The sequence below is a fragment of the Paramormyrops kingsleyae genome, chromosome 12, assembly GCF_048594095.1.
Source record: "Paramormyrops kingsleyae isolate MSU_618 chromosome 12, PKINGS_0.4, whole genome shotgun sequence".
Lineage (NCBI taxonomy): Eukaryota > Metazoa > Chordata > Actinopteri > Osteoglossiformes > Mormyridae > Paramormyrops > Paramormyrops kingsleyae.
This window is the reverse complement of record NC_132808.1, coordinates 31671505-31736994: the sequence shown is the minus strand read 5'-3', so window position 1 is coordinate 31736994 and position 65490 is coordinate 31671505. Positions and strand designations below refer to the sequence as shown.

Below are 65490 nucleotides of genomic sequence, written 5' to 3'. Positions count from 1 at the left end.
GAAGGAACAAACTGCGGCTGACAGAGTCACACAAATAAACGCTTTTTCAGTTAGAGGTAAAAGCTCCCCGCCGTGATTCAGTTAGAGGTAAAAGCTCCCCGTCGTGTTTCAGTTACAGGTAAAAGCTCCCCGCCGTGTTTCAGTTAGAGGTAAAAGCTCCCCGCCGTGTTTCAGTTACAGGTAAAAGCTCCCCGCCGTGTTTCAGTTAGAGGTAAAAGCTCCCCGCCATGTTTCAGTTACAGGTAAAAGCTCCCCGCCGTGTTTCAGTTACAGGTAAAAGCTCCCCGCCGTGTTTCAGTTAGAGGTAAAAGCTCCCCGCCGTGTTTCAGTTAGAGGTAAAAGCTCCCCGCCGTGTTTCAGTTAGAGGTAAAAGCTCCCCGCCGTGTTTCAGTTAGAGGTAAAAGCTCCCCGCCGTGATTCAGTTAGAGGTAAAAGCTCCCCGCCCTGTTTCAGTTACAGGTAAAAGCTCCCCGCCGTGTTTCAGTTACAGGTAAAAGCTCCCCGCCGTGTTTCAGTTACAGGTAAAAGCTCCCCGCCGTGTTTCAGTTAGAGGTAAAAGCTCCCCGCCGTGTTTCAGTTAGAGGTAAAAGCTCCCCGCCGTGATTCAGTTAGAGGTAAAAGCTCCCCGCCCTGTTTCAGTTAGAGGTAAAAGCTCCCCGCCCTGTTTCAGTTAGAGGTAAAAGCTCCCCGCCGTGTTTCAGTTAGAGGTAAAAGCTCCCCGCCCTGTTTCAGTTAGAGGTAAAAGCTCCCCGCCCTGTTTCAGTTAGAGGTAAAAGCTCCCCGCCGTGTTTCAGTTAGAGGTAAAAGCTCCCCGCCCTGTTTCAGTTAGAGGTAAAAGCTCCCCGCCCTGTTTCAGTTAGAGGTAAAAGCTCCCCGCCCTGTTTCAGTTAGAGGTAAAAGCTCCCCGCCCTGTTTCAGTTAGAGGTAAAAGCTCCCCGCCCTGTTTCAGTTAGAGGTAAAAGCTCCCCGCCGTGTTTCAGTTAGAGGTAAAAGCTCCCCGCCGTGTTTCAGTTAGAGGTAAAAGCTCCCCGCCGTGATTCAGTTAGAGGTAAAAGCTCCCCGCCGTGTTTCAGTTAGAGGTAAAAGCTCCCCGCCGTGATTCAGTTAGAGGTAAAAGCTCCCCGCCGTGTTTCAGTTAGAGGTAAAAGCTCCCCGCCCTGTTTCAGTTAGAGGTAAAAGCTCCCCGCCCTGTTTCAGTTAGAGGTAAAAGCTCCCCGCCGTGTTTCAGTTAGAGGTAAAAGCTCCCCGCCGTGATTCAGTTAGAGGTAAAAGCTCCCCGCCGTGTTTCAGTTAGAGGTAAAAGCTCCCGGCCGTGTTTCAGTGAAGGCCACATCACGGCTGGCTGAGGACAGGCCAGTTTGACTGAGAATGAAAAGTGAAAGTGAGGTTTCCGCAGGCGGACTAAAGATAGTAAAATTCCTGGGCAGGATACACACTGCCCCCCCCCCCGCCCCTCAGTGTCCTTTAACTGGCCGTCTCAGGGCCACCGGAGATGAAAAAGCACTATCAGTTAATAATAAAGATCATGTTCCTCCTAATGCTCTCCTGCCCCCCCCCCCCCGCCTGCTTCTCTTTGTGTGCCCATTGCAGCAATGAGAGGATTAATTAGGGAAGAGATCGACGGTATGCAGTAACCAAACTCCTTGGGTATATATTATCCCTTATCCTGTCTCTTGCTGACCCCTGCCCCCCCCCCCCACGGCATGGTGTGTGGGGGGGGGGGGCGGGTATCACGGGCCCAAGCTCATCTCCCATCAGGCCACAGATACAGCACAGCAGTTACAGGACCAGACCTGTAACCCAGACGCAATTTTTAATTAATTTAAAAACCAAAAGTCATCAGTTTATTCAGAAAATCACACACCTTGCATTTACCCCATATTTCTCTGTTGTGTGACTTTTGACCTGGGCCAAGGTGTAGCTCAGCAGGCTAAGCGTTTGTAGCCGGAAGGTCGCCAGTTCAAGCCCAGCCTCGCCAGAACAGCATGTGGGCACTACAGTGAGGCCCCAAACCCCCAGCTCCATGGCCGCGGCTGCAGTCGGCTGCCCTTCACTGTCCAGCTTCCTCTCACCTACAGGTGTGTCTGTGTGTCATGGAGAACGAGGGGGGGGGTCGGCGAAAAGAGAATTTCCCCACAGGGGTAAATTAATGAGTCATTGCTATATACAGTATTAACCATCTGTCTGTATTATACCCTAATTGTTAGTTGTAAGAAAAATGTCCACAAAGCAAAAATGATACAGAGGGTGTTCCGAGTTACAGCTTTCACAGTCACTTTGCGGAGGATGAACTTTTATATCCGCTGAGTTGATGCAGCACTTGATGACATTTTACTCTTTTTTTGGGAATCCATGGCTGCTTGACTTCCTGTGACCGATAGCCTGGACGAGAGGCAGATTGCGTTTGCGTTTATTCAGCAAATGAGTTCATAAAAATAGCAGCACCAAGAATGGAACAACCAGTAAACATACTCAAAGCACCGGCACTGCAGCCTGAAGCACTCACCCATGGCGTAAATTATGTGGGGGTTGTACCCCCCCAATAAAGAAAAACCAGCTAATACAACCCCCCCAATAATCATGTTTCCCCCGTAATGGGTGGAGACCTCAACCCCCCCGATGTTCCAGCCAAAGTTACGCCCTTGCACTCACCCCTCCAAAGACTTTGCTCAAGGCCACCCAGTCGCACATATTTATCACAACAGGCGCTATTAGTCACGTTTCAGATAGCTGTGGTTTTGCACAGATTTCCATGAGATCAGCACTAGCAATTAATTGTCATGGTACCACAAAATAATGGAGAAACTTTTTGCAACAATACTGAATCCAGCAGTATAAAGAAAGTCAAGGTATTAAAAAAAAGTCCTTGAGAGAAACTTCTGTTGAAAAAACAAAGCAATTTAACGGATTCTTGTTTATACACTCAGTTTAAGTGTTGTGTGTGTTTTTCTTTTCGTTTTACATAGAAACATATTTTTAAAATAAGGAAAGGCCAAGGACTTTCTCGTTAACTGTCAGCATATATGTATATTATTGAAAAAAGACTATATTTAAAATGTGAAATTCTGCAGTCAATTAACTGGAAAACACAGGAAAAACAGTTAAATGATTACTGTCATGATCAAAATATAGTTGGAAAACATTTTTCCTTAAGCATTGTTGCAACTGCTACAGAAACTGAAGTTGTAGTATACTTCGGTTAAGGTTACAGACATAAAAGTTAAACATCTGGAAGTCAAAAACCAACAAACATGTGGACTTTCATGGTGCGCCAGCAACTGGGATAAAAGTCAAGGACTCTCAAATGAAAAATGTGTTTCGCATTTGCAGAATTAATAATAGTATACTAAGGTGGAACTAAAATATGTTGAAATTTAAACAGATGTTTTACATTCAGATTCCAAGGAACACCTATTTTTAATATAGAAGATCTGTACAAGTGAAGTCTATCAATATCAAGCAACACGAGGAGGATTACCTGAATTGCCTTTTCTCACTGTTGCAATATCATATAATCTTATCAAATAATCATGTAATGATTACAGTGTCATTAGTGGGGGGGGGGTCGTCTATATGATGGTGTGACCTCTTGTTTCAGAGTTTAAATTTTGGTGTCAGGGAAAAGACGCTTCATCTGGTGTCCGTACAGCCAGTAGGGTGTGATTCCCTGCTGTTACTCCTTCTATCAGGGAAAAGACGCTTCATCTGGTGTCCGTGCAGCCAGTAGGGTGTGGTTCCCTGCTGTTACTCCTTCTATCAGGGAAAAGACGCTTCATCTGGTGTCCGTACAGCCAGTAGGGTGTGATTCCCTGCTGTTACTCCTTCTATCAGGGAAAAGACGCTTCATCTGGTGTCCGTGCAGCCAGTAGGGTGTGATTCCCCGCTGTTACTCCTTCTATCAGGGAAAAGACGCTTCATCTGGTGTCCGTACAGCCAGTAGGGTGTGGTTCCCTGCTGTTACTCCTTCTATCAGGGAAAAGACGCTTCATCTGGTGTCCGTACAGCCAGTAGGGTGTGATTCCCTGCTGTTACTCCTTCTATCAGGGAAAAGACGCTTCATCTGGTGTCCGTACAGCCAGTAGGGTGTGATTCCCTGCTGTTACTCCTTCTATGACTCCCGGTGGAGGTTTTGCGTACGATCACTGCAGGAGCACATGGTAGGCCAATGCACCAAACCCCAGTGACCTCCCTAAGGGGGCAGCGTTGTAGCTAATCTGTCCTACAGTCAACACAGACGCCCTGGGTCTGGAGGACCAATATTTGGCTGCTTGTAGTACAAGCACTATTTTAATATGCATTACATGTGCAAAACATATGCTTTCAATCAGAATGGGCGCAGTGCTGACCCATGGTTTGGATTCAAAGGCTCAAAGCATCTCCTTTACTCTTAGAAATCTCATTTCTACTCGCCCTTTTCCTGTTACAGTTCGTTAAATCAATTATAGAAGAAAAGGCTAATCAGTCGAATCTCAGACTGCTAGGCTCTGATCTTGTATTACAGCTTGATCGCCCAATACCCTGTTTCCTGTGATACTGCTTTAAATGATGTAACACTGCATTTTTTCCACTGGTGGCCTTACATGCTCAGATTAACTTATCCCACCCTTCATCTTTAAATTGCCATTACATTTGTGCCTTTATTTACCTGCATGCCTGCCAGCTGTGGAAGGACAGAAATGTGCAGAAATGTGACAAAAAAGTCAGGAACCATCTTTTTATCCAATGCGAGTACAATCCTAGAAATCTGTATAATCTACAATAGCTGTAAGTTGCATTTATTTACATGTAAGAACAAAACCTAACTGTGTTTAATAGATGTTAATTGCGGTTGAGTGATATTTATACAGATAGATAGATAGATAGATAGATAGATAGATAGATAGATAGATACTGTAGATAGATAGATAGATGTGTGTGTGTGTGTGTGTTGGGTAAATGTTCACGCTTTCCATTAATATAACAATCCCAGAAGCCAAAGTAATACGTATTTATACTTTGTTGTCCTGCTCTTGCTTGGATTATGTTACATCTAGTAAGTTAACTGTCTTTTCTTAATATAGTGTTTAACAGTTATTTTTAATTTTGCTCAGATTTGTTAAGGTAGTGATTTTTATATTGATTTTATATTGAAACCTAAAACTACTTTTTTGATTTATAGATTTGTGACCTTGACTAACATTGAGATCCCTTTTTGAGAACCACGCCTTTCTCTTAGCTAAGCTCCAGTGAGAGGCATTTATGTCGTATCCTAGTACTCGGTATGACCGTCTACAACAGTTGAGAAAGGGGAGGTCTGCAGATCCATGCAGGTGGTCCTGAGATCTGTTTGGGATCCTCATCCTTTTACTGTTACTCTGTGAGATCACTTTGAGGGATCTTTGCCTTTAAATTGATTTACTGCGGTCTTAAATTTTCTCCATTGGACTTGACTGATAGATGCGTAAATGTTTCATGATCGTCATGGAAGTTTAAAGTTTGGTCAGGCAGAAAAGCGAGACTAATATCAGCCTGGAAATAGGCAGCCGCATTTAAGTGGAGACGACGGGCAGCCAGCCATCTGTAAGGAGCGGGGATTGATTGTCGACTGCAGAGCCAGCATTGTGGAACGGGAACTGACGCAGCAACGATGGTGACCTCATTCATTCGAAACGGAGACGCTTACCTTCAATACTGATGTGTGCGGTGTCCATGTAAGAATAATTGATACTTTATTGATCCCTGTGGGGAAATTGTTTTTATGCCTCCCTCAACTTGGTCTTTGTAGAACAAGCTGTCTGCAAAGGGCAGCCACCTGTAGCGCCACCCAGGGAGCTGGGGGTTAAGGGTCTTGCTCAAGGAGCTGCAGGCATGCTGAGGCTGGGTTTGAACATTCGGGGGCTTGTGATTACAAGCACACAGGCTTAGCCCACTGAGCCACACGCCAGATTACCACTGGCAACAAAAAACCTTTAATTTCCTGATTAATGACATGTATAAGTGAATTTTTAAAAATGTATGTACCTGTATTGACTGTTATGTATGTTTAATAATGTTCATGTGACAATTATTCATACTGCTATGCACAACCACTGTACAGCTGCGGAAAAAATGAAGAGACCACTGTGTGTTTTTAAACAAATCTGCATTACTAAATCCTGGTTTAATCCTGGTTCTGCCGGCAGAAGGCTATGCTGAGGCAGACTGCTTCCAGGCTCAAAGACAGCAGGACACAAGGATAAGGTGAAACAGGAGATACTGGGAACAACCAGAAACCAGCCAAGCGACTTACTAATGCCGGAGATGACTGTTAACTTATCCGACAGTTTCTCATGAATCGTAGGATGACATCAAGAAACCTTCAAAAGGAACAGGAAACATTAAGTGCAGGTGTGAAGTGCACTGCTAGGACAGTTCATATCAGGCTCCTAGAAGCAGGACTGAAATCAAATAAAGCAAGAAGAAGGAAGAAGCCCTTCATTAATGAGTTACGGAGAAGAACCAGGCTGCAGATTGCATATATATATATATATATATATATATATATAGTTCATAGAAACACATGCATAAATTAAAGAGTGAAACAATAATTGTGCTGCGGTCTCTTAATTTTTCCCACGGCTGTATAAATGGTTGAGTGTTGAATTCATGTATTTATTAACTTTTCTGCTATTTGGGGTCCAATTGAAAGGGGAATGATCACCAGAAAAACCACAGATGCTTTTCAGATTAAATGTGGAGAAACTAAAGGTTGATGAGGCCAGATCTTTGCTACTGAACACAATGCGGTGGGGGGGGGGGGGGGGATGTGGGGTGTCACCTGAAGGAGGGCAGTAAATGGCAAGAAATACGACCCCCGACCCCCCCCCCCCCCCCCCCCACATACACACACACACACACACACCAACTCACTCATTTAATCATGCAATAAAATAAATGCACTGCGAGAGAGAGTAAGAGAGGAAGACAGAGTCGTGGAGAAGAGAGGAAGGAGAGAACAGAGATGGATACGATCAGGGTCGGACTTTCAGAGTTTAATGTTGGGGGCAACCAGGCACCATAGCTGCTGAAGCCCATCAGCTAGAGACAAACGGGCCAACAATTTAACAAAGAATAATACAACTTACACAAAAAGAAAACAACTGGGCAGAATGACTGGGAACATTGGGTTTTATATCCAGCTAATAGCCAGAGTGTAGAAGCTCCAGAGAAGGTGGTGGAGAGAGGTACCCAAAAAAGTACAAAACAGGAGAAAGGAAGGCAAACTGAGAAAAACAAAAATCGAAAGTTGAAGGATAAGACAGAGAAATTTGCCCAAAGTTTGCTTCCTCAGGTGAAGTCAGGCCTTGGCCTGGACGGGCGCAGGGAGAGAGAGCGAGCGAGCGGGAGAGAGAGAGCGGTGGCGTAAGAGAGACGTGGCCATGTTCATGTTCATCCGAGAAGGTTCTGCCGGTGTATCAGGAGGCGGCTTAGGAGGGAGTGTGATACAAGAGAAGACCGCCAAACAGGTAAGAGGCAGCCGCCGGTGAGCTGCTCTGCGTCCGCGGGACTGCATGCCTCTGTTTCTCTGTCTGTTTTCTACACAGTTCCAGTACATAAAGTAATACCTCAAAGTTTAAATACACCTGGCAGTGCAATTTACCAGTTTGTCTCTCATTTACTTTAAGCTGGTTGTCTCAGAAGTCTCCAGTATATTGGGTTTTTTCCAAGATAGCTTGGGGAATAATGGTTTCGTTGGCTTCCTGCAGTCATTTGTTAGGAACAGAACTAGGGCTTTAAACATAGTTTCGGTGATTATAACGGATTAGTTGTCTCTTGTTTGGTGACTTCATTTGTTTTGTTCAGTTATTTGCAAAACTTGTTTGCAATGTTTCTGTGAAGTAGATGGATGCCTTGTTGTGTTTCAGCTTGTTCGTTTCGTGGTTTGTATGGTTAGTTTAATCTGTTGTGGCAATAAGCCATAACTGCCAGAGGAAACTAAATAGCTAGTTAGCGGTGTTACTCATAATGTAATTCCAGAGTGATAGATTTATGCTCCTAAGCTATTTGCAAACATACAGGTTTTCGAATGATGCAGGTTTGTTAACTGATGTCTTAATTATGGCAATTAAGTGTTATGGTTATATTTACAAAATCCTGCATGCATACTTTTGCTTTATGAGCTAAATGTCATCTGAGATCTCAGCTTCCCCACTTTGGCAGTCTGTGTGTTATGATGACGCGCCAACTCTCTGACAGCCAAGGTAAATTTGGTTCTAAAAATTTACCAAAGAGAAGCCAAAATGTAAAATGTATGAGCTGTGATTTGTATGTAAAGTATGCACGAGCATTTAATGTGTGCTTCTGTTTTATGATTCTACTATATTTTGATCCATATGAACAATTAAATGTAAAGTAAGTGCGCATCTGCAATGTAAACATGTTATTTCTTCTCTCCTCTGTAGGAAGGTTTCCACCAGATTGCTTCTGGGTATTGCAGCTCATTTTTACTGCGGTACGCTTGTAGTTTGTCATAGCGTGTTTCCTAGATCAGTGTTTCCCAACCCGGTCCTTGGGGACCCCCCCAGAGAGTCCACGTTTTTGCTCCCTTGTAGGAGGGAGCGAAAACGGGTACCTACTGGGGATCACTGGAGAAACGCTGTTCCAGATGCCTGTCTGTGTTTCATAGCAGTAGTACGATCGTGAACGTTGTCTTCCATGGGTTTCTGCGTGGCTGTAGGGCACTGTTTCTCCAGCTTGCCTGAAAATGAAGCGCTGGGTCGTTTTACAAGCTTCTTATCTTGCAATCTGTGGTTCTCACAGTAGATGGCGTTTCCTTAGCTATGTACTGTATAGGGCAGTGGTTTTCAACCTGTGGGCCGCGGCCCCCTAGTGGGCCGCGACGGTATTGCAGGGGGGCCGCCAATTATTATTAATAGAAATTGTAATATTGTTAATATAATAAAAAATGTCTAGTCAAAATCAAATAAATCAAAATTTGATATATAATTAAATAAATTACCAGTTTATTCAATAAAGACAATTAACAGCCTTGCTTCCGAGTACTTAGTTAACCCGACACAAAAAGCGGGATCGTTTAAATTCTTTTGCAGTGGGCCGCGGAAACATATGTGTTTGGCTGTGTGGGCCGTGAGTTAAAAAAGGTTGGGAACCACTGGTATAGGGGAATGAAAGTAAACGTCAGCATAAGGAATGAGTTAAAAGCCACAGGGTGAGAAAGATGCCGCTGATTGGTGCGGGTTTAACCAGGTGCATAGGTATAGTTAAACAACATATTTGCGTGTAAACATTGAAAAGTAGGGTCATTAGTAAATTCAACATAATATCATCAGATTAAAAAAACATACAGGTCTCACTGGCATCATACTAAACTTCTCAGTTCTCTGTTTTATTTACAATGTCTCATTTTCGGCCCATCATTCTCTGCATTTTGCTTTTCGTGCCAATGTACCATTCAAACGGACGTCTCGTGAAGTTGTTTCGGTCCGTCATCCCTTTGCTGCGCCATCCCTCACCGCACAGGTGCAGGCCTCCGTCCGCAAGCAGGTGGAGAGGCAGAGGAGGCAGAACAGCGAGCTGAACGTGCCGGAGGAGATGGACAACGCCTCGGTGCACTCCAGGAACCCCAGCACCTCTACTGCCCCAAAGCAGGAGAAGGAGCCAGAACAGGAGAACCCAGACCTGCTGGCTGCTCTGGATGGAGTCTATGGCCCGGTAAGGAACCCAAATGGCACCGGAGAACTTAGCTTTCCCAGCATGGCTGCCTGTGTGTCGTGATAACACTACAGCTCTCTGACAGCCAGTGGCTGGTACAACAGGAGTGTGAAGGTTAGCTGGAGGCTAACGCTAAACACACTGCTTCACATCTCCGTCTCATTTTTTCTGTCTTCATGGCTATCGGCTCTGCGCTCCTGCAGACGGCCAATACAAACAGGAAAGTGTGGCTGAAACACTCCACAGTTACTCTGTGGCTTAAGCACCACGATCCAGATAATGGTTAATGGAGGGCACTTGCACCTGAAAGATTGCTGGTTCGAATCTCTGACAGTGAGCAAAGTAGCGCCCCCAAGCTCTGCTCCCCGGGTGCTGAATTAGCTGCCCTCTGCTACGTCACAATATCACAGATGGGTTAAATGCAGAAGACACATTGCGTTGTTGTGCACTGTGTGCCGTGGTACGTCAACAATGACAACTAAGCACTCCGCTTAAAAAGTGATATTTGCAAAGGTGACTCAGAGGAAACGATTGTTTTTTCCACTGAACCAGTCGATGAAAACTGGTCATAGCGTAAATTTTTTATTCCGTCAACACGTCGGAAGCGTCATCGGGCAAGGAGTCAACGATGTAAGTTGGGGGGGCGGCCCTGCTTGTTTCAACAGCGCAAGCAGTTTTTAGAAGGCGAGCTGGGTTTCCTGTTAAGGGGAAGCCGACACCGGTGAAGACGTATCATTTAGGCACTTGAGGCCAGAGCTCTCCCGCCTGACTGCGATATCACATCAGGTCTTTGTTTTCAGCAGGTAGGGTTTCAGCTGGAGGCTGACATGTCACCTTGCTCTTCATTGTTACGCCGCGCTGTCACCCTAAAGAAACGTGAGCCGGCAGGGGTGGGGCATTCTCTGCTCACGGCCCCGTCACCTTCCAGAGGTCTTTAGGTCTCCCTCGATCACTCACTCAAATCGGGGTCGAGGTCTCGGTTTCAGTCGTTTCAGTATCAGATTTGATATCTGACTTTGAACATTAACGAAAAGTATACATAAGAGCAGCGTTACGTTTGAGACCAAAAAGAAAACAAATACAGAAATAATGGTAGTACTGGCAATTAATATACATGATTTGAATACTCGATACTCCGTAATTATTATAAGAAACAAATTAAGGTAACCTGTGACCAAATGAAGACTCATGTGTCAGTCAGCATTGCGGACAGGGTTTACGTAAGCTCACGGCGCTGCGTTACCAGCCACTTTTGCGGCTCATTTCCTGTAATCTCTTTGCTAAATGATTAACGCTTCTTTGGTAATGGATCCAATCCCCTGCCTTGTGAAATCCCAGCAGGCCATGGGGTGTAACAACTGGAGAATACCGACTCCAGGAATTGTATCGGCCTCCACCTAATATTTCATGAGGTGCCACTGGACTCCTTGGTCATATCTAATCCTCAAGCTGGTAACTGAAGACCTCTCAAGGTCGTGGCCTCAATGTGCCACTCAAAGACACGTGCCAGCTCCAGAATCCTGACAGTATTTTATCTTGTTTGAAGTGTATGAATTAGTGTCACAAAAGATGATGGACTGCACAATGGTAAATGCATTGAAGAATCCTGGGAGAGTGAGTTTCAAAGGGTAAAACATGCAAACAGAACGGAGGTCCAACTGGCTTTTCCGTTTTTGAGCCAGCTCCATTAAGCAGACCACAGCACTAGTAACGAAACAGAGATCTGTGGACCTGATATGTGGACGTATTTGAGTTTGCATTGCGCTAGTGGCCAAAATTGTGGAAACGCCTAGCATTTTTGGCATTATGTTTTAAAAATTACTACATGAATATTGCCGGATGTTTATAAATAATCAAAGAATGTTACAAATATCATACACTGGATGATTAAAGGAGTAACTGGAATGAAGTTCTGCAATCTCTAAAGATTAAAAGTCTTTCCATAATTTTGAGCACTAGTGTACGATTAAGGTCTATGAGATGGGATATTTTTGAGGAAGCAGGTGATATTTTAACAGCAAAGACTGTACGACCATTTGGGTCACTGGTTCAGTACCACCAAGACCAGCTGTCCCATTGGTTTGGATGTTCTCGCTGACTGGAAGCTGATGTATCCCTCAAAAAAATGACAAAAGAATTAATTAACATTGCCTACTCCCTAAGTAATTAACCGGAAATTATTCCCTTTATGCTGTCAAAAGATGTTGCGAGAAATGCCTTTCGAAGGAATAAATTCCAAGAATTCCGTTTTGCGAAGTGGGCCTTGGGCCACAGAACGGACTGCAGGTCTCGCCCCCATGTGGGCTGCCCCGAGGGACCTGGAGGGGACACACGTCATGGTTCCATGTCAATGCCTTGTCAGAGCACGCCGTGAGATTTTCAACCCTGTCAATAATGCAGGCCTGGCTTAAAAAATGCAGTAGGACAAGAGCACTTTAAGCACTAACCTGTCCCCACCAGGGCACCGCAGATTGTGTCATTGTGACATCGTGGCTGACCCAAGCCGCAGTATGACGATGTCAATGTCCGGTGACCTGGTTGCCAATCGGGGCGTAAAAGTTGTCCGTCATTTGTCATCTTGTGTAACAACAAGGCCACTTTTTCGGTGACCATCAGGGGGCAGTGGCGGTCCACCACTGCTGCTGCTTTCCAGACTGGGGTTTAGTGTCCCGCCGTTGTTTAGTTTTTCTGAGTTGGCGTGAGTCGCGACACTGGAGGATGTGACAGCAGCCACCACCTCAATAAGTCGACCACTGTTCAGCAGGGAGCCTCAAGAAAGGGGGAATCTGCCCCATTACATAAGAAGAACATAAGAACATAAGAAATTTACAAACGAGAGGAGGCCATTCGGCCCATCAAGCTCGTTTGGGGAGAACTTAACTAATAGCTCAGAGTTGTTAAAATCTTATCTAGCTCTGATTTAAAGGAACCCAGGGTTTTAGCTTCCGCTACACTAGCAGGAAGACTATTCCATACTCTAACTACATGCTGTGAGGGAAAGGAGAGGAGAGGAGAGGAGAGGAGAGGAGAGCGCTTTCCTTCCGATAAAAGCCCATAGAGTCTCTCCAATATTAAATATTATCAACCAATTTGGTCGTAAAAACCTGTAGAGTCTCTCCATTATTAAATATTATCAACCTATTTGGTCGTAAAAGCCCGTAGAGTCTCTCCATTATTAAATATTATCAACCAATTTGGTCGTAAAAGCCCATAGAGTCTCTCCATTATTAAATATTATCAACCTATTTGGTCGTAAAAGCCCGTAGAGTCTCTCCATTATTAAATATTATCAACCAATTTGGTCGCAAAAGCCCATAGAGTCTCTCCATTATTAAATATTATCAACCTATTTGGTCTTCTGTGTTCCTTCTTCATAGTCAGGTACAGTTTCCAGAACTTAAAAACATGGGAATTAAACACAAGCTATGAACAGGAAGCAAGACATGAAACTAAATGCCCCCCTCCTGAATACCTTAATTAATTAATTATTATTATTATTAATAATAATAATAGATTTAGTTATAAATAAATATGACATTTCAGTTTAATTAACTAAAGGTCAGCATGGCCAACAGATCAGCTTGACAGATAAAGAAGGCAAAAGAAATGGCTGGAGGCTGAAAATGAGGAGAAACTCTAAGGCACTACATTTCCGGAACCATTTACCGTGTTTCCTGCTCTCTTATTGGATTGTAGTTAGACAGAGACACCGGCGCCTTTAAGTGACTTTCGTCTGTCTTGCTTTTGATTAGTCGATGACAAACTCCGTGCTTGTTACTGTTTTCTCTTATTCATCATTTGTTTCCATAACGTTTGCCGCTATGAGTGTCCGATGGGTCAGTACGTGCAGTAAATCTCACGTAGCGTTGCCGCCTGTGTGTCACGCAATTGTGTTTACGGGTATGGATGTTGGGCGTGTATGAATTATGGATTAATTCCTTTAGGAATCACGCGAGTAAGGACAATGCAATGGAATAATGAGCAAAAGAATAACGTTCTGAAACGTATTTATTCACCTGACATGCTGCGTCTAGAAGGATGCGGGTTAATTTGAATTAGAGATGCGTCAATACCGCATTCTTTCAGACTGAGTATGAGTACCAACACTGGATTTTTGGTACTCACCAATACCGATACCACTGCTTTATTTGTACTGTTTTGTAAGTTATAAAACATAGCGAAAAAGTATTTATGACTTATAATCAGGGATTGAACTGGTATGAAAGTGTGCACATTTGACGTATAAAAGCAATATGGGATTATTGTGGTAACAGCGAAACGCTTGCTTATTTTATGTGCATTTGTTCCGTACTGACACGAAATTACCCTGCGTTTTAACCTTTATCCCACTAATAAATGACACATTCGCTGTGTAAAGGTTAAGGTGCACGGTAATTTCTTGCCATAACATTGTCATACATTCTTCATTACTATCAACATTTCGCTCAAGAATACATAATAACTGGACAAGCTAGATTTCATGTCTACACAAAAGAACGGATACTCTCAGAAGGTTATAGAGTGAGCTCAACTACCGGGGAAAACGAAAGATCTTCTGGGAAATATTGTGTCTAGGAAACAGACGCAACTGTAAATTATAAGACATAAGGACAAGAATGAGATTCATAAAAGGAAAACGCCAGTGTTAACCACTAAGTCTGAGCTCTTATGGCATTTAATGATGTTTAAGTGACCCATTTGGAAAGATCAGACAGAAAGAAAAACCCAATAGGGCTGTATATTGCAGGACCATTAAGAGGTGAAGTATCATTCACTGGGTAGCCCCCACAAATGCACAGTAAATGCAAAAATGAGATCCAGTTATTGACTATTACAAAGTCTATTATTGTCATCATATACCACAAACGTTCTGTTCAACCCTTGTACTGCGTGTATAATAAACCACTATAAACAAGTACACAGAACACATTGTATCACATCAGCATCATTATGCTTACTTAAGGGAATACATTACTCTACATCAGCACATAACAGCACTTAAGGACCATCGCGCAGTCCTTAATCATATCCAAACTCAGTAGAAAACTCAACTGCGCAGTTTTTGCGTTTATACCGCCACCTAGTGGAGAAGTAGGGTAACATCAATTCAGCTGCTTGGATATAGAGCTATTCCGAAATTGAGAAGTAGCCTAGATACTATAAAACAATAGCACATAAAGAGAATTTAAACCCCCTCTGATTATAAGGTGGCTGGTTCAATACTAATGGTTGTTGTACTCTAGAGCTAGGGACATACAGTATGTGAGGGTTACTGTTTGACAAGCTATAACTATGTTATAGAAATGTAATGAGGACCCCATGCAACCAATCAGATTCAAGAATTCACTAGCACTGTGATATAAAAGGCTATATGGCCCTAAAATGTGTATCATACCCAGCCTGAGTAATAACCAGTTTCGGTGCGTGTGACCATCTTCTGTGCCCCAGTTTAGTGGAGAATTATTGGGATACGTGCAGCATTTTGCACATTGTGTTTCAGTGTCTCTGTAGGAAAACTGTGCATGTGCAGTATATTTCAAAATAAATTCTGAGCTTATGTTTGCTCCCTCTTGCACATAAAACCCTAAATGACTCTGATTCCCATCAGACAGCCCCGCTCAGTAACTGGGTCTTGGGGTTACACTGGTGATTGCTGTCATTGCACATGTCTAGCCCATAATAATTAGGATGTTAAACTTTGTTTAGGAAAGATGATTGTATGAGTAACACTTTCCAAGAAATTGTTTATGCTGCACAGGACACAAGTGAATGGCTGAAACACTTTCTGTGTCTCCTCCTGTATTTCCGGAGTGTGTTACTTGCTATAATAAGTGTAATTTGTCATCGTTACAAACCTGGGGTTCCTTTGCATGCACATGCAGTGTGTTTGTCTCTCCATTACCTGTGTTATACTCTGCCTGTATGCGTCTGTAGTGCTCTGCTTGTGCGCACCGAGCCGCCAGCCGGTCTCACCGCCGGTCTCTCCATGTGTCTCTCCATTACCTGTGTTATACTCAGCCTGCATGTGTCTGTAGTGCTCTGCTTGTGCGCACCGAGCTGCCTGCCCGTCTCACCGCCGGTCTCTCCATGTGTCTCTCCACAATCACTGAAGGACAGGGAACTCCAAGAGGACGAGATGGAAGGTACTTTAAGAATCTTTACAGTGCAAGTTGTGACCTGTTTCCTCTGAGGCTCGTCTCGTCTCTGGACCACTCGTCTGAATTTCATCTGGACAGTCAGGTTTCCCAGCCCTCTCCCAGTCCAGACAGCTGTTGGGTCTCCTCCTTTTGGTCCCTCTGCCCTCCTGTTTCACTCCCCTGTACCAGCCCCCCCCCCCCCCCATCAAGAACTAGCGCCACTCTCCCTCCATACACAAAAAATTTACAATAATTTTTTTAAGCTGTTATCTGAGATATCAAATAACTGCATAAAAAAATAATTGTAACCACGGTCATTTATGTCTTCCCTAATATTTGTGTGACATAGCGCCCGACCCCTCAGCCCCCGACCCGTCAGCCCCCGACCCGTCAGCCCCCGACCCGTCAGCCCCCGACCCGTCAGCCCCCGAACCCTCAGCCCCCGGCCCCTCAGCCCCCGACCCCTAAGCCCCCGACATTCAACAACTTTTTCATGGGTTTCCTTCTGTTTGACCCTTTGTCATCTTTTAATCTTTTATCATATTGGGCCCCCAACCTAGACCAATCCAATTATGCTCCAAATCTTTTAGGGTCCCTGTCACTCAGAGGCCCTTGGAATTGTCCTGACTCCCCCACCCCCCCCCCCTTTACAGTGCCCCCGCCCGTTTACTTGGTGCTCACTCCCTTTCCGTGCCTCAGCAGACCACACAGCGCATATTCACACATTGTGCACAGTTTGGTTTCCGAATGTTTACCTCTTGCTCTCTCTGCGCTTCCCTTTGCACAGAGCTGAGGGAAGGCTTTAAAGAGTTTGAGTATAAGAACAAAGGCATAGTGAAATGTGAGAGCCTGGGAGAATGCATGAGGACCATGGGCTACATGCCGACAGAGATGAGGCTGATCGAGCTGAGCGAGACCCTCCGTAAGTGTGGCAGCCAGAGAGTGGACTGAGTGCCTCTTTGCATGTCATGATTTCATCACTGGTTGGTTCCTCTGCAGACTCTATGTCACTGTTGGCTGCCCCTGTTCTGTAGGCAGCGGCAAAGTCGACTTTGAGGACTTTTCGGATCTCATGGGCCCTAAGGTGGTGGAGGATACTACCCACATGATCGGGATAAGAGAGATGAAAGAGGCTTTTCAAGAGGTTGGTCCTTAACATCCACTATGAGTCGCTGATCCATGGCTTTCGATGTTCCTGTGATCCTGTACTGGATAAACGGTTATGGAAGAGGGATGGATGGTTTGATGGTTTCTATTTGTAATTCACAGCATATAATGCTACCTTTAATTTGACAGATATATTATGTGTGTGTGTATGTGTGTATATATATATATATATATATACACATTCAAAAGTTTGGGGTCAAATACTTAAAAAGCAAATACTTAGAAGTACTGTGTAGACGTTGTTAATGCTGTGGATGACTATCTTAGCTGGAAATGGCTGTTTTTTAAGTAATATCTACAGAGGCCCATTATCAGCAACAATTAATCCTGTGTTCCAGTGGAATGGTGTGTTTCATAATGCAAGTTTATCATTTTAAAAGGTTAATTGATAATTAGAAAACCCTTTTGCAATTATCTTACTGCAGATGAAATTTCATCAGATTACCTCAGCAAACTAACATCTAGAATGCTGTAATTGCTGCAAATGGAGGATTCTTTCACAAAAGCAAAGCTTGAAGAACACAATTATTATTTTAATTTCGAAAACAATTATTTCTAACTGTATCAATGACTATTTCCTATTTATTTAGCTATATTTCCTATTCAGACTCATTTCATGTTTGTTTTCACGGAAAACAAGGAAATTCCTAAGTGTCCCAAGCTTTTGAAAGGTAGTGTGTGTGTGTGTGTGTGTGTGTGTGCAATTTACATACAAGATTATCTACATCACATGCAAGATCTTTTTTTGGTAGAAATTGTATTTGTGGGACACTAGGCAGCAAATAGACATAGATTAGAGAGCTTTGGCATTTTGAGTTCTGTTAAACCTCAGTACACGTCCCCTTGATTCCCTTTAACTCAGATCGACGCAGATGGAGATGGGCAGATCAGCGCTGCGGAGCTCAAAGAGGCCATGAAGTCGCTGTTAGGGGAGCAACTCAGTCCTGCAGAGCTGGAGGAGATCCTGCAGGACGCCGACCTCAACGGTGACGGACAGATAGACTTTCAGGGTGAGGCGTTCGCCGGGACTCTTATGATGTCATCGTTATTAGCCTTGTTCATCTCATCTGTACCTGCTTGCAAACCAATCGCTATAATTTCTCCATGTCAGGTGAAGTATGTATATGTTAATGAGGAAACGTAAAAGTTTCATCTTAAAATTACCAGGAAAAATAACGAAAATGTAAGCTGTATTTCTATGTATAAGAGAAAAAGCACTGATCTCTTTCTCTCTCTCTCTCTCTCTCTCACACACACACACACACACACACATCTGTTGAATTACACTGAAATAATCCACCTGTCATTTATCTTTCAGAGTTTGTTCGAATGATGTCTCACTGATCCTTATTGAAAAATTATCAACTGAAGAAGGAAAAAATCAAGGAAGGAAGTTAAAGAAACCCAGACAGGAAACAGCAAGCGGAAAATGAATGGACAAGTCATCCTATGGATTAGCTATATATTTTGCTTAACAAAATTTTTAAAAGAAATTTCGGAAATATGTCATTCAGCCCAATATTATAAATCCCACATTGTCACTTAATAAATGATAAGATAAACAATAAAAAAGATACAAGAAATGCAGATAAAATATGGACAGCCAGTTAAAAATGCACAGAAATACACAAATGCATGCCGGTCTATGCTAGCCTCAATGCTCATTCTAGCTAGGGGCAGTTGATTGCAGTAAAACAACTTAATAATTGCTTTATTGTCAAGGAAAGAATTATATCATGAATGGAGAAGCTCATTTTGAACAAATCCCAGCTGAAGAGCTTTATGTGGGTTGTGCGTACTGTACCTTATGTATTGTGCAGTGAATTACTTTGTCAATAAGATTGTTAAAAAACATTTCTGTTTTCAGTATTATTAATTGTATTATTTTCAGTTAACTATTTTTTGCTAGCCAGTGATTAGTAACTTTACCTTTGTTGATCTTGTGGGGTTTATGTGCATTAGTTAAATAAATCACTTTTAGCAGTGAGCATTATCTTAATGAGTGCAGTGTTTCCTTACACAATGGTTAATGTAGCTTGCAAATTAATGACAGAATTGCGTATATGGTCAGTCTGGTCTAATAATACCCAGCTTCGAAATGACCACACCTCATAGGCTATGTGTAACTGTCAATGTCTGTAACACATTTCATATTGTGGACTGTCTTATAATCCTATTTCAGAAAACGCAATCGCACAAAAATTTTCCAATTTCAGTCGTATGCACACATTCAGCAACACAGGCAGACCATAGTACTGTGAATATTATCCATATGAATTAACTTCTGTATCACATACATATCAGAACCAAGTATTTATTTAAAGCGTTAAGTCATACATGGATATTTAGTAATTATATACAATGAGGGTAGGTGTCAGAGTGCATATGACACACATGCATATTTAGTAATTATATACAATGAGGGTAGGTGTCAGAGTGCACATGACATACATGCATATTTAGTAATTATATACAATGAGGGTAGGTGTCAGAGTGCATATGACACAGACATATATCATTTTTACACTCCGGCATTATTATACTGCAGATTCAGGGTGTGGTGCTGTTGTCGCGTCCCCATCACTGGGGGTTTGGATCCAACCCCCACCCCTATGTGTGTGGGGTCTGCATGGCCTCCCTGTGCTGCACAGCTTTGTTTAGGTGAACTGCTGCCTCTGAATTAGCTCTAGTGCGTATGTGTGTGTCCCCAGCCCCGTGTCCTGCGATGGGCCGGCGTCCCGTTCAGCGTGTCCCCAGCCCTGGGCTACCTGGGAGAGGCTCCAGGCCCCCGCGACCCTCTGCTGGATTAGTACTTAGAGGATTAATGGATCCATAGGTGCAATTGTCAAACCTCATATTTTTTGTATCATGTTATTAATCCAAAGAAAAAACTACTGTTACACATTCACATACATTTAATTAGCAGATGCTTTTGTCAGAAAATGACGTACAAGTGAGGCAGTGCATCACAAACACACAGTTAAAGGAATCAACTAGGTTTAAATACAGCCAGGCTGAGCTTCTCATTAATACTCAATAACAGGTGTGAGTAGTATCACAGCAAGAGCTATTCAATTTCAAACAACAAGAACCTAATATGACTATTCAATCACTGTTATGCTCATTGTCTGTACTTGAAAAACATATTTTTTTATGGAAAGAAAACAGAAGGTAAATGGAAACAAGAACAATTAGAACAGAATGCCTTTACTGTCATTGTCAATTTCAGTCTATATATTTCATCATATTCTCCAATGAGACACACAGACAAGCAAGAGCAAAGTTTGGGGTCAGAACACTGATTCAGCCATTTATCTGGCACCCCTGAGCAGATGGGATTAAATACCCTGCTAACTACGGGATTTGAACCGGTGACCTTCTGATCATGGAGTCTTAAACCACAGAGCCGCACACCACGCTGGTAAAGTTTAAGCTGCTAACATACAAAAATTTCTTATACTGTCATTACAATTAACCACTGACTATATTACTACCTGTTCAGATTTAAAACCAACACAGTATTAAATTTGGATAAAAATTCAGCAGTGCAGGATGATGTACAACTGACATAACAAGGGAAATCTGATGGCCTATTTCTTTCATATGATGACATAACTGTTTCCATGCATTTTATAAATCACTTGTCACAGTAACAATGTTTCCCAAATAACATTAACCAGATTATTCGATTATCATCCTGTATGCTTCTTCCAGGCTTTTCAAGGCTTCATTCTTATCTATTAATTTCCAGCTTTCAGGGATATCAGCTGGTTCAGCATTAAATTCTTTGGCAAACTGATCATTAAATGTAGCAAAGACATACTTCCAGTAGTCTGAGGCCTCAATGCTTGTGTCAGGCTGAATGAGCCAGTCAGGGAAAAACTTCCGGTAATCTTTGTATGGATGAAAATTCCATGATGTGGCTGAGCAGCGGAATCGTATTTCACTAGCAACGCAGGAAGAGCACACATCGGTCAGTAGTTTTTTAGAATCAGTCCATCTGTATCGTCCGGTACCTTGAGGTCGGTGGACGGATGCAAAGTGCTCTGAGTGATCCTTACCTCCTGCCTCACAGGGAGTTTTGCAGAAGGGACACTGCTTTCCACAGCCAAACACCCTTCTGAACAGCTCATTCTCAGGCTTAAAGGGTAGGTCTGTCAGTACTGATTTCACATTCATCTGCTGTTCAAACTCAGCTCTCAGTATCTTTTCCATTTCCTCCATGATGGATATAAGGCATCTAGAAAAATCCATAGGATCTGCCTTGTTTAAAGCCATAAATTTATCCAGGGCAGCTTTGGGAATGACAAGTTCCTTTTCAAGTTTTGTGCAGATTTCTTGAATGAACTGGCAAATATTCCCACTATTTCCACCTCTTTCATCCTCAACAGTTTGTATTATCTTCCTGATAATCTTGGTTTGGTGACCAACCACTAGGTCGCAAAGCCTGTTGTGATTTTTTGTGAAGTTCTCCACTATTTTCTCTAAAATCCAGTCTTTCACAAACTTCTCATACCGTTGAGTGTACTGAAGGAAATATTTAAAATCATTTTTTAAAAGCAGATCTTTGAGGACAGAGAACTGGAAAAAGGAGCGGGTGCTGAAGTCCATCGATTTCTCTCCTGTCAACATTTCATCCACAATATCTGGGCCTACAGACTTGGCAGCATATTCCTTGATGGCAGGAACAAGGCAGTAGGTGGCAAACTCTTCAGCCTTCTTCTGACACTGGTCTGTTTTATAAAACAGGTCCTTAAAGTCAGAGCCGTACTGGTCCTTAAACTCCTCCAAGCATCGCCGAGGGTCATTTACTTCAATAAAACAATTGTGCATTATCTGGAATTCCCTTGCTGCAAACCCACAGATGTGTATCTTCACAGAGACCTCAAATTTCTCACTCAATTGCAGATCCTTCTCACTCTCCAGAGTGTCATCTATCAAACGCAACAACTGTGTGGTGTAAGTGTCATGGTAATCTGATTTTGTTTTCACTTTTTCATTAATAAACTCCTGGTTCTTCCAGATGATAAGGTCTGCCAGTTCTTGTGCCTTCTGCTTCTGCTCATCCCTAAAAACACGTTTGTAGACCATCTTCAAAAAACCACCATCATTTTGTACTTTGAAAGGTCCTTTACCACAGTCATACAAGTTAACATTTGATAGTATTTCATGCACATGACCTCCTTTTCTAGTCAAGTTGGCCCTTAATTGACGGTGAATGTCTTGACCAATATTCTGTCTCTTTAGGCCTGCAAAAGAAAGATGTTTCACAGTGTCATCCCACATCTTTTCAAATTCCAACAGAAGCTGTTCAGGTGACATTTCAGTTTTGATTTCCCTGCATCTGTCAACCAGCTCTAGAACCTTCCACTCCATGGTGTCTGTGTGCTTCTTTCTGACAGTGTCCAACTTGAGCATGCCCTTTTTGATTTCCATCGCTGCCTCTATTTTGTTTCTCATAGAATTCTGTGTCTCTCTTGTCAGAGTCTTGGCAGAGTTCACAAAATCCTCTCTGTACTTCTCCACCAAATAAATGTGGTTTTCTTTTCTTTTATAATATTCAGAAATGTTGTCCAAAATGATCTTCTCTTGCTGAGTGAGCTCCTCAGCTAACTCTGTTTTCAGCTCGCTCAGTAAATTCTCAGCAGTGCGCGAAGTCTCAGTCTCCACTTCCCCATGGTTCGACACTTTAGTCTCAGCTTGTGCCAGCCATGAGTACATGTGCTTCCTATAAGCCCACTCCCACTTGTTGAACGCTATACAAAGCTTAGAATAGGCATCTGCCACAAGGCTGTTGCGAAAGCTGAAGATGAAGTTCTCGTACTTCACTGCGTTCCATAAGCTCTTAGTCCATTCAAAGAATTCAGCAAATGTGTGTGTTGGGGTCCGGCACTCATTGAAAGAAGTAATGAGGCTTTTTTTGAAGTCGCTTACAGACTCACTGTAGCCTGCATTCACCGGAGCCATGGGAGGGTTACCATGCCAGAGTCCAGGGATGTACCAGTTATTCTTTTCTGGGTTGTATTCCATGATGTCTGTAAATGTTTTGTTGCTTCCCCTCTTTTCCATTTTGGCTGCCGTTTGGGTCATCTCATTCAGCTGCTCCAGAAGAAGCTTCCTGTCTCTGAGGTTTTTGTCATGGGCTGACACATCTGCCACGTTCTGGTGCACAAACTGGCAGCAAGGCTTCTTCCCCACTTCCTTCATGCGCAGAAAGGCATGAACAACAATCTGCAAGATATCTTTCATCTCTGTTGAGTTCTCCATGGCTATGTTGATGACTGTAATGTCACTCAGGCCTACCACTAGAGTGGCCAGCTCATTATCATGCTCATAACTTTCAGCTAGTTGGGCCAACTCTGGCGATTTCAATCCTTCTGTGTCAATGATCATGACATAGTCACATCCAAGTTGCTCTCTGAAATCGTCCTTCACCCTGATAAGCAGCATGAATGCACCTCTCGTACACCGGCCACTGCTGACAGCAAACTGAACTCCAAACATGGTGTTCAGCAGAGTGGACTTCCCAGTGCTTTGAACCCCCAGCACTGTCACCACCCTGATCGTACTTTTCGAGTCTGTCAGATGCTGCAAAGCTTGCATCACAGCCGACACCCACCTAAGGGGAATGTTTGATGCATCCCCATCTACTAGCTCCAGTGGAAAGCCATCCAGTAGCAGTTCAGCACACAGTCGCGGCAGCTTCTGCATCTGTTGTCGAGCCGGATCGTTTTCAGGAAGAGAGCTGGCAGATTCATACAACTGGCCCATCTCTCGCAGAAAGTGTTCAACCCCCAAAGAGCTGCTGGATATCTGCCTGTCCAATTTAGCAATGAGCTCCTTATCTTCAGAAGAATTAAGGCACTTTTCCTTATACTTCTCTCGGAGGTGTGATAAGTGTTCTCGTGATATGGTGTCCAAGTTGATCCTCATCCATTTGAGGAAATAGGGTCGGTCCTCTTTGGAATTTGAAATTGCATAAATAAAATGTGACATAGCAGCAGACATATCGAGAGCCACCTGCTGCTTCCTCAGGTTCTGTTTCATTTCCACCAACTCACTCTTATACATTTCAATGTCTCTATCCCCAGCTTTGGTTAGCCTACATTCCTCCTTCTCTAGTTTAGTAAGTTCTTTCCAGATTTCACCTTGCAAAGGAAGTTGTTTTTCCTTGAAATCTGGTATGTCAGTTATTCCTGATGTAATATTATCTGCCATTTTCTTCCCATTTTGACACTGGATGCAGTCTTCATCTACTGGGATTCCTAAATCCTGCGCAATAGCTGACATGTCTACAATGTTCATATTATGTGAATTTTCCTTCAGTAGCTTACTTACAGTCATTCGCAGCTTGTTAACAAACTCTGCGTCATTCATTCCAGAGTGTTTGATGAGGATGTTCTTTGGCTGAAGCTGGAGTTTGGATATCTGTGCTTTAAAGTTCGCCATATTGAAGCTGCTGGCCTGTGAATTGCTGACTAAGAACAACTGAGACCTAATGCGCTGGTCACAGAGCACCTCACAGTCATGTCCAAAGTCATCACAGAACACAAAGACTGCTGCAGATGTTTGACAGAGGAAAAGAAATTCAGTATGAAAAGAACTTATGTCTCCACGCAAGTTAGCTATAGCTAAAGGCTCAGGAAAGACGTCAATGTTCTCGTTCCCACAGGGCAGATACCAGCTAATTTCCACAAGACCATTAGAAATCCTCCTTTTGGTATCACCACATGCCATGTTGTCATGAACAAAAGTGTCATGGTACTGCTGAGGGTTGCTCAGAACTTGGTTCAAGATGTGAGACTTTCTCAAGCTACTGCTGCCCAGTCTGACAAAAGATACCATGGGCATATTTGTAAGCACAATGCTGTCCTCTACGAATCCTTTTGGATCCTTCAGGGAATGTGGCCTGAACTTCTTTACAATGTCCCTCATAGCCCAAAGCATCAACATGCACTGGTGTCTGTCAGAATTGGGAAGCAGAAGAGGCACAGCATACTGGCACATGGACATTTTCAAGGTCATTTCCTGTTGAAGGAAACCATCTGAACACAGGAAAAGAGCTGTGATGACATCGAGGGGGTTGAGCCTATTGCTATGACCCTGAAGGTCTCCCAGATCCTCTAGTAAGCTGTCCAGGCTCTGGAGCTCTGTGTCCTCATTGCTCGTGCACATCCCACTCCTAGCAGTCACATTTACCATCATGAGCTTCCTCAGAAAATACCACGGCACAGATTTGACGGACTGGACAGGCTTATCCTTTACAGTCTCACTGGTGATCTCCAGCACAGTACTTAGGGTAAGTTTTTCCTGCAGGTAACTTTCCATGCCTAGGTCATATATTAATTCAGCTTGTGTTGTTTCTGTAATTTGTAAAAAGAAGAAAAATTAACAAAATTTTCAAAAATCATGAAACATTAACAAACTCTGGAAAACCTAAATAATTCTACACACAGAGATAGAGAGAAGTAGAGTAAAGTATTAAAATAAAATAAAAATGTTACATGAAACTGTCGTAAACTAAAAATTTGGCTGGAATAAAAACCATAATATGGCAGAACACCAAGCCTAGAACCCAGATATGTTCTAGATCCTCCCTTGCAGAAGGTCCAGAAAAACCTGGTCCCAAACTAGGACAGGCATTATGAAAAATATACAACAAATAAAAAACAAAGGCACATTGTTTGAAGTTTATAAGTAGAGTGGGCAAACAGTCTTATTTTTTGCTAAGTTGAGGTGGAGACTGATGAACAAAAAGCAATGAACTCCCAGATTTACAAAATCTACCTTGGTGAATGTACCTACTTGTGGACAGAAAGATTGAATTTTCTCTGCTTCGGCTTCCAGTCTGAAGCACTGTACCAATGATAAAGCTGTACTCTGCTCCAGGTTTCAGATCCCACAGAGTGACTGTATCGGCACTGGATTCCAATTCCACTGATTTTTGCTGCTCTCCATCGCAACCGTAGGTGATGATGTACTGATAGCTGAGGTCTTCCATGCCGGCCGGCTTCTGCCAGCAAAGTGTCACTGTAGTGCTCCTCACTTCCTCTGCCTTTAAGCTCACCGGTGGAGATGGTTCTGAACAAAACACAGGAGACAGGAACTGGATCCCATGTGCTACTTAAACCAGGACTTGTCAGTTAAGTTATCAGCTTAAATTATTTGTTTTTATAGGTTTAACTGTGGTTTACAGAATGTTGAACAATGACCGAAGCCAAATACATTGCATGAGCAGCTTGGCTTTAAAGCCGTTTCCAAATCATTGTGGGGCAGTAATGTAATAGTTTGTTAAAGAAATAAAACTTAGCTTCAGTTTTTTACATAACACAGCAAATAATCTGACCGTACAGAAAATGCAGCTATTGGTATTAAAACAGGTTTGGCTAATAAGTCTCTGGACTTGCATGCCACCAGAGTGAACAGCTACAGCACTTGGGAAGGAGTCTCAGAGGACGTTATCAGTATCTCTGTCCAAAAGTGGATGCTCTCACTTATATGGAAAGAGATCAGTAACAGTGCATGTCATGTTACTCTCCAAAGGGACACAAGACGGAAAAACAAGTTAATATACCCATCATTTAAACCCAGAGCTCTGAAAGGCAAAGCACATCTTCTCACCTGTACACACACGAGCAAACGCACACTCGCTTTGGCTGCCATCGGTCCCAATAGTGACCACACTGAATACATACTCTCTGCCCGGAGACAGGTTCTCTATGGTCACATTCCTATCTTTCACGTTGAGGTGTTTCTTCATCCCTTTGAAGTCCCAGGTAACCATATACTGCTCTGGGTGGCCCAGCATCTCCACTGGTATCTGCCAGCTCAGAGTCACAGAGTCCGGGGACACGTTCTCGATCCTAAGATCATGTGCTTGGGGGGAATTTGATACAAACAGAGTTACCAAGTATTCATTTATTTATGATATATTTAAAAATTAACCATTAACTTGACATAACACATATCAGACAATGTGAAGAAATTGCAACAATGCACTCTTTCATCTTTGGACCGCTGGAAATGCTTTTATTTTAACCTCGTCAAGCATCCCAAGTCAAAACTGTGGTTGAATTATTTATTTAAAAATGCCAAAAATGCTATATACAAAATTTAAGGTAAAACATGGGCATTTCTTGTTAAATTCAGTCAAAAATGAAACCAGAGACATGTAAGTCACTATGATGCTCCCAAATCACTAATTAAATCAATGCCCTTTGACATTGTACATTGGGAGCTTCCCACAAAGGATGATGAAATAAAAATGTCTTCTATAACACAAATAGCATAATTAATCATATTCACAGCATTATAGCTCTCACACAACTTATGACAGTCTCCTAATCATTATATTCCATTAAGAAGTGCATTCTGTATAATGGCAGTCTCAAAGCCTACAGCTTTGAAACTTGCTTCATCAATACACCCCTCATGAACAGACCAAACTGACGTACTTGTGCAGAATGTTGCGCAGGCTGGATCACTCTCCAGTTCACTGTCTTCTATTACAGTGCACACAGTGACCTCATACTCCGTCCCGGGTCTCAGGTCAGACAGCACCACAAGGTTCTCCTCTGTGGTGATGGACTTGCTTGGTTGGCCAGTGCTCAGCCAAGTCACGATAAATTTATGAGGAATGGCTTCCATGTCTGATGGATTCTCCCAGCCAACATTAGCAGAAGTTGTATCCATGGATGAGACAGTCAGACTTTGTGGTGCTGAAGGTTCTGATTGTGAAAGGGAGAGACGTCATAGAAGCAAAATCTGAAACTATGAAGGTATTAATCTGGGTCAAAACTCTACAATCTTTATGGAATTACAAAACAAATTGCATTTCTGCACCTGGTGCAATGTTCAAATTGTAAAAAAAGCTTTTAACACGATAGACTGAACTTTTAAAAAAATGCAATAAAACATGTTTTGCCTTCAAAAACATGGTACGAGACTCACCAATGAAATTAATAATAAACAATCAAATTCCAGTCATACTGAATGCACCCTGACGAATGTACCTACTTGTGGACAGAAAGATTGAATTTTCTCTGCTTCGGCTTCCAGTCTGAAGCACTGTACCAATGATAAAGCTGTACTCTGCTCCAGGTTTCAGATCCCACAGAGTGACTGTATCAGCACTGGATTCCAACTCCACTGATTTTTGCTGCTCTCCATCGCAACCGTAGGTGACGATGTACTGATAGCTGAGGTCTTCCATGCCGGCCGGTCTCTGCCAGCAAAGTGTCACTGAAGTGCTCCTCACTTCCTCTGCCTTTAAGCTCACCGGTGGAGATGGTTCTGAACAAAACACAGGAGACAGGAACTGGATCCCATGTGCTACTTAAACCAGGACTTGTCAGTTAAATTATCAGCTTAAATTATTTGTTTTTATAGGTTTAACTGTGGTTTACAGAATGTTGAACAATGACCGAAGCCAAATACAATGCATGAGTAGCTTGGCTTTAAAGCCGTTTCCAAATCATTGTGGGGCAGTAATGTAATAGTTTGTTAAAGAAATAAAACTTACCTTCAATTTTTTACATAACACAGCAAATAATCTGACCGTACAGAAAATGCAGCTATTGGTATTAAAACAGGTTTGGCTAATAAGTCTCTGGACTTGCATGCCACCGGAGTGAACAGCTACAGCACTTGGGAAGGAGTCTCAGAGGACGTTATCAGTATCTCTGTCCTAAAGTGGATGCTCTCACTTATATGGAAAGAGATCAGTAACAGTGCATGTCATGTTACTCTCCAAAGGGACACAAGACGGAAAAACAAGTTAATATACCCATCATTTAAACCCAGAGCTCTGAAAGGCAAAGCACATCTTCTCACCTGTACACACACGAGCAAACGCACACTCGCTTTGGCTGCCATCGGTCCCAATAGTGACCACACTGAATACATACTCTCTGCCCGGAGACAGGTTCTCTATGGTCACATTCCTGTCTTTCACGTTGAGGTGTTTCTTCATCCCTTTGAAGTCCCAGGTAACCATATACTGCTCTGGGTGGCCCAGCATCTCCACTGGTATCTGCCAGCTCAGAGTCACAGACTCAGGGGACACGTTGTCAATCGTAAGATCCTGTGGTTGGGGGAGGTCTGATACAGACAAAGTTACTAAGTATTGATTTATTAATGATTTATTTAAAAATTAACCATTAACTTGACATAACACATATCAGACAATGTGAAGAAATTGCAACAATGCACTCTTTCATCTTTGGACCACTGGAAATGCTTTTATTTTAACCTCGTCAAGCATCCCAAGTCAAAACTGTGGTTGAATTATTTATTTAAAAATGCCAAAAATGCTATATACATAATTTAAGGTAAAACATGGGCATTTCTTGTTAAATTCAGTCAAAAATGAAACCAGAGACATGTAAGACCCTATGTTGCTCCCAAATCACTAATCAATGCCCTTTGACATTGTACATTGGGAGCTTCCCACAAAGGATGATGAAATAAAAATGTCGTCTATAACACACATAGCATAATTAATCATATTCACAGCATTATAGCTCTCACACAACTTATGACAGTCTCCTAATCATTATATTCCATTAAGAAGTGCATTCTGTATAATGGCAGTCTCAAAGCCTGCAGCTTTGAAACTTGCTTCATCAATACACCCCTCATGAACAGACCAAATTGACGTACTTGTGCAGAATGTTGCGCAGGCTGGATCACTCTCCAGTTCACTGTCTTCTATTACAGTGCACACAGTGACCTCATACTCCGTCCCGGGTCTCAGGTCAGACAGCACCGCAAGGTTCTCCTCTGTGGTGATGGACTTGCTTGGTTGGCCAGTGCTCAGCCAAGTCACACTGAATTTATGAGGAATGGCTTCCATGTCTGATGGTTTCTCCCAGCCAACATTAGCAGAAGTTGTATCCATGGATGAGACAGTCAGACTTTGTGGTGCTGAAGGTTCTGATTGTGAAAGGGAGAGACGTCATAGAAGCAAAATCTGAAACTATGAAGGTATTAATCTGGGTCAAAACTCTACAATCTTTATGGAATTACAAGACAAATTGCATTTCTGCACCTGGTGCAATGTTCAAATCGTAAACAAAGCTTTTAACATGATAGACTGAACTTTTAAAAAAATGCAATAAAACATGTTTTGCCTTCAAAAACATGGTACGAGACTCACCAATGAAATTAATAATAAACAATCAAATTCCAGTCATACTGAATGCACCCTGACGAATGTACCTACTTGTGGACAGAAAGATTGAATTTTCTCTGCTTCGGCTTCCAGTCTGAAGCACTGTACCAATGATAAAGCTGTACTCTGCTCCAGGTTTCAGATCCCACAGAATGACTGTATCGGCACTGGATTCCAATTCCACTGATTTTTGCTGCTCTCCATCACAACCGTAGGTGATGATGTACTGATAACTGAGGTCTTCCATGCCGGCCGGCTTCTGCCAGCAAAGTGTCACTGTAGTGCTCCTCACTTCCCCTGCCTTTAAGCTCACCGGTGGAGATGGTTCTGAACAAAACACAGGAGACAGGAACTGGATCCCATGTGCTACTTAAACCAGGACTTGTCAGTTAAGTTATCAGCTTAAATTATTTGTTTTTATAGGTTTAACTGTGGTTTACAGAATGTTGAACAATGACCGAAGCCAAATACAATGCATGAGTAGCTTGGCTTTAAAGCCGTTTCCAAATCATTGTGGGACAGTAATGTAATAGTTTGTTAAAGAAATAAAACTTAGCTTCAGTTTTTTACATAACACAGCAAATAATCTGACCGTACAGAAAATGCAGCTATTGGTATTAAAACAGGTTTGGCTAATAAGTCTCTGGACTTGCATGCCACCGGAGTGAACAGCTACAGCACTTGGGAAGGAGTCTCAGAGGACGTTATCAGTATCTCTGTCCTAAAGTGGATGCTCTCACTTATATGGAAAGAGATCAGTAACAGTGCATGTCATGTTACTCTCCAAAGGGACACAAGATGGAAAAACAAGTTAATATACCCATCATTTAAACCCAGAGCTCTGAAAGGCAAAGCACATCTTCTCACCTGTACACACACGAGCAAACGCACACTCGCTTTGGCTGTCATCGGTCCCAATAGTGACCACACTGAATACATACTCTCTGCCCGGAGACAGGTTCTCTATGGTCACATTCCTATCTTTCACGTTGAGGTGTTTCTTCATCCCTTTGAAGTCCCAGGTAACCATATACTGCTCTGGGTGGCCCAGCATCTCCACTGGTATCTGCCAGCTCAGAGTCACAGAGTCCGGGGACACGTTCTCGATCCTAAGATCATGTGCTTGGGGGGAATTTGATACAAACAGAGTTACCAAGTATTCATTTATTTATGATATATTTAAAAATTAACCATTAACTTGACATAACACATATCAGACAATGTGAAGAAATTGCAACAATGCACTCTTTCATCTTTGGACCGCTGGAAATGCTTTTATTTTAACCTCGTCAAGCATCCCAAGTCAAAACTGTGGTTGAATTATTTATTTAAAAATGCCAAAAATGCTATATACAAAATTTAAGGTAAAACATGGGCATTTCTTGTTAAATTCAGTCAAAAATGAAACCAGAGACATGTAAGTCACTATGATGCTCCCAAATCACTAATTAAATCAATGCCCTTTGACATTGTACATTGGGAGCTTCCCACAAAGGATGATGAAATAAAAATGTCTTCTATAACACAAATAGCATAATTAATCATATTCACAGCATTATAGCTCTCACACAACTTATGACAGTCTCCTAATCATTATATTCCATTAAGAAGTGCATTCTGTATAATGGCAGTCTCAAAGCCTACAGCTTTGAAACTTGCTTCATCAATACACCCCTCATGAACAGACCAAACTGACGTACTTGTGCAGAATGTTGCGCAGGCTGGATCACTCTCCAGTTCACTGTCTTCTATTACAGTGCACACAGTGACCTCATACTCCGTCCCGGGTCTCAGGTCAGACAGCACCGCAAGGTTCTCCTCTGTGGTGATGGACTTGCTTGGTTGGCCAGTGCTCAGCCAAGTCACGATAAATTTATGAGGAATGGCTTCCATGTCTGATGGATTCTCCCAGCCAACATTAGCAGAAGTTGTATCCATGGATGAGACAGTCAGACTTTGTGGTGCTGAAGGTTCTGATTGTGAAAGGGAGAGACGTCATAGAAGCAAAATCTGAAACTATGAAGGTATTAATCTGGGTCAAAACTCTACAATCTTTATGGAATTACAAAACAAATTGCATTTCTGCACCTGGTGCAATGTTCAAATTGTAAAAAAAGCTTTTAACACGATAGACTGAACTTTTAAAAAAATGCAATAAAACATGTTTTGCCTTCAAAAACATGGTACGAGACTCACCAATGAAATTAATAATAAACAATCAAATTCCAGTCATACTGAATGCACCCTGACGAATGTACCTACTTGTGGACAGAAAGATTGAATTTTCTCTGCTTCGGCTTCCAGTCTGAAGCACTGTACCAATGATAAAGCTGTACTCTGCTCCAGGTTTCAGATCCCACAGAGTGACTGTATCAGCACTGGATTCCAACTCCACTGATTTTTGCTGCTCTCCATCGCAACCGTAGGTGACGATGTACTGATAGCTGAGGTCTTCCATGCCGGCCGGTCTCTGCCAGCAAAGTGTCACTGAAGTGCTCCTCACTTCCTCTGCCTTTAAGCTCACCGGTGGAGATGGTTCTGAACAAAACACAGGAGACAGGAACTGGATCCCATGTGCTACTTAAACCAGGACTTGTCAGTTAAATTATCAGCTTAAATTATTTGTTTTTATAGGTTTAACTGTGGTTTACAGAATGTTGAACAATGACCGAAGCCAAATACAATGCATGAGTAGCTTGGCTTTAAAGCCGTTTCCAAATCATTGTGGGGCAGTAATGTAATAGTTTGTTAAAGAAATAAAACTTACCTTCAATTTTTTACATAACACAGCAAATAATCTGACCGTACAGAAAATGCAGCTATTGGTATTAAAACAGGTTTGGCTAATAAGTCTCTGGACTTGCATGCCACCGGAGTGAACAGCTACAGCACTTGGGAAGGAGTCTCAGAGGACGTTATCAGTATCTCTGTCCTAAAGTGGATGCTCTCACTTATATGGAAAGAGATCAGTAACAGTGCATGTCATGTTACTCTCCAAAGGGACACAAGACGGAAAAACAAGTTAATATACCCATCATTTAAACCCAGAGCTCTGAAAGGCAAAGCACATCTTCTCACCTGTACACACACGAGCAAACGCACACTCGCTTTGGCTGCCATCGGTCCCAATAGTGACCACACTGAATACATACTCTCTGCCCGGAGACAGGTTCTCTATGGTCACATTCCTGTCTTTCACGTTGAGGTGTTTCTTCATCCCTTTGAAGTCCCAGGTAACCATATACTGCTCTGGGTGGCCCAGCATCTCCACTGGTATCTGCCAGCTCAGAGTCACAGACTCAGGGGACACGTTGTCAATCGTAAGATCCTGTGGTTGGGGGAGGTCTGATACAGACAAAGTTACTAAGTATTGATTTATTAATGATTTATTTAAAAATTAACCATTAACTTGACATAACACATATCAGACAATGTGAAGAAATTGCAACAATGCACTCTTTCATCTTTGGACCACTGGAAATGCTTTTATTTTAACCTCGTCAAGCATCCCAAGTCAAAACTGTGGTTGAATTATTTATTTAAAAATGCCAAAAATGCTATATACATAATTTAAGGTAAAACATGGGCATTTCTTGTTAAATTCAGTCAAAAATGAAACCAGAGACATGTAAGACCCTATGTTGCTCCCAAATCACTAATCAATGCCCTTTGACATTGTACATTGGGAGCTTCCCACAAAGGATGATGAAATAAAAATGTCGTCTATAACACACATAGCATAATTAATCATATTCACAGCATTATAGCTCTCACACAACTTATGACAGTCTCCTAATCATTATATTCCATTAAGAAGTGCATTCTGTATAATGGCAGTCTCAAAGCCTGCAGCTTTGAAACTTGCTTCATCAATACACCCCTCATGAACAGACCAAATTGACGTACTTGTGCAGAATGTTGCGCAGGCTGGATCACTCTCCAGTTCACTGTCTTCTATTACAGTGCACACAGTGACCTCATACTCCGTCCCGGGTCTCAGGTCAGACAGCACCGCAAGGTTCTCCTCTGTGGTGATGGACTTGCTTGGTTGGCCAGTGCTCAGCCAAGTCACACTGAATTTATGAGGAATGGCTTCCATGTCTGATGGTTTCTCCCAGCCAACATTAGCAGAAGTTGTATCCATGGATGAGACAGTCAGACTTTGTGGTGCTGAAGGTTCTGATTGTGAAAGGGAGAGACGTCATAGAAGCAAAATCTGAAACTATGAAGGTATTAATCTGGGTCAAAACTCTACAATCTTTATGGAATTACAAGACAAATTGCATTTCTGCACCTGGTGCAATGTTCAAATCGTAAACAAAGCTTTTAACATGATAGACTGAACTTTTAAAAAAATGCAATAAAACATGTTTTGCCTTCAAAAACATGGTACGAGACTCACCAATGAAATTAATAATAAACAATCAAATTCCAGTCATACTGAATGCACCCTGACGAATGTACCTACTTGTGGACAGAAAGATTGAATTTTCTCTGCTTCGGCTTCCAGTCTGAAGCACTGTACCAATGATAAAGCTGTACTCTGCTCCAGGTTTCAGATCCCACAGAATGACTGTATCGGCACTGGATTCCAATTCCACTGATTTTTGCTGCTCTCCATCACAACCGTAGGTGATGATGTACTGATAACTGAGGTCTTCCATGCCGGCCGGCTTCTGCCAGCAAAGTGTCACTGTAGTGCTCCTCACTTCCCCTGCCTTTAAGCTCACCGGTGGAGATGGTTCTGAACAAAACACAGGAGACAGGAACTGGATCCCATGTGCTACTTAAACCAGGACTTGTCAGTTAAGTTATCAGCTTAAATTATTTGTTTTTATAGGTTTAACTGTGGTTTACAGAATGTTGAACAATGACCGAAGCCAAATACAATGCATGAGTAGCTTGGCTTTAAAGCCGTTTCCAAATCATTGTGGGACAGTAATGTAATAGTTTGTTAAAGAAATAAAACTTAGCTTCAGTTTTTTACATAACACAGCAAATAATCTGACCGTACAGAAAATGCAGCTATTGGTATTAAAACAGGTTTGGCTAATAAGTCTCTGGACTTGCATGCCACCGGAGTGAACAGCTACAGCACTTGGGAAGGAGTCTCAGAGGACGTTATCAGTATCTCTGTCCTAAAGTGGATGCTCTCACTTATATGGAAAGAGATCAGTAACAGTGCATGTCATGTTACTCTCCAAAGGGACACAAGATGGAAAAACAAGTTAATATACCCATCATTTAAACCCAGAGCTCTGAAAGGCAAAGCACATCTTCTCACCTGTACACACACGAGCAAACGCACACTCGCTTTGGCTGTCATCGGTCCCAATAGTGACCACACTGAATACATACTCTCTGCCCGGAGACAGGTTCTCTATGGTCACATTCCTATCTTTCACGTTGAGGTGTTTCTTCATCCCTTTGAAGTCCCAGGTAACCATATACTGCTCTGGGTGGCCCAGCATCTCCACTGGTATCTGCCAGCTCAGAGTCACAGATTCAGGGGACACGTTGTCAATCGTAAGATCCTGTGGTTGGGGGAGGTCTGATACAGACAAAGTTACTAAGTATTGATTTATTAATGATTTATTTAAAAATTAACCATTAACTTGACATAACACATATCAGACAATGTGAAGAAATTGCAACAATGCACTCTTTCATCTTTGGACCGCTGGAAATGCTTTTATTTTAACCTCGTCAAGCATCCCAAGTCAAAACTGTGGTTGAATTATTTATTTAAAAATGCCAAAAATGCTATATACATAATTTAAGGTAAAACATGGGCATTTCTTGTTAAATTCAGTCAAAAATGAAACCAGAGACATGTAAGACACTATGTTGCTCCCAAATCACTAATCAATGCCCTTTGACATTGTACATTGGGAGCTTCCCACAAAGGATGATGAAATAAAAATGTCTTCTATAACACAAATAGCATAATTAATCATATTCACAGCATTATAGCTCTCACACAACTTATGACAATCTCCTAATCATTATATTCCATTAAGAAGTTAATTCTGTATAATGGCAGTCTCAAAGCCTACAGCTTTGAAACTTGCTTCATCAATACACCCCTCATGAACAGACCAAATTGACGTACTTGTGCAGAATGTTGCGCAGGCTGGATCACTCTCCAGTTCACTGTCTTCTATTACAGTGCACACAGTGACCTCATACTCCGTCCCGGGTCTCAGGTCAGACAGCACCGCAAGGTTCTCCTCTGTGGTGATGGACTTGCTTGGTTGGCCAGTGCTCAGCCAAGTCACACTGAATTTATGAGGAATGGCTTCCATGTCTGATGGTTTCTCCCAGCCAACATTAGCAGAAGTTGTATCCATGGATGAGACAGTCAGACTTTGTGGTGCTGAAGGTTCTGATTGTGAAAGGGAGAGACGTCATAGAAGCAAAATCTGAAACTATGAAGGTATTAATCTGGGTCAAAACTCTACAATCTTTATGGAATTACAAGACAAATTGCATTTCTGCACCTGGTGCAATGTTCAAATCGTAAACAAAGCTTTTAACATGATAGACTGAACTTTTAAAAAAATGCAATAAAACATGTTTTGCCTTCAAAAACATGGTACGAGACTCACCAATGAAATTAATAATAAACAATCAAATTCCAGTCATACTGAATGCACCCTGACGAATGTACATACTTGTGGACAGAAAGATTGAATTTTCTCTGCTTCGGCTTCCAGTCTGAAGCACTGTACCAATGATAAAGCTGTACTCTGCTCCAGGTTTCAGATCCCACAGAGTGACTGTATCGGCACTGGATTCCAATTCCACTGATTTTTGCTGCTCTCCATCGCAACCGTAGGTGATGATGTACTGATAGCTGAGGTCTTCCATGCCGGCCGGCTTCTGCCAGCAAAGTGTCACTGTAGTGCTCCTCACTTCCTCTGCCCTTAAGCTCACAGGTGGAGATGGTTCTGAACAAAACACAGGAGACAGGAACTGGATCCCATGTGCTACTTAAACCAGGACTTGTCAGTTAAGTTATCAGCTTAAATTATTTGTTTTTATAGGTTTAACTGTGGTTTACAGAATGTTGAACAATGACCGAAGCCAAATACAATGCATGAGTAGCTTGGCTTTAAAGCCGTTTCCAAATCATTGTGGGGCAGTAATGTAATAGTTTGTTAAAGAAATAAAACTTAGCTTCAGTTTTTTACATAACACAGCAAATAATCTGACCGTACAGAAAATGCAGCTATTGGTATTAAAACAGGTTTGGCTAATAAGTCTCTGGACTTGCATGCCACCGGAGTGAACAGCTACAGCACTTGGGAAGGAGTCTCAGAGGACGTTATCAGTATCTCTGTCCTAAAGTGGATGCTCTCACTTATATGGAAAGAGATCAGTAACAGTGCATGTCATGTTACTCTCCAAAGGGACACAAGATGGAAAAACAAGTTAATATACCCATCATTTAAACCCAGAGCTCTGAAAGGCAAAGCACATCTTCTCACCTGTACACACACGAGCAAACGCACACTCGCTTTGGCTGCCATCGGTCCCAATAGTGACCACACTGAATACATACTCTCTGCCCGGAGACAGGTTCTCTATGGTCACATTCCTGTCTTTCACGTTGAGGTGTTTCTTCATCCCTTTGAAGTCCCAGGTAACCATATACTGCTCTGGGTGGCCCAGCATCTCCACTGGTATCTGCCAGCTCAGAGTCACAGATTCAGGGGACACGTTGTCAATCGTAAGATCCTGTGGTTGGGGGAGGTCTGATACAGACAAAGTTACTAAGTATTGATTTATTAATGATTTATTTAAAAATTAACCATTAACTTGACATAACACATATCAGTCAATGTGAAGAAATTGCAATAACTAACTCTCATCTTCGGATCATTGGATCTGCTATTCTTATGTTGTGAAACTTCCCTAGTCAATACTGTAGTTCAATTACTTATATTAAAATGCCAAAAATGCTATATACATAATTTAAGGTAAAACATGGGCATTTCTTGTTAAATTCAGTCAAAAATAAAACCAGAGACATGCAAGACACTATGTTGCTCCCAAATCACTAATTAAATCAATGCCCTTTGACATTGTACATTGGGAGCTTCCTACAAAGGATGATGAAATAAAAATGTCTTCTATAACAAACATAGCATAATTAATCATATTCACAGCATAATAGCTCTCACACAACTTATGACAGTCTCCTAATCATTATATTCCATTAAGAAGTTAATTCTGTATAATGGCAGTCTCAAAGCCTGCAGCCATTAAACTTGCTTCATCAATACACCCCTCATGAACAGACCAAATTGACGTACTTGTGCAGAATGTTGCGCAGGCTGGATCACTCTCCAGTTCACTGTCTTCTATTACAGTGCACACAGTGACCTCATACTCCGTCCCGGGTCTCAGGTCAGACAGCACCGCAAGGTTCTCCTCTGTGGTGATGGACTTGCTTGGTTGGCCAGTGCTCAGCCAAGTCACACTGAATTTATGAGGAATGGCTTCCATGTCTGATGGTTTCTCCCAGCCAACGTTAGCAGAAGTTGTATCCATGGATGAGACAGTCAGACTTTGTGGTGCTGAAGGTTCTGATTGTGAAAGGGAGAGACGTCATAGAAGCAAAATCTGAAACTATGAAGGTATTAATCTGGGTCAAAACTCTACAATTTTTATGGAATTACAAGACAAATTGCATTTCTGCACCTGGTGCAATGTTCAAATCGTAAACAAAGCTTTTAACACGATAGACTGAACTTATAAAAAAATGCAATAAAACATGTTTTGCCTTCAAAAACATGGTATGAGACTCACCAATGAAATTAATAATAAACAATCAAATTCCAGTCATACTGAATGCACCCTGACGAATGTACCTACTTGTGGACAGGAAGATTGAATTTTCTCTGCTTCGGCTTCCAGTCTGAAGCACTGTACCAATGATAAAGCTGTACTCTGTTGTAGGTCTCAGATCTAACAGAATGACTGTATCGGCACTGGATTCCAATTCCACTGATTTTTGCTGCTCTCCATTGCAACCGTAGGTGATGATGTACTGATAGCTGAGGTCTTCCATGCCGGCCGGCTTCTGCCAGCAAAGTGTCACTGAAGTGCTCCTCACTTCCTCTGCCTTTAAGCTCACAGGTGGAGATGGTTCTGAACAAAACACAGGAGACAGGAACTGGATCCCATGTGCTACTTAAACCAGGACTTGTCAGTTAAGTTATCAGCTTAAATTATTTGTTTTTATAGGTTTAACTGTGGTTTACAGAATGTTGAACAATGACCGAAGCCAAATACAATGCATGAGCAGCTTGGCTTTAAAGCCGTTTCCAAATCATTGTGGGGCAGTAATGTAATAGTTTGTTAAAGAAATAAAACTTAGCTTCAGTTTTTTACATAACACAGCAAATAATCTGACCGTACAGAAAATGCAGCTATTGGTATTAAAACAGGTTTGGCTAATAAGTCTCTGGACTTGCATGCCATCGGAGTGAACAGCTACAGCACTTGGGAAGGAGTCTCAGAGGGTTTTTTCAGTATCTCTGTCCTAAAGTGGATGCTCTCACTTATAAGGAAAGAGATCAGTAACAGTGCATGTCATGTTACTCTCCAAAGGGACACAAGACGGAAAAACAAGTTAATATACCCATCATTTAAACCCAGAGCTCTGAAAGGCAAAGCACATCTTCTCACCTGTACACACACGAGCAAACGCACACTCGCTTTGGCTGCCATCATTCCCAGTTGTGACCACACTGAACACATGCTTTCTGCCCGGAGACAGGTTCTCTGTGGTCTCACTCCTGTGTTTCATCTTAAGGTGTTTCTTCAGCCATTTGAAGTCACAGGTAACCAGCTCTGCCTGGTCCAACATCTCCATTGGTATCTGCCAGCTCAGAGTTCCAGAGTTGGGTGTCACCTTGTCGATCGTAAGATCTTGTGGTTGGGGGAGTTCTGGTAGAGACAGAGTTACTAAGTATTGATTTCTTTTAAACAAATAATCAAATCACAAATCAAATGTCACATCATTTGACACTAGGCATGGGCAACTGAGCGAGTGACTTGCATAGAAAGACTTACAGCAAATTTAATTAAATGCAAATCAAGACCAGACAATAGTGCAATTGGAAGTGTACAGGAAATGGCAATATACCGCATTGTGCAAACTGGCACAACAAATGCAATAAACACAAAGAAGGCCATATTATTGAGTATGGGTGGTGAGTATGAATATGGGCCCTCATACTCAGAGGCAGACTTCACAATAAGGCAATACCACCGCATGTTTGAATTATACAGTATATGAAGTCATATTTTCATTGTAATATATGCAAAACAAAATATTATATTTGATACTGTACCACGGTTATTCAAATCACGGTCCTCGAGGTCTGGCTGGTTTTCCAGCCTTCCTTTACCTGTCAGTCAGGTGTGAAGCCTCTGACCAATCAGAATCAGTAATTATTAAACTAATTACCTGGGAAAACTGAAAACAAGGCCTGGATTTGGAATCGAGGTCCAGATTTGAAGAACCCTGCTGTAGACTGTAGTGCTCTGCGCAACTGTGAGTAAAGGATGTCCAGAAGTTATAAATAAGAGCATAATCAGGCATTTAATAAATTAAATGAAACGCAGTTTCCCCAGCGGGCCGATGCCTGTGATGTATCGCTCAGCTGTTAGGCCGATGATGTATGGAAGATTATAAGCACAAAAATTCAAATGGCAATTCATGATGCAATCGCGATGATGCAGTTTCAAGGTACCCCAAAAGTTTCAAGTTAAGCTTTACCACTGCTGCAAGAGTTCACAAATGTTTTTTTTTTTAATGTTTCATAAGAACATAAGAAATTTACATAATTTACGGCTTTCGGAGTATGTTTTCAAAATAGGAAATTACAATCCGATTAAACGACGAATACTTGCTTGTACAATCCCTGCTTGAAATGAAATCAGAGGTAGGCTAATTGGGACGCGGCGCCTTTAAGCAGGACGCGCGCACCTATAGTTTCTTTTTGACCTCAACTAGGCGGAGCTTCAGCTTTTTGCCTTTTTAAATCCAAAGTCCCTCAGATCGAGCTGTCCATGCCGTTTGGCCATGATTTTAAAATCACATCAACACCGTCACCTGCTATGCCGCTTACTGAGGTAATTTTTTTTTTTAAGTTGGCACGTGCGTGCCCTCTCACGTATTTTACTCAATAGACCTATGCATTCATTGATAAAATAGCACAAGGGATGGAACGGGGGAGATGTTCATTTTAGAAGGGGGATGATTTTGACTGTTTTTATTTCAGGGGGGATGACATCCCTCCTCATCCCCCCTCAACTCGAGTACTGGTTATACATATATTGGTCATAGACGACACTGTATTTGTACTAAATGGTGGCAGGTTACTTGTGTTCTCTACTGTGAACACCCGTGTAAAATAATCATTAAACTCATTTACTACAGTGGTACCTCAGAACTCGAACTTAATCCGACCAGAACTGGAATTGGTTCCCGGCCTCAAAAATTACACCTGAATATGTTTTTTCTTAGAGCATATACTGCACTAAACACATCTAAGCACATTTATCAAAACAGTAATTTGTAAAGTAAGAAAATAAATGTATCCAAACAATGTGTAAAGTTAAAAAAACAATGTGTCCTGCCCCGATTGTCCGCTCCTTCCGTGTGCCACGCCCCCTCATTAACCCTGTGTGGAATCCCCGTGTGATCAGCTGTTTCTGGTTGTTGTCATTAGTCCTCTGTATTTATTACGCGTTTCAGTTTGTTTCCCCAGTCTGGTCATTGTATTGTCCGTTTGCGTTTTGCCTGCCTTACCTGTAATTAAACTCCGTGTTCCCCAATACCCTGACGTCTGCGCCTTTGTCTCCATTCCGTCCCAGCTCAGCAGGACAATATTATTATAATTAAATGTATTAATGGTTTATTATTAATGATATTAAAATAATTAATAAGAAATCTTTATTTAAAAATGTATTTTATAATAATAATTACTGTTACTGTCTATCATTGTCTAAATGTATTTTTACTGTCTAAATACTGTATATGTATTCAGCTAGTGTAAACATGCAGGATGCTATCACAGCAAATGCGAGGCTGAAAGTGAAGCATTACCTTTTGTTTCCGCTGAGAGACGTGCCACGTGACTCAGTTCCCCGCGCATACAAGTTAATGCAAATCTTCCTTTCTATACATTCCTCTTAGCAAGACAAATGTTATTTTTATTTATTTATTTATTTATTTTATTTAACTCAATCTGTAGACTTAGATACTCCTGCTTAATTTTTGAAATCATTAGTTATTTTCCATTTGTGTAACAGAGCCCTTTTCCTCCTGACTTTATTCTTAATTTCCTTAGTAAACCACCTTTGCTGTAGTTTCCTAGATTTAGTTTTGCTGGAAACAGGTATGAAGTCCTCTTGCACTTGCAACAATTTGCTTTTAACAAATTCCCATACCTCTTCAACTGTTTTGCTGTTTAACTCCGTCCAGTTTACAGTTTCTAGTTTCAGTCTCATTCCATTAAAGTTAGCCTTCCTAATATTGTACACTGCTCAAAAAAATTAAAGGAACACTTTGAAAACACATCAGATCTCAATGGGAGAAAAAAATCATACTGGATATCTATGCTGATATGGACTGGGTAATGTGTTAGGAATGAAAGGATGCCACATTGTTTGATGGAAATTAAAATTATCAACCTACAGAGGACTGAATTCAAAGACACCCCGAAAACCAAAGTGAAAAAATGATGCAGCAGGCTAGTCCATTTTGCAGAAATTTCATTGAAGCAACTGAAAAATCGTACTCAGTAGTTTGTGTGGTCCCCACATGCTTGTATGCATACCTGACATTTTGTCAGGGCATTCTCCTAATGAGACAACAGATGGTGTCCTGGGGGATCTCCTCCCAGATCTGGACCAGGGCATCACTGAGCTCCTGGACAGTCTGACGTGCAACCTGGTGGCATCAGATGGACCGAAACATAATGTCCCAGAGGTGTTCTATTGGATTTAGGTCATGTGAACGTGGGGGCCAGTCAATGGTATCAATTCCTTCATCCTCCAGGAACTGCCTGCAGTCTTTCACCACATGAGGCCGGGCATTGTCGTGCACCAGGAGGAACCCAGGACCCACTGCACCAGCGTAGGGTCTGACAATGGGTCCAAGGATTTCATCCTGATACCTAATGGCAGTTAAGGTACCGTTGTCTAGCCTGTAGAGGTCTATGCGTCCCTCCATGGATATGCCTCCCCAGACCATCACTGACCCACCACCAAACCAGTCATGCTGAACAATGTTACAAGTAGCATAACGTTCTCCACGGCATCTCCAGACCCTTTCATGTCTGTCACATGTGCTCAGGGTGAACCTGCTCCCATCTGTGAAAAGCACAGGGCGCTAGTGGTGGACCTGCCAATTCTGGTATTCTATGGCAAATGCCAATCGAGGTCCACGGTGCCGGGCAGTGAACACAGGGCCCACTAGAGGATGTCGGGCCCTCAGGCCACCCTCATGAAGTCTGTTTCTGATTGTATGGTCAGAGACATTCACACCAGTGGCCTGCTGGAGGTCATTTTGTAGGGCTCTGGCAGTGCTCATCCTGTTCCTCCTTGCACAAAGGAGCAGATACTGGTCCTGCTGATGGGTTAAGGACCTTCTATGGCCCTGTCCAGCTCTCCTTGCCTGCAAGTTTTCTTTTACGTACTGTATACTGCAACACCACCTCCCTTCTTGCCTATCCGGTCTCTACGGAACAACGTGTAACCATCCATATTATATTCTTCACCATCATTGTTACTCATCCATGTTTCTGTTATTCATATAATGTCGTAAGAGTCTGATGGAATTAAAGCCTCTAAATCATGAATTTTTTTTCTAATACTCCTAGCATTTAAATACAGACCACAAAGGGTAGGCCTTTTACAGTGCCCATTTTTAATATTGAATAACTTTTACTTGTTTTAATTAACGTACAGTTAATATAATAAAATGCCGAGTACAATAAAACACTAAATAAAAGACTTGCATTAAAATGGAACTTTTTAAAGTATCCAATAGGGTCAGAGATAACAACCTTAGAAATTAAACTTTTAAAATAACCGAATTAACACTTACTAACCTGATAATAACTTCCTACTGAAAAAAAAAAAATAACAACGAACACCCACGCAACCGTACAGGCACACAAACACTCAAATATACTTCAAAATAATCCAATCAACCACTTCAACAGGCACACAATACAACACAAGTGCACACAGCGGTGTCTACACCACTCCCTCACAGTGCAGCAAACCCAGCAGCCTCTACACCACTCCCTCACAGTGCAGCAATCCCAACAGCCTCTACACCACTCCCTCACAGTGCAGCAATCCCAGCAGCGTACTATCCAAAAAGCTCCCAAAGCCTACAGACAGATTTTGGTCGTTGTTCAGACCAACTACTTTAAACTGATGGGATTTAGCATAATATGGAGACTGAGATTAATCAGATTGAGATTAAATGACCAAATTATAACCCAGCACCAATACTAGATGTCCTAGGTGGCTTGACAAAAGTGAGATGTACATAAAATCTGTATAATGGACCAGATCCCAAACTTTGAAATGAACAAAAAAATGACTTCTTATTTACAGTATATACACAGGATTAGCTACAGTGTTATGTTCAGTCAAAAATGAAATCAGAGAAATTTTAAATACTGTCTGTTGTCCCAATTCTAATTATTGCCTTCGACATTATTGTAATCAAAGCTTCCTAAACAGGGTGAAAAAATAAAAATGTCTTCTATACCAGAGATAACATAAACAATCACGATCACAACATTATAGCTCTCACACAACTGAGACAAGCTCCTAATCATTAAGAAGTGCATTCTGTATAATGGCAGTCTCAAAGCCTGCAGTGTTGAAGCTTGCTTCATCAATACACCCCTCATGAACAGACCAAATTGACTTACTTGTGCAGAATGTTGTGCAGGCTGGATCACTCTCCAGTTCACTGTCTTCTAATACAGTGCACACAGTGATCTTGTACTTCCTTCCTGGTCTCAGGTCAGACAGCACTACAAGGTTCTCCACTGTGGTGATGGACTTGCTTGGTTGGCCAGTGCTCAACCAAGTCACGCGAAATTTATGTGGAACACCTGCCACGTCTGATGGTTTCTTCCATCCAACGATGACAGAAGTTAGATCCATAGAGTAGACAATCAAACTTTGTGGTGTGGAAGGTTCTGATTGTAAAAGGGAGAGACGTCATAAATGCAAAATCTATTAATCTGGTTCAAAACTGCATGATCTATATGAAACTGTATAAAACCACAACACCAATTGCATTTGTGCACCGCTCCAATTTTTAAATTATAAACAAAGTTTTCAATATAGCAGACTGAATTTTAGAAGCAGTAGCAAAAAAAATGTTGCCTGCAAAAATGTGATATGAAACTCATTGACGAAATGAACAAGAAACAAGTTCCTGTTAAGCAAAATTCAGCGTGATGAGTTTAAATGAGTTACCTACTTGTGGACACGCATATTGACTTTTCTCTGCTTCGGCTTCCTGTCTGCAGCACTGTACCAATGATAAAGCTGTACTCTGTTCCAGGTTTCAGATCCCACAGAGTGACTGTGTCAGCACTGGATTCCAGTTCCACTGATTTTTGCTGCTCTCCATTGCAACCGTAGGTGACGATGTACTGATAGCTGAGGTCTTCCATGCCGGCCGGCCTCTGCCAGCAAAGTGTCACTGAAGTGCTCCTCACTTCCTCTGCCTTTAAGCTCACAGGTGGAGATGGTTCTGAACAAAACACAAGACAGGAACTGGATCTCATGTGCTACTTAAATCGGTATTTGTAAATGAGGTTAGCAGAATCATTTATTTTTTTTATGATTCAGTCTAGTTTACACAATGAAGTCATGTAACATAAACACAGTGAATTGCAACAAATACGACAAAAGAGCAGTTTGGCTTTCAAGCTGTTAACTAAATATTTAAGAGGGAGTAATTTGATGGTTTCTTTAATAAAATAAAAATTTATTTCAGTGGATTCAATTAATGTGTTTGTTGCACAACACAACAAAAAAAAACAGCTGCAGGTTTAAACAAAAGTTTAGCTAATAAATGTTTCTGGAATTGCATGCCACCTGAGGAAACAGTTACCGCCCTTGGGAATGAGTAACAGATGACGATAACTGTATCAGAAACACTGCATCCTAAAATGAATGATTACATTTATATGGAAAGAGATCAGTAACAGTGCATGTCATGTTACTCTCCAAAGGGATGCAAGATGGAAACACAAGGAAATATATGTATCATTTAAACCCAGAGCTCTGAAAGGCAAAGCACATCTTCTCACCTGTACACACACGAGCAAACGCACACTCGCTTTGGCTGCCATCGGTCCCAATAGTGACCACACTGAATACATACTCTCTGCCCGGAGACAGGTTCTCTATGGTCACATTCCTGTCTTTCACCATGAGGTGGTTCTTCATCCCTTTGAAGTCCCAGGTAACCATATACTGCTCTGGGTGGCCCAGAATCTCCACTGGAATTTGCCAGCTCAGAGTCACAGAGTCAGGAGTCACGTTGTCGATCGTAAGATCCTGTGGTTGGGGGAGTTCTGGTACAGACAAAGTACAACGTATTGTATTTATTTAAAATTAATCATCAAGTTTACATAACATGTATCAGTTAATTTAAACAGCTTATATGGGTGATTTTTTCAGTCTCAGATCATTTAAACTTTTTTTTAACCCCCATCAAAACTTCCTAGTTAAAACTGTCATTGAACAGCTTACTTAAAAATGTAAAAGTAATATTTCTATCACAAACAATGGTAAAACATTGGTATTTCTTGTCATATTCAGTCAGATTCAAAGAAACAAAATACTGTGTGTTGCTCCCAAGTCTCTATCTAACCAATTCCTTTTCACATTGTACATTGAGAGCTTTCTAAAAATGGTGATGAAATTAAAATGTCTTCTATATCACAGATAATATAACCAGCGCATTCACAACATTATAAACATCACACAACTTATGACAACCTCCTAATAATTATATCACACTACAGAGGTACATTCTACAATGCAGCCTGAAGGTCTGCAGCCTTGCTTTATTATTGCAGCTCAACGATATACTAAACTGACTTACTTGTGCGAAATGTTATGCACGCTGGATCACTCTCCTGATCACTGTCCTCTAAGACAGTGCACACAGTGACCTTGTACTCCGTCCCAGGTCTCAAATCAGGAAGCACCACCTGGTTTGCTTCTGTAGTGATGGACTTGCTTGATTGGTCACTGCTAAGCCAAGTCACTCTGAATATATGTGGAACACTTTCCATGTCTGATGGTTTCTCCTTGCTGGTAACATCAGAAGCAAAAAATAAATTTCTTACAGGTTTTCTCGCAGCATGATATTATCAGCATTCTCAGAATAACCAGCAACCAGCAACCAGACGAAATCGATTCTAATTAAGCAGGATATCTGGAACAGGTAAGGATTATCCCATTCCATATCCTCAACCATAGAGACTTTCCATGCTGAAATGTATCTGTTAGTATCACTTTTAGTAGAGGTATGCAACTGTATTGGGCACAGTAGATAATTTTGCACGCAGCAGCTTCAGTGGTAACGCATTTAGGGGGTTGGGGACTGATTTGGTTCCTACCAGTGTTGAAACCAAAGCTATGCCCTTGGTCAGAATTCATCACAATGGGCTTTTCTACACGTGTCCACAACAGTCAGGAGAAAGTTATGTTGAATAAAAGAAAGTTACACTGAATTAAAAAAAAGAGAGATGTGCAACAAATGTGAGGAGCATAAATAAGGAGTGAATACATTTATAAACTGGGTTCAAGGTAGAAGATCTTTCTGAGCCATTGAGTTCTCACTGATGTCTCATTTCCACCAACATGATGCCGGAGCCTGTACCAGGCCTTTCCTGTGTTTCCACTGCAAAAAAACTGGCCCTGGGCTAGAAAAAGAAGGTCCAGCATGGCACAGAAAAGCTGGTCTCAGAATTTGTAAGGGCAATAGTAGGAAGGGCTATTGTATCCAAATCTCCTGCATCCCCGGAAAATTCAATTCATAACCAATATAGTTTCATCTAATATTGCCGATGCTGACTGGGAAACAACTTGCCAGCTTATTAGCACAATAATGTTTCATCATGTTTTATTCTGTGAAAAAGGAAAAGCTCAATCTGTTGGCCAGATTTAATAATAAATTATAAACATGTCACTGGTCAAATAAATATTGCGGTGCTTGAGTGGCGAAGTGATCATGAGGCGGATAGCAAAATTCTTTTTTAATAATAATAATAATAGATATGTTACTGATCCCCGTGGGGAAATTGTCTTTATGCCTCCCCCAACTTACTCTTTGCAGGCAAGAGTAAGCTGGCTGTGAAGGGCAGCCACCTGTTGGAGTGCCCAGGGAGCTGGGAGTTAAAGGCCTTGCTCAAGGACCCGCAGATGTGCAGAAGCTGAGGTTGAACTGGCAACCTTCTGATTACAAGCACACAGGCTTAGTCCACTGAGCCACATGCTCCCACTGTGGGGTAGCAGAAACTTTTCATGTGTGATCCTTAAAAGCAAGAATAAACTCAGACTGGGGAGAATATGAAATTTAACTCACAGAGACTGAGGAGAAATACAGTCTTTCAGGAGACAAAAGTGGATACAGGCAATAGAAACAGAGTGCACCAAGTCATACTCTGAAAACTGTGTGACTTATAGGCTCATTTTGTTTGGTTCAGCAGCTTATAAAGACTTAAAATTCCAAAGCAGCCTAAAATAAATGTACCATCCTCTGCAGAGCTATGTGGTCCAGGGCAGAGCAGTTACCAAACCAGACTGTGATTCCCGTGGTGAGGATGCTGCCCAACGGTCCTGAGTAAGAGGCTCTAAGAATGACTGGTGAGACTTTGAACCTCCTCAGCTGCCTGGCCAGGTGAGGTCATCAAACTCTGAGATATATAAAGGCATTAAAAGACATGGCAACCTGGGCTCAGAATACAGCCTGGGGGCGTTAATATTGAGGGAGCCAAAGTACAGGATCCCTCTCTCACCACCTGGGGTCTGCCTGTGAGAACAGAGGGGTGCATTCAGAACAAGGTTCTTGAGTTTGGAGAACAATGTGAGGGGGTTATGGTATTGAGCTGGGCTAAAATCTACAGCATTCTCACATAGTTCCCCCTCTCACTGTCCAGATGAGTGAGAATAATGTGAAGGACATAATGTCACCATTGTTGGACCTATATGTTCTCCTCTAAATATTTTTTATCAGCACTAAAAAAAGACAAATGGTAGGTATGTCATGTAAATAAAAGAAAGCAATACTTAAGTAAAACATATCAAAATTAATTTGAGTTTCTAAAGTTAGACTGTGCTGTATTGTGTTTCAGTATTGTGTGTTCTTCGTTTTTTGTTAGGCTGCACTAGGTATCACAAAAGGATATTGCAGGCATTCAGTTGTAGATCCAGTGTTAGTAGTTAATGCTAGTGATGCCCAAAACGACAGTTCATTAACCATTTGATGTGTTTTTGACCCCACTAGATGGTGGTCTCTATTCAAAAGAGCAAACCAAGAGCACTGCAGTGGATATAAAAAGTGTACACACCCCTGTTACAATGGCAGTGTCACATTCAGAACAGGGAAACAGTCGACGGAGCCGTGGAGACGAATGAACGGGGTTTATTCCGGGCTGACACATTCCAACACACACAATAACATCAGTAACATCAATGACCGGACTGGGGAAACATACTGTACTTAAACGCGGACTTAAATACATTGGACTAATGACAGCAACAACAAACAGCTGGTAAACACCGGGAATCCACACGGGGTAGATGAGGGGGCGTGGCACACGTGATGATCGGATGAGCAGGGCATGACAGGCAGGTTTTTGTGATGTAAAAAAATGAGACCACGATCAACCATCTCAAAACTTTTCGCACCTTTAGTGTGTCCTACGTATAACCTGTACACATTTGCAAAACAAACAAATCTGTTAGGGGGGAAATTAAAAATAAAAAACATACAATGAGCTGGTTGGGTAAGTGTATACACCCTTAAACTAATACGTTGTTGAAGCACCTTTTGATTTTTCATGTCAAATGCAATGGCTGCTGTTATCCAATGTATTTTATAACAAAGCCACCAAATAGGAAATGAGGTCATATCTCAGCAATGGTTTGGATTTATCAAAACCAAATTTGGCATGTAATATTACCACTAGGGGGCGCTGCAATAAAAAAAATCTGTTTTTTATCAAACAACTGTTGATTGCTTTGAGTTAGTAAAATACCTCTTATGTTGGCTGATATCATTGGATGTCCGGGGGAGGCGGGGGACATCGAGTCCGAATGGGCCATGTTCCGCGCCTCCATTGTGGAGGCGGCTGACCGGAGCTGTGGCCGTAAGGTGGTCGGTGCCTGTTGCGGCGGCAATCCCCGAACCCGCTGGTGGACACCTGTGGTGAGGGAGGCCGTCAAGCTGAAGAAGGAGTCCTATCGGGCCTTTTTAGCTTGTGGGACTCCGGAGGCAGCTGATGAGTACCGGCGGGCCAAGCGGAACAGCAGAGGTCGCTGAGGTGGTTAAAAAGCTGCAGGGGGTTGTCTTGTGTTTGTTTAAATGTATATTTACCTTTGATCTGTAGGAAAAGGTCCCTCTCTGAAGTTGATTGGTTCAGTCATTGACCCATCACTCTCCATGGAAATATAGCTGGGTACAGGGGAGTCTGCTCTCTCCATCAGGACACTGTGGGCAGCGAGAGGAAAAATCCTCATTATATAAATATAATTCATATAATGTGGACAGCGTCACATTTAATCTTCAGTTGTTTAGCCTTCTGCTCTGCCTTCATGTACTTTTATATCCAGTGAAGCTCTTGATGCAAACAGACTTGTTTCCAGCTAGTTTTAATGTGAAATAAATCCTCTCATTCAAAGTTAAGATTCCAATATTAAAGGTTTAGTATCATTTTTGCAGCCTCCTTTACTAGATTTGGGTGTTCTTGCTTTTTCTTGTTCATCGATTAATTTGTTTATATATAAATTTGTTAGTTTGCACTCCTTCACAATTAGTGACCATTTTGATAGGAGACAAGATCTGATGCTTGCCTCTATTATCAAAGAACTGTCTGATTGTAGCAGAAAAAGGAGAAGAAAGAAGATGCAGAAGTATTTTATTAAATGCACATTTACCTTTGATCTGTAGGAAAAGATGCGTCTTTGAAGCTGATTGGTTCTGCCATTGACCCGTCACTCTTCATGGAAATAAAGACTTCTTCATTTATATAGATTTCAAAATGACAATATCTAAAAAAAAGCATTTAAAACATGTTATCACTCTCCTGATCACTGTCCTCTAAGACAGTGCACACAGTGACTTAGAGGCGCAGGGATTGCTGGGATTGCTGCGAGGATTGCTGGGATTGCTGCGAGAGAGTGGTGTTGAGCTGCAGCGATTGTTTGGGATTGTTTTTTTGGAGTGTTTTGAGTGTTTGTGTGCTTTACCTGTTTACGTGGGTGGCTGTTTATTTCTATTTATTGTTCTTATTTCGGTCAGCGTGAGTGCTTGTCTGTCCTGTCTGTTAATCAACAGCGCGATTATTACCGACGGAGAGCTGCGGGTGTCGCGTGCGCGGCGTTTTTCTGTCCGCGTTTAAACTCCGTAACGAACACCCGCGGGGCGATTATAACTAACAACATCTAACGTCGGTATCGCTACCAAGCGTCGGAAAAGGACAGTTGCTCCTGAGCTTTGCTCGGTCGCCAGTCGGGGCCGGGAGGACATTTTCCACTTTTTTCCCGCTCCGGCAGTAGCCTGCTGTGAGGGGGTTTTTGTGGTTTTTCGACCTCCCAAGAGCAACTTCGATTTCGCCTTGTTTTTAGTTCATACTTGGTTCAGGCAGAAGTTCTTCTGGTAAGTAGTAGTAAGTTTATCAGGTTTAAAATTTTTAATAAAATAATAATTAAGTTCCGTTTTAACACAAGTAATAACTTATTTTAGTGTACTCCGCACGTTACTGCATTTATTGTTACGCAAATTAATCTTTATAGTTAAATACACTATATAAATTTACTGGGCTGGGAGTACGGGGTCATAGTGAGTTAGTTAATTATGGGGCCAGCTCAGTGTTGCGTTTGCAAGATGTTTGCCCTTCTGGACGTTAGTGTCCAGTCGGACTTCATCTGCGAGCGATGTAAGCTAGTGGACTCACTCATGGTCAAGGTTCGCGACCTTGAGGAGCAACTGGCTCGCATCCAATGCAACAGTGAGTTAGATGAGCTAGTTGATACGCCGTTTAGGGAGACGGTGTGTACGCCACTAACGGGGGGGAGGGAGAATGAAGAGCAGAGAGGTCGAGAGAGCTGGGTGACCGTAGGTCGTAGACGCAGGAAAAGGCGTACACACGTTACAGAGGCGGCATCACCTGAGGTGTCTGTGTCTAACAGGTTTCAGGTGCTTCCAGCTTTAGAGCCGGAAGGGACTGGGGAAGCAGGTGGGCCCTTGGGCACTGAGGAGCCCCCTCCCCCCAGAAAGAGGGAGGTTGTGGTAGTGGGGGATTCAATTATTAGGGGAGTAGACAGTTATGTGTGCACGCGTGATAGAGGGTCCCGTACGGTGTCTTGCCTGCCTGGTGCCCAGGTAGGAGACCTTCCAGATCGTGTGGACAAGCTTTTGGCCCCAGCTGGGGTGGATCCAGTTGTCGTGGTGCATGTTGGCACCAACGACATAGGCAAGGGTAGAAGGGCTGTTCTGCAGGATAAATTTATAGAAGTCGCCAATAAGCTTAGAAGCAGAACGTCCATGGTGGTATTTTCCGAAATACTCCCCGTGCCACGCGCAAGTGAGGCTAAGTTAGCTGAGATAAGGAGATTAAATGCGTGGCTAAAAGGATGGTGTAGGAAAGAGGGGTTTAGGTTTATGGGGCACTGGAGGACCTTCTGGAACAGGTGGGACCTGTTCAAGCCGGATGGGTTGCATCTGAACCGGAGGGGAACCAGTGTACTGGGAAGGCGTATTTGTAGAGTAGTTGAGGAATGTTTAAACTAGGGACTGGGGGGGCAGGGAGGTTAGTTAAGTATGTAACTGGGGGGAAACGGAAAGCCCAAAAAAATCATATTATAAGTAGGCACTGTAATAAGCCTACCCTTTGTTGTCTGTATTTAAACGCCAGGAGTATTAGGAATAAAATTCATGATTTAGAGGCTCTTATCTCATTGGACTCTTATGATATTATAGCAATAACTGAAACGTGGTTGAGTGATAAGGATGGACAAGAATATAATATGGATGGTTACACATTGTTCCGTAAAGACCGTATAGGTAAGAAGGGAGGTGGTGTTGCAGTATATGTAAAGGAAATCTTGCAGGCAAGGGAGCTTACTGATATAAGTAAAAGTACGGAAGCTATATGGGTAAAATTAGATGCTACAAACTCAAATAGCCTAATTGTCGGTGTTTGTTACAGAGCACCCAATGTAGCTGCTGAGGAAAGCAGATTGTTATACAGTGATATTAGGATTATGAGCAATAAAAATGATGTGGTAGTTATGGGTGATTTTAATCTACCGGGGATACAGTGGGACATTGTTGCTGGCTCTTCTGAAAATGAACTTGAGATGGTGGAATTAGTACAGGATTGTTTTTTTACTCAGTTTGTTAACACCCCTACCAGGGGAGATGCCATTCTTGATCTTGTTTTGTCTAATAACCAGGACAGGATTGGTAAATTAGATGTTTTAGAACCACTTGACAGTAGCGATCATAACATGGTTAAATTTGAGGTTAAGTTTAGTGCCCGAAGAGCAAAGTCCAAATCAAAAATATATAATGTTAGGAAGGCTAACTTCAATTGTATGAGATTAAAACTAGAAACCGTGAACTGGATGGAGTTAAATAACAAAACTGTTGAAGAGGCATGGGAATTTTTTAAAAGCACATTATTGCAAGTACAAGAGGACTTCATACCTGTTTCTAGCAAGAATAAATCTAGGAAATTGCAACCTAGGTGGTTTAATAGGGACATAAAGTATAAAGTAAGGAGGAAAAGGGCTTTGTTCCAGAGATGGAAAATAACTGATGATGACATAATAAAGCAAGAGTATCTAAATCTACAGGCTGAATTAAAAAATGACATTAGACGAGCTAAAAGGAATGTCGAAAGGAAGATCGCATTGGAGGCTAAGGATGACGTTAAAAGTTTCTTCCAGTATTTTAACTCTAAAAGAGCTCTAAAAGCTGAAATTACTAATCTGCAGGATAGTAAGGGTCTTATAATTGAAAACGACATTGACATAGTAAATGAGTTCAATGATAGTTTTGCACGGGTATTCACTGTCGAGGACACTAGTAACTTACCAGTTCTTATTACTAATTCAACATCGTCTATAACTAATATATATATAACTGAAGCTGATGTTTTGCAAAGCCTAGCTAAGCTCAAAATAAATAAATCACAGGGCCCTGATGGCATCTTACCTATAGTGTTAAAAGAGATGAGGGATATTATTTGCCGACCCTTAACATTACTGTTTCAAAAATCCTTATCTGAAGGTGTGGTACCTTCTGATTGGAAGCATGCCAACATAACGCCCATTTTCAAAAAAGGGGATAGAAGTAATTTGTCAAACTATAGGCCAATCAGTCTAACTTGTATAACTGGTAAAGTTATGGAGGCTATAATCAAAGAGAAAATGGTAGATTACCTGGACTCAAATAACATTTTGAGGGATAGCCAGCATGGATTTAGGAGAGGTAGATCCTGTTTAACAAATCTGTTGGAGTTTTTTGAGGAAGCTACTCAGGAAGTTGATGATAAGAAGGCCTATGATGTCATCTATTTAGATTTCCAAAAGGCTTTTGATGTTGTTCCCCACAAGAGGCTCTCACTTAAACTCAAAGCGACAGGTATTTTAGGAACTGTAGCGACTTGGATTGATAACTGGTTAACGGATAGGAAGCAGCGAGTAGTTATAAGAGGCTCGATGTCACAGTGGGCCTGCGTTCATAGTGGGGTACCGCAGGGTTCAATTTTAGGACCACTTTTGTTCCTAATTTACATAAATGATATAGACACCAATATATACAGTAAACTGGTGAAATTTGCAGATGACACCAAGGTGGGTGGTGTAGCAGATACTGAACTAGCGGCTCAGCAGCTACAGCGGGATCTTAATTTAATTAGTGACTGGGCTGACACCTGGCAGATGAAATTTAACATAGACAAATGTAAGGTACTCCATGTAGGGAGCAGAAATATAAAGTACAGGTATTTTATGGGACCTACTGAAATAAAGGTAGCTGATTATGAGAAAGACCTTGGTGTGTATGTTGATGCTTCCATGTCTCATTCTCGCCAGTGTGGGGAAGCAATAAAAAAGGCCAATAGGATGTTGGGGTACATCTCCAGGTGTGTGGAGTTTAAGTCAAGGGAGGTAATGCTAAGATTATACAATTCCTTGGTGAGACCTCACCTAGAATATTGTGTACAGGTTTGGTCACCATATCTTAAAAAGGACATAGCGGCCTTAGAAAAGGTGCAGCGTAGGGCCACAAGAATGATTCCTGGTCTTAGAGGAATGTCATACGAGGAAAGGTTATTTGAGCTAAATCTGTTCAGCCTCAAGCAAAGGAGACTGAGGGGGGACATGATCCAGGTCTATAAGATTCTAACAGGTTTGGATGCTGTTCAACCGAATAGTTACTTCAGCATTAGTTCAAATACAAGAACTCGTGGCCATAGGTGGAAATTAGCGGGAGAACATTTCAAACTGGATTTAAGGAAGCACTTCTTTACACAGCGTGTAGTCAGAGTATGGAATAGTCTTCCTGATAACGTAGTGCAAGCTGAATCCTTGGGTTCCTTTAAATCAGAGCTAGATAAGATTTTAACAACTCTGAGCTATTAGTTAAGTTCTCCCCAAGCGAGCTCGATGGGCCGAATGGCCTCCTCTCGTTTGTATAGTTCTTATGTTCTTATGTTCTTATGTTCTTATTATACATGAAGTTTAGATAAGTTTAGGAGGGCGTTTCAAACTGGTAGCCCTTCGTATGGCTCAGTACCAGTGAAGTAGCTCTCAGTTTCAAAAAGGTTGGTGACCCCAGCTCTACCTTGATTCAGCCTATTTTAGCCAGACAGCTATAACTCAGCCATTCCTTGTCCTACCTTAACCAAATTTGAAATCCTTTCTCCCAAAACCATTCTGGGGAAATAGTACAAGGCGGGCCGCAGTTCGTCCACAGGGGACGCTACAACTACATACTGCCGATATCTCCTGACGTTCTTGGCCAATCCAAGTGAAATTTGGCAGATATGTACTATGACCAAGCTTGAGGTCAGACATTTACTGCCATAGTCATAAAACCCTGGTCACTATCAGCCAATCAAAATCAAGAAGCTATTTGACAGACAGCAGTCACCAATCCAACCCAAAACTGGAAGCTTCATTTTCATACAAACCATCAGCCCACCTTGGCAAGGGCACCCCAGTCTGCCAGATGGGGACGCTACAGCAACAACTTTTCTGCCTATATCTGCTGAACTTTCAAGCTTACAGCTGAAATGTTAAATCAAAAAATATATAAAACTTAATTCTACCTCTTTTGATTTTTGCCTATTTCGTAAGAGTTTGAAAATAGGTTTTTCAAACTCGTCCGAGGAATTTCACACAGCCTATATAAATATGGTATCATTCGAATCAGCAGAAAATAAAAATAATTAATAATTATAAATAATTCTTTTAAAAATCGTAAACTTTCTGTAAGGTACGGCCCCCAGCCACACCCAGACCATATCAGTGTCACGCTCATTTCTATCAGACAGCTGTATCCTATGCGTGCTTCAGCTAGCCATCACCAAATTTGACTATCTACTGTAGGAGGGTACTGGGGAAGGACATCAGTCAATAGGGGGCGCTACAGCAATGTAACATGTGCCTCTAAACCTGCAAAACTAGTGCAACTGACATTTTCCTCATTTCTCTTTGAATAACATATATTTGGTTAAAATCCTTTGTCCTTTCAATTCCATAACTCATGCAACATCAAAATTCATATACTGTCCAATGACAGCCATTTGCATTTCCTCGTAATGTTTAAAAATTCAATAAATGACATATTCCTATTACTCTTAAAATCTCCACCCCACCTAGGTAATTCTGCCCTTATGGATGATTCATAAAAAAAACTTGACCTGCCTGTACAGAACGGCCACCAGCCACACTCAACCTGCACCATTTCCATGCCCATTTCAATCAGACAGATATATCTCAGGCATGCTTCAGCCAATCCTCACCAAATTTTACTCTGTACTGTACTCCAGGGGTCCAGACAGGCCCTCCGGCTTTGGTGCCAATCGGTCAATAGTGGGCGCTACGGCCACTGTGCATATTTGGCCCACCTTGGCTAATTCATCTGAAAAATCCGTATATCTCTTAAATTTAAGTAGAAGACTTATCTTCAAACAGTTGTCACTGTTGTGTTCAGCTGAGTCATGATTTTTAATTGCATTTCATTTTACTGGCATTTGACTCACAAATTATCAGACTTAATTTACATATCAGCCTATGCAGTATTAGTTTCAATAAATCAGTCAGTAGGTGGAGTCAATGCTCCATTTCATAAATGCCATTCGATGCTTTAAGGCCTTCTCATGTCTAAATGAAGCTTCTACAAAGAGTACAAAGTGTGATTGTAGTGCTGTTATATGGAGCAGCCCCCAAGACAACATTGTTGTTCTGAACATGCAAGAAAGTCTAGGTTAACACAGCCAGCATAAACAAAGCTTAACATGTAAGATCTAGACCTACTACATTAGGTAGGAAGGTGCCTATTTCTACTCAATTCTCAGACCATCTGACGCAATTGACACCATCTTCTCGCAGAGAAGCCCAGGTTCGGGGGAACCTGACTGTCCTGCAGGAACGTACGCAGCCGGCTACACGATGGACGGATGGGAGAAGTGGAGGGTCATGTGTCTGGCAGCTCCTTCCGTGGAGGACATGGAAGATATCTACCTATTCGGAACCATGATTACAGGTCTGATGCTGATTGGATTAGGCATTGCCCTGGTTTATCGAAGATTGAAGAAAACGGTGACAGCCGCTCAAAGCCCCACTAGGCTGGCCGGGATGATTGACGGAGTTGGCAGAGCTGTTGGCACTCAGACTATGGCTATAGATCGCAAATTGGATACCATCACTGTGACTATGGACCACAGATTTGATAACATCACGGAGAAGCTCACGGCTCTGCAAAGGATTTTGGATGGCGGAGACCAACGTGGACATTAGAGGAGCTGCGAAATTACAGCTTCTCGCCCGAAAACCCAAACAACCCTATCCTATCTGCTTTTGGCTCCCCCCTAATCAGCACTGGCCTTGGCCAAGGCCGCTGCTGAATTAACAACTCCCCCGGAAGAACAAGGCAGTGAGACTCTCTTGCATTCCTCTCCCCCAATCCCAAGGACACCTGGATACACACACACATATACATACATACAGATATGCACTCACCGCACCCTCCCCCCATCCCACGCCTTCGCCGCTTCATACCCTCAGCCTGAACAGGCGGGTCTGTGACCAGCCGCTATGGCTGCAGGACCGGATGGCTGTTTGTCTATGCTGGACTACCTCCACCTCCCCATTCCCCTCCCCTGTTGCAAGTCACGACTTTTTATGTTGTAAGGTGTAGTGACCATGTGCTTATGTTGCTGAGGTGTTTTTTTCTGTTCCTACATTATACTCCCTACTGTAGTAAAGTCTGGGGGCTGTTTTTTATTCGCCTCTTCTCTCCTCATGTAATTCTGTTTTCTCTGTTTTTTTCCTATATCCCCTGTCTTCCTGACCTGTTTATCCCCTGTAATGTTTGTATATGTATGGTCGGGTTGATCAGGATAAAATTCATTTCACTGCATGTTGTACCTGTACAACTGTGCATGTGACAAATAAAGCAATCTTGAATCTTGAATCTGACCCAATCCAGACATTTAGTAAGGGGGAGGCACTACGTGGCAGGTATCTACATTCTGCCCTAGATTTTAATTAATCCAACCTGTCCCAGCAGTATTTACTGCTGTCTGACTTTGTAATACATTGGCCACCAGTGAGAGTCAGTACTCCACTTTCCATCAGTGCTGATATACTGTTTCTATGCCTTGGATGATATTAGACACTTTGGACCCCTCAGTCACTGCTTGCAGTTACTAGTTAAGGGTCCAAAGCACATAGTGCTACGGAACCTTATTGTTGTTTTTGTTAGGATTTTCTTCTTTTTTTTTTTCTTCCCTAAAACTGAATGCCCAGCCTAAACCGTAAGACCTAGGCTTACCAAATTTGGCAGCAAGATGTCAATTACTACCCACTACTCAGGCCCTCCGACCCGTCCCTGTCAGTCAGATGGGGGCGCTGTAGCACCCCCTTAAGCGTTTTGGTCGATATCTCCTGACCCCATTCTTTTTTCCCCAGATACAGACAGGCATGTCCTACCAACTTGCCATTCGGACTATGAAACTACACCTGGTAATTTTGCATAATTTGCAAATCCTAATTAAGCCTTAAAGTCCAAGCTTGTCCTACCAAATCAGACAAATGAGGTGTCAATCGAATTAGAACTCTAAGCTGATCAAGAATTATAAAAAAAATTTGGACATTTGTGTATCCTACGGCCATTAGCAACGCCCAAACAATGCCCAAATTTGGCCCATTTTGGTCTGACTGCTATAACTTGGCCGTGCCTTGGCCTACCTTGACCAAATTTGAAATCCTATCTCCCTACAACATTCTGGGGACACGGTCCAAGGCGGACCACATTTCGTCCATAGGGGGTGCTACAACTAAAAACTGCCAATATCTCCTGACTACCATGGCCAATCCAACTGAAATTTGGCACATATGTACTAGGTCCCAGCCTGAGGTCAGTCACCTACAATGGCAGTCATAAGTCCTAAAAGAGTGGCCGCAATCAGCCAATCAATCTCAAGCAGCCATTTGACAGATTGGACCAAATTTGGATGGTATATTTGTCCTCTGACCCACAGCCCTCCCTGTAAAGGACACCTCAGTAGGCCAAATGGTGGCGCGATAAATCTGGTGCCATTTTAATCAGGAGATAGTCCTTTTAAAGAATTAAAGAAAAATATTAAACTTTTCGTAAGTTATGGCCACCAGCCACACCCAGACTGTACTGGTGACACGTCCATTTCAATCAGACAGCTACATCTCAGGCATGCTTCAGCCAATCATTACCAAATTTCTCTCAATAATGTACGGCTGTACCACAGAGAGAATTACCGTAAGTTTATTTTTTCCATATATTGTTATGTATAATAAGACCCATATTGAACACTGTAAGAGGACTACTTGTTAACTATAAGCAAATTATTTAAACAGTATTTGTACTTGAGACCATGATCCATGTAAGTGGTTGATCATTATGACTGTGATCACTATAAGTGAATGATTTTCACTGTATTTTAAATATTACTAGTGTTGAAACAGTGGTATAACCATTGCTAACTGAAACAGTTTTTTCGCAGTGTTTACATTTGACCTCATTTTGTTCTGTGTCGTCTTCGCTAAAGCCACAATACAGTGGTACCTCAGAACTCCACTTAATCCGTTCAGAACTCCAGATCGAATCCTAAAAAGTTTGAATTCTCATCGAATTTTCCCCATAAGAAATAATGGAAGACCAATTAATTGGTTCCCGGCCCCAAAAAATTACACCTAAATATGTTTTTTTTCAGCGTTTAAACACAAAATTAACCGGATAAAACAAGAAGAGCATATACTGTACTAAACACTTATCTTAGGTTGGTGTTCACGGTTTGAAGTCTGAGATTCAGATCGAGTCCTAGGTAATTTTTCTTCGAACTGGTTGGTTCGACTTTTAAGAAATTCGAGTTCTAATGAGTTCGAGAACTGAGGTACCACTGTATGTCCAAACATCAGACACTGCATTTTTCTTTGGTACAAGCTGCTCGAGATGTTCAGCTGACTTGGTGTTTGAGTTCTCCTCCAGTTGCTTCTATGTTGCAAACTGGAGGGGCGGAGTCACGCGACAACATGCGATAGTATGTTTTTAAGGGGATGTCATGAATAGGTTTGTGTGACTGTGCACTTTAAGTTACTGTGTATGACAGCTTTACGTCACTATTATGCTTTACGTTAGTTAGCAAGCTAATACCGAGTGAGATAGATGTGTGCTCAGTATACGGCTGTGAATGCTCCAAGTTCCTGCAATAAAAACCGTCTTATAAAACAAACCACTGCCCGATCATTGTATAGGGGACAGTACATGAACACACATTATTAAAAGATTTTTTTTAAGTATAAACAGAATTTGAGAAAAAAAACAAAGTAACCGACATGGGCAAGATTACGTCGATTAGAGGTTCTGAATGTCGGTTTTGACTGATTTTCAATTAATTGCCCAGCCCTAGCTCAAGGCTGATTTGTTTCCTACCATAAGAACATAAGAAATTTACAAACGAGAGGAGGCCATTCGGCCCATCAAGGAACCCAGGGTTTTAGCTTCCGCTACACTAGCAGGAAGACTATTCCATACTCTAACTACACACTGTGTGAAGAAGTGTTTCCTCAGATCCAGTTTAAATTTTTGTAGTACACATGTGAATAGGTTCAGTGATTGTACCTCAAGTACACGATCAGAATAACATGTATCAATGGTCTAATGCCATTCTGCGATTTAGCTGAGGAGCAGGCTATAGGGGCTTGGAAAACTTTACTGCCACACCCCCACCTGCGTCCCCCACCCAGGTTGTTGAATTTTGCCGCCCACACCCCCTACTTCCACCCCCGATTCTCCACCTTCCTTCTGCCTAAGGTGGGAGGTCGGGGATGAAGTGCGACACATACACATCGGTTTTTGCACCATAATTTACACTAAACGTAACTGTCACACCCTGCCCTTTTGACCCCCCGTTTCTTCCCTAGCGTGGCTAACGAGCCACATCTGTTAATTATTTGGCTTGCCTCTTGTTCCTGACCTTATGTTTCTCACTCCAGCTGCATTTCGTTTGTTCCCTCATGTAGCCGTGTGGAGAAGTACTTCCCAGTCCTATGCTCCCCAGTCCTGTCATTAGCGTCAAGCCAGTTTGTGTGCCAGAGCCCTTCCCTGTAGTGGCTTCCTCGTTTTTTTGACCCCTCACAATCCGTTTCCTTTCCCTGATCCTATTGCCCTCAGTAAAGCCCTTTTTGTTCTCCCCCGATGCTGGCTGTCGACTTCCTTAGTTTCGGATCTTGACAGTAATCAGATATACTACAGCTTTCTCTTTTTTATATAAATCTCAAATATAACTTTTCTAATTCACATCATCATACATTGTTACATGACAAGAAAAAATATGTATATATCATAGTAATCAATATTAGTAATATATCATCAACCAGATGCAGGTGATTATAATGTTTTTGGTCATGGGTTTACACGTAAGTAAAAAAAATTAAAAAGTGTTCACCAACCTATCACTCAGAAGGTACTAAGAACACCCCCCCCATTATTTTCTTTGCATAAATAGCTTACATTGCATTAAAGCTATAATATTATATTAACCAAGTTAATCTGGAGGCAGGGGAGGGTCTTACCTTTTTAGCAAATAAAACTCCCCTACAGTAGTTGGAGCTCAAAAGAAATTCCTGCTTTTCTCAGGTAAAACTGTTGATGACTTGGATGCTGGGCTTGGTTTTATACTAGCATATTGTTTACAGATTTGCTTGAGACGCCGCCCTCACTCATTCTTCCTGATTCCAGTGATAACCAAGACAGTATGTTTCTGGAAAAATGAAGCAATCGGGTAATTTCCAGAAATGGTTATATAAATAGGAGCTTAATTAATTTATTATATGCTACACCTGTGAGCCAGAAACCTCACATGCTGACACTGTAGAGCATTTAAACCCGGGTTTGTTTTATGCTTTCACTTTCACTTATTGTTTACAGGAATACAGTGAAGGCAGCTGCCCTAACTAACTTTCTGTTTCCAGGAATTCATAGCCACTGTGTTTCTGAGAAAACTAATCTGAAGACTAGTAGAGATTATTTTTCAGAAATAAGTACATAAGTCACATCCTAATTAATGGTGGGATGCTATATTAAATGTTAAATGGAGCTGCTTTTCTCAGATGCTGACACTGTGGAGCATTTGGATCCTCAAACCATTTTTATACTAGCATTCATTTTCTTTACTCTAAGCCTTAGAGTAAAGAAAATGACTCTGGCTCACAGGTGTAGCATATAATAAATTAATTAAGCTCCTATTTATGTAACCATTTCTGGAAATTACTAGTCTAAGGGATCCACCCATCTATTTTCTGTACCTGCTATACCTACTTGTCCTATTCAGGGGTGTGCTTCAGGGTGCTATTCAGAGTCAGCAATTCTTTTCAGAAATAAAAATACTTCAGTGGAGCCTGTTACTCATAATGTAATAAAAACTCATTATGTAATAATCTGCCAATAATGTAATAAAAAATGGTGGGTGCATGATGTAATAACATATCACACAGTGTAATACAGTTTTTCTCAATTGCTTACACAATATTATCAGGCGTATGAGCTAAATTTCCAAAACCATTACACCAACTACCAAAAAACACAACCATATCCCTAAACTATAAATACTATTCACCTGTTTTGACACAATTCAGATTTGTTGAACTGTTAGAGCAAAACTCTACACACAAATACCTTCAATGATCACTGCCTAGACCATGTGCTCATTTACAAAGCATTTTCAGTCAGTATTGTTCACTCAAGTCAGCAGAGCTTGAACCCAATTAGCACATAATTATCCAGATGGAAACACAACAAGTCAAAATTGTTCACATACCAATCAGAACCTTCAATAGGTAGATAAAAGGGCCTTGGGTCAGTTCATTTGGTTTTGGAAAAACAAATCTAGAAAGACTTGAAGAAAGAGGAGGACAAGGACGAGGAAGAAGGGAGAGGCCAAGGAGACAAGTAATGTCAGATGAAATTCATGCCACTCTTGTCGACCATGTCCTTGTCTGTGGTATGTCAATGAGGGAGGCTGGGCAATGAGTGCAACCAAATTTGAGCCACTACACCATTGCCTCTGTAATACAAACCTTCAGACAGGAAAATAAGTAGGTGTTTTACATACTGCTCTCCACTGTAACTTGTGTTGAGCTTTTACAACATATTACAATAACTGTTTGCTCTACAGCACTACAGTATATGTTGTCAGAAATACATTGAATTATGTCCAGCCACAGAAATGTTACTGTGTAACAAAATATGGGCATGAACAGTTACATCCCTACCTTTGTTTTTGTAGGGCTGAGAGACGACCACCTGGTGGAGGAAGGCATAGGCTGTTTCCCAAGGAGAAGGAGAGGGAGTGAATATGGTTATTGCCAACAATGTTATCTGTCTCAACGAGTGATTACAGACCAACAAATACTTAGAGGGATAAACATGGTCAGCATCCCTACAAGATGACCTCCAGCAGGCCACTGCTGTGAATGTCTCTGACCAAACAATCAGAAACGGACTTCATGAGGGTGGCCTGAGGGCCCGACGTCCCCTAGTGGGCCCTGTGCTCACTGCCTGGCACCGTGGAGCTCGATTGCCATTTGCCATAGAATACCAGAATTGGCAGGACTGCCCCTGGTACCCTGTGCTTTTCACAGATGTGCTTTCAAGGTGTTCCCTTAATTTTTGTTTTAGCAGTGTATGTACGTGTGTGTATATAAAAATAATTGTGTTATTACATTCTTATATTACTTGCAGTATTACAATGTGCCCAGTTGTTGCATTAGGTTAGACATTTTTAGTTATTCTGAATTGATAAAACATTTCCTAAAATCTCCTCTCCTATTCTAAAAACACTAAGCACAAACCCTGAAATCCAAGCTGCACTTACAAAACTTTTGACTCATAATGCGAAATCAAACAAGCTTTTTGTCAGGGATCCGGGGCAGATTTGGTGCGCGAGTGTGGTATCATGCAGACGGGGAACAGAGCTGGACAACTCAGTTGCAGCTCGTGGGACAGAAGGGGTTTATTAATGAAAACACAGGGAACACTACAAACATAAAGAACCACGAGGGGTCAAAAGTAAACGGGGGAATAAACAAAGACTAATTATAAATAGGCAGAGACAACACACACACAATGAACCACTGGGGAACTGAAGTCAGGCAGGAACACACAAGGGCAGGAACAAGAACAGGCAACACACACAAGGGCAGGAACAAGAACAGACAACAGGTGGAACTAAGTAACTCAGGGACTGGGAGGGGAAAACT

At 42.0% G+C, this 65490-nt stretch overlaps 2 protein-coding genes and 1 long non-coding RNA gene across 3 annotated transcripts; 2 read left to right on the top strand and 1 right to left on the bottom strand.

Annotated features, from left to right (window-relative positions):
* The first annotated feature begins 6952 nt into the window (after window positions 1–6952).
* On the top strand, window positions 6953–18993 carry LOC111842721 (calcium-binding protein 2-like). The gene is made up of 7 exons (XM_072697971.1): window positions 6953–7484; window positions 9499–9690; window positions 15803–15833; window positions 16615–16749; window positions 16862–16971; window positions 17857–18004; window positions 18313–18993. Exons 1-7 carry the CDS (start codon window positions 7398–7400, stop codon window positions 18336–18338), a joined length of 729 nt encoding a protein of 242 aa, XP_072554072.1. The 5' UTR covers window positions 6953–7397; the 3' UTR covers window positions 18339–18993.
* Window positions 18994–19359: 366 nt separating this feature from the next.
* Window positions 19360–63098, bottom strand: LOC111834186 (uncharacterized). Its single transcript, XM_072697960.1, has 29 exons — window positions 62806–63098; window positions 51397–51510; window positions 50837–50950; window positions 50499–50663; window positions 47336–47547; window positions 46536–46802; window positions 45698–45973; window positions 45138–45410; window positions 39862–40122; window positions 39046–39321; window positions 38484–38756; window positions 37656–37922; window positions 36840–37115; window positions 36278–36550; window positions 35450–35716; window positions 34634–34909; window positions 34072–34344; window positions 33244–33510; window positions 32428–32703; window positions 31866–32138; window positions 31033–31287; window positions 30217–30492; window positions 29655–29927; window positions 28827–29093; window positions 28011–28286; window positions 27449–27721; window positions 26616–26870; window positions 25800–26075; window positions 19360–25357 (listed from the first exon to the last, which is right to left on the bottom strand). Exons 2-29 carry the CDS (start codon window positions 51462–51464, stop codon window positions 20676–20678), a joined length of 11466 nt encoding a protein of 3821 aa, XP_072554061.1. The 5' UTR covers window positions 51465–51510; window positions 62806–63098; the 3' UTR covers window positions 19360–20675.
* On the top strand, window positions 41177–45989 carry LOC140577709 (uncharacterized). Its single transcript, XR_011981870.1, has 3 exons — window positions 41177–41313; window positions 43244–43376; window positions 45862–45989. It is a non-coding gene; the product is annotated as an uncharacterized lncRNA (long non-coding RNA).
* Window positions 63099–65490: the final 2392 nt, after the last annotated feature.

Bases quoted from the DNA above. Each gene is read 5' to 3' on its own strand.
- LOC111842721 (XM_072697971.1), top strand. From the start codon at position 7,398: ATGTTCATGTTCATCCGAGAAGGTTCTGCCGGTGTATCAGGAGGCGGC. The intron at 7,485-9,498 runs GTAAGAGGCAGC...CTCACCGCACAG, and splicing joins AAGAGAAGACCGCCAAACAG to GTGCAGGCCTCCGTCCGCAA. The intron at 18,005-18,312 runs GTGAGGCGTTCG...TTTATCTTTCAG, and splicing joins CGGACAGATAGACTTTCAGG to AGTTTGTTCGAATGATGTCT.
- LOC111834186 (XM_072697960.1), bottom strand. From the start codon at position 51,464: ATGAAGAGTGACGGGTCAATGGCAGAACCAATCAGCTTCAAAGACGCA. The intron at 37,923-38,483 runs GTACGTCAATTT...TGTCTGTATCAG, and splicing joins CTGCGCAACATTCTGCACAA to ACCTCCCCCAACCACAGGAT. The intron at 36,551-36,839 runs GTATGTACATTC...TTTCACAATCAG, and splicing joins TTCAATCTTTCTGTCCACAA to AACCTTCAGCACCACAAAGT.